The 72,089-nt window shown below is 38.6% G+C and overlaps 5 protein-coding genes and 1 pseudogene across 5 annotated transcripts in view; 1 reads left to right on the forward strand and 5 right to left on the reverse strand.

The window, feature by feature from the left end:
* Nucleotides 1–8,785: 8,785 nt before the first annotated feature.
* Nucleotides 8,786–12,920, forward strand: LOC128624855 (GTPase IMAP family member 8). The gene is made up of 3 exons (XM_053652662.1): nt 8,786–8,979; nt 9,878–10,705; nt 12,286–12,920. The coding sequence occupies exons 1-3, from the start codon at nt 8,949–8,951 to the stop codon at nt 12,357–12,359; spliced, it is 933 nt and encodes a 310-aa protein (XP_053508637.1). The 5' UTR covers nt 8,786–8,948; the 3' UTR covers nt 12,360–12,920.
* LOC128617495 (uncharacterized) lies at nt 12,391–22,874 on the reverse strand. Its single transcript, XM_053640630.1, has 5 exons — nt 21,871–22,874; nt 17,424–18,022; nt 17,281–17,316; nt 14,209–14,310; nt 12,391–14,081 (listed from the first exon to the last, which is right to left on the reverse strand). Exons 1-5 carry the CDS (start codon nt 22,693–22,695, stop codon nt 13,142–13,144), a joined length of 2,502 nt encoding a protein of 833 aa, XP_053496605.1. The 5' UTR covers nt 22,696–22,874; the 3' UTR covers nt 12,391–13,141.
* A 14,480-nt stretch (nt 22,875–37,354) lies between these two features.
* LOC128624862 (uncharacterized) lies at nt 37,355–41,142 on the reverse strand. The gene is made up of 4 exons (XM_053652675.1): nt 40,567–41,142; nt 38,758–39,345; nt 38,615–38,650; nt 37,355–37,581 (listed from the first exon to the last, which is right to left on the reverse strand). Exons 1-4 carry the CDS (start codon nt 40,581–40,583, stop codon nt 37,578–37,580), a joined length of 645 nt encoding a protein of 214 aa, XP_053508650.1. The 5' UTR covers nt 40,584–41,142; the 3' UTR covers nt 37,355–37,577.
* A 753-nt stretch (nt 41,143–41,895) lies between these two features.
* On the reverse strand, nt 41,896–51,002 carry LOC128617504 (apolipoprotein L4-like). Its single transcript, XM_053640641.1, has 5 exons — nt 50,651–51,002; nt 46,231–46,755; nt 46,113–46,148; nt 44,545–44,673; nt 41,896–44,392 (listed from the first exon to the last, which is right to left on the reverse strand). Exons 1-5 carry the CDS (start codon nt 50,665–50,667, stop codon nt 43,561–43,563), a joined length of 1,539 nt encoding a protein of 512 aa, XP_053496616.1. The 5' UTR covers nt 50,668–51,002; the 3' UTR covers nt 41,896–43,560.
* A 5,563-nt stretch (nt 51,003–56,565) lies between these two features.
* On the reverse strand, nt 56,566–59,550 carry LOC128624848 (uncharacterized; annotated as a pseudogene).
* An 8,154-nt stretch (nt 59,551–67,704) lies between these two features.
* The window catches only part of LOC128624826 (uncharacterized), a 7,622-nt gene continuing 3,237 nt past the window's right edge, over nt 67,705–72,089 (reverse strand). Inside the window, exons 3-6 of the mRNA XM_053652605.1 lie at nt 70,871–71,458; nt 70,750–70,785; nt 69,334–69,432; nt 67,705–69,193 (exon numbers count right to left, since the gene is read on the reverse strand). Coding sequence (XP_053508580.1) covers nt 68,254–69,193; nt 69,334–69,432; nt 70,750–70,785; nt 70,871–71,458 — 1,663 coding nt within the window. The 3' untranslated portion in view covers nt 67,705–68,253. The remainder of the gene's footprint in view (nt 69,194–69,333; nt 69,433–70,749; nt 70,786–70,870; nt 71,459–72,089) is intronic.

Consider the following 72,089-nt stretch of genomic DNA (forward strand, 5'->3'; position numbering starts at 1 on the left):
CTTTCATACCAGCCAAATAAAGGCAGAGCTGATAGTTGATTGGAGATGAAGGTAAACTGATTTAACAAGTGGAATCAGGTACGGCTCCTGCCTGGTTGGAATGAAAGTCTGCAGACACACCGGCCCTTTGTGGATAAGATTGAAGACTGATGCTTTCATGGAATTCATTATAATAATTTGGATTTTGGCTGTAAATATCCTAAATCACTCCATCTTTGGCTTTTCCAACAAGTATTACAGCCAATGTGAGCACCGCCCTTTTTAAAGTGAACACCAACAGGACTTGATGAAGAAAGCCTGGCTCAACTTAATAATGAGTCTTTATTGATCACATATACATATGTACAAGGAAATTCTTTTCATACCCCAGCATGTCAGGAAGCTAGGGTCAGACATGATACAGCGCCCCTAAAGCAGAGAGAGTTAAGGGCCTTGCTCAAGGGCCTAACAGCAGCAGCTTTGCAGTGCAGGGGCTTGAACCCCCAACCTTCCGATCAGTAACCCAGAGTCTTAACCCCCAAGCTACCATTGCCCTTGAGTTGTGAGGTGAAAATGCTACCTACTGCCCCATCAAAACCATCAGGGCTCTGTTATAGAGCTCAATATGAAATGTTTATGTGTTTCATAAGACCAGGCCCTGTAAAAGTGGAACTGTAAAAGTGGGGAGAACTCTGAGAACCTGGGCTGGTTCTTCTCTGTGCTAGATAACCAGCACCACCTGAAGACTCTTGTGTATGGAGGAGATGAGGAGGTGTTGGTGTGGAAACTTCATTACTGGGAGAGAAAGAGGTGTGTTAAATCAGGAAAACACTGAAATGCGGAGGACAGAGTGTTCTCCAAGACCAGGTTTGGGAACCTCTGTTCTACAGAAACCTCTTCTTGTTTTTATGCTCTTAGACTTAGTGTGGACTCCTGGTGATCTGCATTAGCATAAGAATCCTATTGAATGTTTGTTTTCCAAGTAGACAATCAAGAATTTTTCTACATCATTCTTAATGGGAGGCATAAATGGAAATTGTAAATGAAAGAAGGAATGGCTATTTTTTTCATTAGATAAGGATGAAGCCAAACTCAAACCAAGGAACATGATGGGCATTTTAGCAGCCATCTGCGTTTCCATAAATAGATTAGACGTAAAGAGATTCAGAAGGTTTATCGTATCCGTTCATCAGATCACATCCATTCGAATTTGACGATGAGGATATTTTCATTATGGAATCCATTAGTATACAACAAATGTGCTCATGTGAAATAATCAAATGATTTTTTTTTCACCAAATGGAATTACGCTGGATAAAAACCCACTGACGTTCAGCAAGCTGTTCATCTGTTTGTGTGACAGTGTCTCGATTTTAATTATGTTTAAGCTGAATGGGCGGGAAATTGCGTCATTTCTGCTGAAACAATGAAGAGCGATGATGAGGACGGTGATGGGGTGTTTAAGAAGAACAATTACTGTAAAGTGATACAGCCTCTCCATTTCACATCGCCTTCATGATTACTGAGATCTACTGCTGCAGTGATGTTCTCCTGGACCAAACTATCTTCTCAGAGAATAAATTCAAGATGCTAAACACTGCAAAGGCACCAGGTGCATGAGAGGCATTTTTATTTTTAGTCTTCTCATAAAAATGCATGGATTCAGATTATCATGCAATACCACAGGTTTATGAGGTTTTTTTATGCCTCACAGCCTGAAGTGAAGTTAGTGGAAAATTCTCTTCATATTAAATATTATAGTACTGTTGTTTTTCCACATTGCAATATTACTGATGCTTTTACTGTGACGTATTCCACTAAACCTGCACTAAACTGACCTCAGGAGCTTCAGATCAGACCAGCTCCACCTGTCCTATGTACACAGACCTCCAGAACTTTCCTCCAACATGATCATCTAAAATATTTATCACAAAGACCCTTGCATTTAATTGTGGAGAAATGCTCACTCGTACTGTGTTTTATATTATTGTTTATAACAAGGTTTTAGAATTTCAGAATAGTGATCTAAATCTTTCTGCACTATTTCTAGGTTCCTATCTTAACATAAGTAAATTTGTGATATTGAGAATTCTGTTAACTGCTTTGTAACAAAGATCAGATTTTCCTCATGCCTAATCTCTTCTATTGACGCGTGTGATCAGATGACACTCCAATTTTTTTGATCTAAAATGGATCATAAGGTTTTGCACAAATGTGTGGAGTCCATGCCAGCTCGAGTGAACACTGTCATTAAAGCAAAAAGGGGATGAACAAATACTAAGAAGCACTGAAATGAATGTAAATATTTCAGAAATTCTACATTTCACTCAAGTTGCTGTCAATAATATAATTTGTACTGAGAATTGTTCATATATATATATGGTCACATCATAAATATCACATTACATTTTGACAATCACTGAAAAGATGTTAAACTCTGAGAGCTGTGTATTTAGTGTGTATAAGAGTGGATTTAAAACATTAGCACTGAACTTGTGCTTTTGTATCTGCTTAAATACCTCAGTGACCACACACACACACACACACACACACACACACACACACACACACACACACACACCTGCACTTCATTACACTAATAAACAAGTTCACACTTGTCTTTGTGAAGTGAATTTCTTTCGAGGTTAATTTTTTGCCTCAAACACACTCTGGAGATTTTGTGCAGCATTGAATGAAAGCTTTCAGTAAATGTAACAAGTACATAATATAGAGTATGTTTTATTTAATTTATTACTAAAGAACTGAGTTTTATTTCGCAGTCTTATAAAGCTCAATCAGGATGATTTTAGGCATTAAAATTTGAGCTTTTTATTAAAATATAATCAGTAACAATGTTTATCAGATGACATTCTGTCACTTTTTAAAAAGCATAAATAAATTGTTTCATCATGTTTGTTTTAAATTAAAATCTCACAAACCTGCTGCAGTTTCAGCTTCAGCCTCTAGGAAAGGGCTGAAAATGGCTGTCAAGGACATACACACACACACACACACGCGCGCGCGCGCACAGAGAGAGAGAGAGAGAGAGAGAGAGAGAGAGAACCCGTGAAATGTAAACTGCAGTAACACAAATTGTTTTGTAACACATTTTATTGTAATATTCGATATTGCTATAAGATCTTACACTCCCATACATGCACTCCCTTTGTGTTAACCAGCCCTTTTCCATTTCTCTTTTCTTCCTTTTGTAAGCCTTATTTATGCAACATCTTAGCTACTTTGCAAGAGTAAATGTTTCAAATATCCAGAGACCCCATACACATAAGAAAATGTCTTTAATTAGTCACAAATGTTTGCCTGTGTGTGTGTGTGTGTGTGTGTGTGTGTATGTGTGTGTGTGTGTGTAAGCCCTTACTGTAAAAAAGCAGCAGATCAAATCATCTTGCAAACCAGAATTTATTTTCTGATGAGCTGCAAATAATTCACAGGCTTATATTTTTTTAATTATCAAATCAATATATTTTTATTCTGCATGTCAATGGCCTACTAAACCCTCCAGGGATCCGGATAGCTTCCCCTGTGACTAGTTAAAGCCTTCTGAACTACAGAATTCTTACTTACTCATTATATTGTAGCTTTGTAAATGGAGTAAACGTCCTAAAATCCTGTGAGTTGAGCCGTTGTAATGTTTTGTATTTTGAATCATGCTCCTGAGGCACATTTTGCCCTGCTATATAAACCTGTGAATTGATTGAATAACAATAAAATAAGATTTGAGTTCAATAGTGGCACCAAAGCACTAGCGCTGCTAATAAATTACATTTGTTTTAGTTCGCAACAAGAAAATGCATGTATTTAATATGAAGAAATATTTGTTTATAGCAAATGCACTGCAGTGAAGTGCTCTTGTCTAGCTGAATCTGTCTCCAGGCAATCAAGGACAGTCACAGCACTGAATCATCCTCAAACACTGCAGGTAAAAGTTTTATAAAAGATAGAGGACCACGACGGAGCACACCATCAGTGCACTGATGTATAAAAGATGCAACGTGTATTTCATCCTCATTTTTCACAATGCAAGATTTGAATCCTTTTTTTGCTACTTTCACCTAGTTTTGGTGTCTGTATCTCAACATATAACAAGGACAAATAAATAGATCTTGTGGCATTGAGGATCATAATCCTCTCCTCTAGTAGCTCAGTATGATGTCAACCATATGTTCTGAAATAGAGAATGTTAAAACTGAAGTAAATGCCACTGAAGAACATGATAACTCATACAGGCACTATTATTAATAATCTCTGAATTGACCCTGAACACAGCTCTGAGACATTTCGATGTGTGTGTGTTCTGTTTTGTTGTTACATGATGATGTCACTGATTATTGTGTATCAGTCTATTGAAATTTTATAACACTGCTCTGTTGTGTGCCAGACGTAAGCCACAAGGGGAAAAAGTCAAACTCCACCACCGATATGTGATTTTCAGCACACTTCAGTATAACACCGAGCTTACTTTACCATCTGCTAAAGTACAGACACCATTCCAAACCTTTAAATCCCAGCCTTATAAATTTCTGTTCCATTCCTGACAAACAATGGAATTGTTTTCATTTCATCCCACAGCACTTTTGAATCCTGGATTGTGATTGGTCAGAAGGTGTTGATTCATTTTCTATAACAGCTGCTCTGACAGCAGTTCTGCCGGGACTGCCGGTATCCCCAGCTGCACTCTGAAATCCTGTGCTTTCTCTGCAAATGGGTTCTTAGCTCCTTCACCAGCTAAGCTCAAGTGTCTAAGGTGGGAGACTACACAATATATATATACAGTACACTCACCCTGAACATCGGAGCCCCCAAAACTACGCCCCACTATTTTAAATCTACACTAACCACTCTGTGGTCACCAACAGCTCCAGTTTGCTGATGATATAGTGGTGAGTGATCTGAGAATGATCTGGTCATGAGGAGGCCTACATGAAGCAAGGGGATGATCTAGCTTAGTGGTGCCTGGCTAAGGTCAGTCAAACCAAGGAGATTGAAATAGCAGACAGGAACCTACTCCCCAGTAATCATCAACAGGACTCGGTGGAAAGAGTGACCAGCTTTGAATACCTCGTTGTGCACATCACCAAAAACCTCACTTGGTCACTCAACATCCATAACACAATAAAATAAGTGAGGCAACAACTTTACCACCTCAGACACCTCTGGGTGGTCACAGTCTCTTCCCACAGCCTAAGGACATTCTATACCTGTGCAGCTGAGCGCATTCTGACAAGTAACATCGCTACCTGGTACGGCAACAAATTTTCTGCAGAGAGTGTTTTGTTCAACAGAATGATTTACCAACACTTCCCTCCCTGCAGGACACCTACATCAGGCAGGTCAGGCTGCGAGTCCTGAAAATCATCAAGGACACTTCCCACCCCAAGCACAGACTGTTCAGGCTGTTGAGGTCAGCAAACACCTCTGCAACCATATGCCCTACACTGAACGACTCAGGACGAGCTTTTATCCACAGGCCATTAGGATCCTGAACTCCCACTAACCGAACTCCTACTGCATGCACACACCACGTTAGTCCACCTAGCTGCCTGCCACCTACACATACACATCCTATAAACTATGCACTAGGCTCACTGCATACCACTACACCACTACACCACTACAATCTGCACATGACAGATAATCCCACTCCCTCCTCTCCTGCAACAAATAAAACCAGTGAAAACTTTGAGAGGTAAAGCTGGAACTTTGCACAGAGGAGTTTACACTTCTTTGCGGTTTCTTGGTAACATGACAAGTCGTGTAACTGGTGAGGGAACAACTGTTTATAGCTGCTATAACGTAAGTAACTCCTTTCATGAACTATAAATGGATAAAAAAAAAAGCATGGATATGTTGTTCTTTAATAAATAAATAATTGTAATTGTTGGCCAATTGCTGTGGTACAAGAGGAATAAAACACTAGTGGACATGCTGTTTCAGGAAAATAATCAACTAATCAACATAATTAAATAATCAACAGCATTCATTATAACTCAACTGACAATTACAGCAGCACCACATTATATTTTGTTTACATTATGAACACAGGAAGAATCTTTATTCATATTTTAAATGTTTTGTAAAGAGTGTGTGCTTGTGTTTAACTGGTAAAAAAAAAAAAAAAAAAAAAAGTTCAATGATTGGATATTATTAGTGACAGCAGATAAACGTGTCTGCCAGAGAAGTAAATGCTAATTGACTTGGTGTTATAATCCTGGAAGGCACAATTGAATAAAGCAGCTTTGCAGGTTGATCTTGCTGCAGGAAATGTTTTATTTTTTGGCAGGAATTCGGTTTGCGAACTCGCTCACAGTTCACAGCCATATGCACAAACATTTACTGATATTTGCTGGCTTGATTTTGTCGATACTTCAGGAAATTCTGCAGTGCAACAGAGTAAGGATGCCATGAACATCTGATGATCCAGAGAATGATAAATACAGCAGATATATAAATATGTTGGCTTGATTTCTATTTACTGCAATTTGACAGTGTAATTTCTACACAAGAAATACATGATTTAAAGTTCTCTGTCTTCTCTACTCTGATCTATTTCTGCTTATCCAATCTGTGGTCTGTTAATTAGACAGTAAGTGAGATGCACTCTGGTCATGGAGGCCATATTTATCCTAGCCATGATAGTTATATTTCTTTTGAGCCACATGTAATCACAGGAAAGCAGAGCCATATCTATAGGTAAAGGGATTCAAGAATGAAGTTTCACGCATTTTCCAGTCCATTGTGGGAGAATGGTTTTGAATATCAGAGTTCCACTGATAACTTTTGTTTAGACAGGTCTCAAGATGATGTGAGCCACATTTGGTGAAGATTGGACAGAATTTGAGGGAGAAGTAGCAAAAAAATATACAATTTTTGACAAAATTGGACTCATCTTGACTCAGGCAATCCAGAGATGTACATTTACTACTCCTTTGGCGTACTGTTTTTGCCTAGTGTGTAGTATGGTAGTAGGGATATTCGGACACAGCTAAAATTACAACTTTACCTCTAACTATTACAAAGAGCTGACACTGGAGATAAATGATACATAAAATGTCTCCTTCATATCAATGATTACACGTTTTTAATCTGTTTGTGTGGAGCGTTCACTGTACACGTCCTTGTGAATGATCTGTTACTATAGTAACGATAATGTATTAGAAAGAGCACATCAATTATAAATAAACCTGTGATTCGCAGCTGCACTACTATCAGAGCTGCTGTTATAGAAAATTAAAAAAACACCTTTTGATCAATCAGGATCCAGAACTCAGCAGCACTGTGGGAGAAATGTCTATACTTTGGTCTTTGTGTGTTTTCATGGATCATGTGACCCCAGACAATCAGATTCCACATTCATTGAATGTGAGACTGAATCCAGCACCAACAGCACCAGAGAACAGCTAAATGTACCCCGGGGGTAACCTGGGTGTAGAGGAGAGTGTAATGATGTAGAGGGTGTTGTGTAACTTGCAGGTGTGTTCTGCCCCCTGCTGGTCATTACTGTTACTGCACTGAACGCTCCATCACAGTGATGGATTGATGCTGTGCAGGAAGTGCGCCATCATTATTGCTTTACTGAATAAGTACGTACCATGGAGTGATAACGTGTGAAACTAAACACACTGCTGTGATTGCATTTCTTTGTTCATCAAATACATTCCTTAAAGTAAACCCTGAAACACAATTAATATGTTTATATTCAAATATATGTGATGTGTTTAATGATTCTGGTGGTATGCAGACTTTGAATTCATTCGTTGTGAAAAACTATGTGAGGTTTTCTTCTCATTCTGCTTCACTGACTCGATTTATAGCACAAATCAGTCAGGAGGAGAATAAAATCATCTTCACCATAACTGACAATCCCATGGGAGGCAATCATTGTAGTGGTTTCTTCTTCCAAATGATTATAAAGTGAATTTGCTCTGTATTTCATCAGAACAGGCTAAAAAGTTGTGGGTTTTTTTTGTTTTTTTTTTTAATCACACAACACTGGACTGAATTATTGATATTCTTTAACACCACTTAATATTCCTGAGACACAAAATACACTAATATCATACTGATCAGTTCTCATTGCTTTTATTCCCATGTGAATTGAAATGGCAGATTCTTCATCCTCTCCTGATAAATCTGGTGAAACATCTCGTTCTGGGCCACAGTGAATGTATTCTACCCATCTTCCAGCCTTCTTCATGTTCTTGAAGGTTGTTTTCTCCATGACATGACGCAGAGCAGCTTCACTCAGATCTCGACGCAAGAACCTGCTGATCTTCTCCACAGCTGTCCTCAGATCCTGAAATGTGCAGGAGATTCCAGACACCAGGCTGACATCAGGCTCATCAGAACTCATCAGAATAGTGTAGGTTCTGCTGTTTATAACACAAACCTACAATATCTTCATAACTTTTTTATTAATTCTATAGTACATTCCCACTGAACACAAATTCAGTAGTCAGTTTCTATAAGAAGAAATGTTTCATTTAATTCTTTCTGAAGGTGTCTTTGCTTTAGAGAAATCCTATCTTTCATTCATTCTTTCTTTCTTTCTTTCTTTCTTTCAGATGCACTGAAAATATATCCTATGCTGTATATACTGTATATAAAAGGAGCTTTTTTACTGTTCATAACCATCATGTGCTATGTTAATCTACCTTTCACCCTATTACAATGCTCGTGTGTGTACTTTGAGTTAGCACGATAATAAAACAGGTTGTAAAAGCAGGTTAAACACAAACCCTGCAATCCATACGAGGATAAAAGATTACTGCGGTTAGATTTACTGTCATTCACACTGTCTTCCTGATCAGCTGTATGACTCACTACAGGTAAAGTTCAGGGTTTTATTTTGGAGTTTATTGGTTAAGCTTGAAACAGTTAATTAGTTTTAGAGTTTAGACTCTTAAAGTTTCTTGAAAGTTTGATCAAAAAGGGATGCAACAACACTGAAGGCTATGGGAGAACCACGAGGATCACACAGTCACGGTCAGTTTAAACATTTAACTGTATTTAAACCACCGCGATGTTCAAGTCTTGAGTCAGAAGGTGTTGATTAATTTTCTATAACAGTGGCTCTGACAGTAGCACAGGCTGTAATTCAAATTACAAGTTTATATCACGTTATTGTTGTATATGTGTTATCATTTCTATAGTAACAGCTCATTCACAGGGATTTGTGTATGACATAAACGGATTAAACAAACTTGTTGAAGTGAAAGAACAACTGTTTATAACTGCTATAAGGGAGAACAAGAACTAACTTGTTTCAGCGAAGTTACAAAACATTATATGTAACTATAAACAGATCAAATGTATGATCTGTTGTGCCTTATTAAATAAAAATTGTAATCGCTGGTAAATTGCTGTGGTGTGAGAGGAATAAAACACTTGGGGTCATGCTGTTATAGGAAAATAATCAACTTCAGGGTGGTAACAGTAACTCTGCTTCATCACACCACATCATCGTTAATTGTTTTGTTAATATACCACAGAGTGTTTCATTCTTTGTGTATTATATTTCTATCAAATACTGGTATACTGTATGTCCCAAATCTAAGCTATAATCACACAATCTTTTAATCAACCTACATATAAATCTATTTCTAGTCTTGTTGTGAAAATCTGTTAATATCAGTTTATATGCTATGTTTAATAATAATTGTAACCTTGCATATTCCATTAAGTCATTATGTCACATGACCTTGGTATCCTATATAAATCAGTCACTGAATGTTTAATGAATTTTCCAACATCAGTTAGAGTTCAGTTGAGTTTTAAAATGGGAAAAACAACAAATGACTTTTGCCGGTTGTGAGTTCTTCCAAACTGCTGTGGTTCTGTTTTTACTTGTGACAATATACGTTGTTTCACTTTATTCCTCCAGACCATTCTCAGTCCCTGTCTCCTGTCCAGACCATAAACCTGGTCCTGATTGGTGAGAGAGAGGCTGGGAAGAGTGCAGCTGGAAACGCCATCTTGGGAGCCATGGCCTTCGACCAGGTTGGGGTGAGAACCAGAACAAGCGTGCGTCGAGAAGGTATAGTAAGAGGAAAGCGTGTTGTGGTGGTGGACACACCAGGCTGGGACTGGTTTAACCTGAGCGGCTCCTTTGCATCCCCTCTCACTGTGAGGAAGGAGATGATCTCAAGTATGACCCTGTGCCACCCAGGTGCTCACGCTCTGCTGCTGGTGGTTCCTCTGTCGTTCTCCTTCACCGCAAGGGAGCGCCATGTTGTGGAGGAACATGTAGATCTGTTCGGACCACAAGCCTGGAGACATGCACTGGTCCTGTTCACTGTGATGGACACCAAGCGCCTCCGTGACTCCACCTTGCAGGATGAGGTGGAGGTGAATAGCGAGCTGCAAAAGCTGGTGGAGAAGTGTGGTGGGTGGTACCATGCTCTCCATGGAAGACCCACGAGAGGAGAAGACCAGGTCGCAGAGCTTTTGTCTAAGATCCAAGAGATGGTGTTTGCAGACGGAGAATCGATGCTCCTCAGTGACCAAGTGCTCAAATGGTACAGGGAGAGAGAGGAGCAGGAGGAGAGGCAAGAAGAAGAAGAGATGAGAAAGAGAGAAGAGAAGATGCAAAGAGTCAAGCAGTCTCTCAGGAAGAAGGAGATGGAAAGGAGGATGAGAGGAGATAAAATAAAAGTTGGTGAAAAGGAGGAAAACAGATGGCAGAAAAGAGATGTTCAGAAGGAAATGAATGGTGAGTAGAAAAGCTCGTTGGCACTAAATACAAAATAATTCCACAGTACACAATTTCATTCTCAAACACTTTTACGCTATTAGCTAAAATGTTGTGGAAATGTAACAATAGTGTTAAAATGTGTCATTAAGCATGCCAGACATTTACATTTGCATATTTTGCATCTTTGATGCAAAGACCAGGTACAGGTTTCTGTTCAACCAAATAAAAACCACATGTAATAGCCACTTAACAAGCAAGGCTAGATAATTAAAATGAGTGGAACCAGGTGTGTCTCCTGATCGGTTGGAATTAAAACCTGCAAACTCACCTATTCTAAATCATCACATAAACTCCACATGCTTCAGAGAATTACTCAGACATACTTATAAAGTTTACAATATTACCAAATATAAAAAGCCTTGTTTAAAAAAATAACTCAGAAATGATGTTCAAACTAAAGATCTTAACAGTATAATTCAATTCAGTTTTATTTATATACTATTTTAAAAATGGAGATTGTCACAAAGCAGCTTCACAGAAATCCAGATATAGATTTAAATCTACAGTGCCTTTCAAAAGTATTCAACCCCCTTAAAATCATCTGATTCATCTGGACTACAAAGGACATGTACACAGACTGTTCCAGTCAGTATTTTTATTGCAACCCAAAATGATCTTAAATTAACACTTCAAAGAGAAAATTCATTCTTTGTTGACAGAGCTTGAATAAATTATTAAAAACTGAAAAATGTTGCCCCCTTCAGACTAGTACTTGGTAGAAGCAGCTTTTGCTGAAGTAACAGCTGTACGTGTGTTGGGGTTGAAGTTCATACCAGCTCTGCACACTGTTTGGAATTTTCCCAATTCTTTCTGGCAGATTTGCTCTGCAAAATCTGCAGGATTTTGTTTGTTGACTGCAGTTTTCAAAAGGTGCCATAGATTCACAGTGGGATTCAGATCTGAACCACTGTAGAACATTTTTTTAACCACTCCTGTATTGCTTTGGCCTTGTGTTTGGGACCATCATCCTGCTGAAGAATGAAGTATCTCCCAAGCTTTAGTTTTGTTTTAGCAGAAAACACAATACAGTATCCCCCTGTATTTTGCTCCAGTCATTCTCTCTTCAATTATGACAAGAAGCCCAGATTCTGAGGATGAAAAGCATCCCTTGAGCATGATGCTGCCACCACCATGTTTAACTATAAAGATGGTGTTATTTGAGGTACAGCCCACTTGGTTTGCACCACAATTTCGCTCTCATCACACACATAAAACAAAATCTTCACTGGGTCATTCTCATGCTTTCATACAGCTGTACTTGAGCAACGGTTTCTTTCTAGCCACACCTCCCATGCAGTCCTCAGTTATGCAGAGCATCAAAGGAGACGTATATTGCATAATCTAAATGGACTGCACAAAAAAAATCTATATAAACGTGTGTAACCCATATCTGAATGTGATGATCTTTCAGATTTTAATTACTGATGTCAATTTTGGACTCTGAAAACACCCCTTTTCTTTAGTAATTTCAGTATTTTTTGCAAACAGATTGAAATATGGTGTTGCACTAATGTTGTAATAACGTGTTTAATCCACAGGTACAGAACTTCAGGAGCCATCAGTGACTGTGCGAGATGGGACATATTTCACTCAGGTCTGTAAGACACAGTAGAAGAAACAAGAAAAGATGGAGAGGTGCAAGCTACTACACAAGTTGATTTATTTATTTTTGGAGACTCTTGGACTTTTGTATTCAGTCACACCCAAACTACAGACACACACTAGTGAGTTAAGCCTCTTTTATAATGACAACATTCATTTGACTGTGTACACAGTGGTTTAATCATACAAGAGATTTACAGTCAACAAAGAGTTAAGAAACCACAAGCAAAATGCACACATATGTGACTGAATAGTCTTCTTTACCAGCCTAACCACAACATAAATGTTTCCTGTTCGATTACTTAATTTTGTTTATAAAGTTTATACAGCACTGCTTAGAAATAGAAAAAACATTTACAGTAGCAGAGAAATTTTGTGTAGAAATAGAAGGGATGTAAAAAGTCATTTCAGGGTTTTTTTCAGGAATTTTGGAGTATTAATCAACACTTCGTGATTGTCATCTGCATGTTAATTATTGAAATAGTCATTGTTTATACAGTTACGTTGATTACCTGTTGAACAAAATGAAATTTGAACATGACAACAATGGAAATAAACAAATCCCAGACATGATCCAAAGCTGTGCCATATATTTAGTGACATCACACACTTAGCCCCACCCCAGAATGAGTTTTAGACAGAAACTCTCTGTATTGTGTCTATGTTTGTGTGCACTGTTACAATCTTGACCCTGACACCCAAGCCAAAATACTCAAAATCAGCTATCAAACAGGAGTTTTAACAACATTTTACCAAACCATCCTGTTTGAGTTCAAGGTGATGTTAAGGATGTTAAGGACGGAACGGTTGCTCTAGAATTTCCCGATTGTTGTAAAAGCTTGACATTGCTTCACACAGCTGGTCATGGATATTCTCCCACGCCTTCACCTCTGAGCTCCACAAAGCTGATCTGGAGCGAAAGAACTGAGCCACTTCATTTTTGCTTCCTTTGGACAGACTGATACTGTCTTTGCAGATAAACAGAACATCCAGACCAATAAATAAGGCATTTAAGCCGATGAACCCTGCCCTGGCTGACTTTGAAATGGCCAGAGGAGTTCCTTTAGCCAGCTGCCCAATGTCAGGAAGATCTGCAGCCAGTTTTGGGATGCTCCGACCTGCATTAGCTTCCTGAAGCCCCATATTAACTGCCTTTGCAATCACCTCCTCACTTCTGAGAACTTTTACAGCTGAAACTCCATCCACTATAGCATCAATACCTTTGCCTATTGCTCCAGCACGAGTGGCCAGTTTCCCAACTTCAACAGCTGCGGTAACTCCATGTACACTTTCTATAGGACCCTCAACTCTGGCAACTTCTTCCATATAACCTTGGATCTTCTGCACATCTTCCATAAACCTGGTGAAGATGTTGTTGGCGTTTTTCCCTTGACGACTGTTCACTGCAATTTCAGTGATGCCTGTAACGAGGCTGTTGACGCCGCTGGTGACTCCGAGACCAACACCTGTTAGCGTGAGGGCCAAAGATACGCCTGCAGTGACGGGAGCGAGAGCTAAACCTACGATGGACAAAACACCTCCTGCAATACCGACTGAACTTCCAGCCACAGTGGAGATGTTGGAGCCCTTCTTCATCTTGTCCAGCTCAGCTGCAGCCTTCTCTAAATCATCCAGAAACTCAAGCATTCTACAGTGGCGCTTACTGAATATAAAGATGAAGTCCTGTGCCTTTACATCGAATAGGAAAGTCAGCCTGAATGACTCATCCATCCTGTAAAGAAAAGGTTCTGAAATACTAATAGCAGATTTCTCCATTTCAAAAGTCAATTACTAAACCTCTGAGAACAATCTGGTCAGAATCTTCAAAATGCTAAATAAATAAATGGAAATGCTTTTACCTGATTTTGGTTAGCTGGAGTAAATGGTCATACAGTTTTTGCACAGACTCCTCACTCATGTTCAAATAAAACGTTGTGTGTGAAGATTTTCCATTTTTGCATCTGTAACACAATAGATAAGATGTAAAACACCTAAACCCTGTGTGAACGTGATTTTCCACAAGCAGCACATGTTCTTGTTTGACCAATCATTTGCTGTTCTTACCATAACAATTCTTTTAACAAATCACTGTCACCTGACATCATCAGTATGCACCTCCTACTCCCTTCCAAGCAAGAAATTTATCATGAAGTTATGTATTTTCTATTTGAGCAAAATTGTTTTCAATTGCACTGCAAAATTTTCAGCACTTTGGTATTGTAAGAAATTACAGACTGCCTCTAAGTGGATTCCACTCCAAGGTAGGTTTTACAACAAGCTCATCTCCCAAAAAGGCTTAATTATCATAGACACGATTCATCTCTGTCTCAGCACTATATGGATAATACCACCTGAACTGACATTCAATAATTTATTGCATGGGAGCAGCAATGGGACATCAACAGCCATCCTTGAACAAAGGGGTATGTGACCATAATTATTATTCAGAAAGACATCTGTCTAGACAATCAAATCAGCCCACCATTTGGGTAGTCACACCTGTAACATCAATAATGTGAGACTTCATTTATAGTACAGGCAGGAAAACTGGGATGAAAAACAGTATAAAATGTCTGAGCTGATATTGCTCGAGGTTCACTTTGACTCCGATGAACCCGAAACGTTCCATGTACTTTTTCAGTGCAAAGTTATTCTTCGTTAAGATCTTCGACGTCCTCATATTTTTTTCTTACAGCACTCAAACTTGTCTACTGCTACAAGACATCTAAACAACCATTTCTGAAAACTGTCAAAGTACAGAATTTCAAGATCGTAGAAAAGGTTTCAGTTCTGCAGTTAGGGTCATACTTGCACAGAATGGTAAATGGTCTGCACTTATATAGCACTTTTTTTCTAAAGTGCTTTACACTGTGTCTCATTCACCCATACACCAATGGTAGAAGAACTGCTATGCAAGGCGCTAACTTGCCATCGGGAGCAACTTGGGGTTCAGTGCCTTGCCCAAGGACACTTCGGCATATGGAGTCATGTGGGCCAGGAATCGAACCGCCAACCCTACAATTAGTGGACAACCCGCTCTACAACCTGAGCCACAGCCGCCCTATGAAAGCACTTCCATGAAATCTTTCAGTTAGAATTTTGGCCTCATCATGGTACTGAGACAACACTGGTTAAAGTAATAAATGACCTACTACTGCCCTCTGATTAGGGATGAAACCGTTACCACCGATAAACCACGATCAAATTTCCAGACGGTCAGTATTACCGTGTCATATTTAATTATCAGTAAAACCGTGTGCGATTATCATGATTTTAAAACTCATGATAAATGCTGTCCACACTCAGCCAGCATGAGTCTCACGCAGGTGCAGCATGCAACATTGTTTTTTGAGAATGAAAGCGGACACTACAATTAAAAACTGAACGCGTCTGCTCAGTTCAGCCGAATTAGTCAGAATGAGCCGAATGAGTCCGAGTCGCAGCACAGATCAGCAGGAGCCAGATTTCATACATCACGTGACGAAAGTGAGGCGAGATGGCGGAAGATTTGGTTTAATATAAGCGAGTTGGTCATTTTACTGTTTTGTTATTGTTGTGCTTTTCATTAAGAGTAGTAATGAACCCACCATTCAAGCAATTGCTGCCTCCGAATTGCCGCAAATTCGAAAGCAAAATTGAAACGTGTGTGGACGCACGAGCATTCGTAAGGAATTTAAAAGCGATTGGGAAAAAAGGGAAAAGCACCAAACGAAGCGCCAAAACCTCCTTTCACATAAACTTTCTTCTGGCAAGCTATGCAGACAGGGTTTCCATCTTCTATTAAGTTTCCCTCAGCATCTTTAAAAAATTCAAAATATGACCACACTTGGGATTTGGTCCTCTTGGAAGGTTGGAAATTCTCCCGCGCGCCGTCGCTGCCTTCCGCCATGTTCTCTAACTGAAATAAATGATCGCAACAAGCCTAGTGACAACCATCCATCACTTTATAGTCAGATATAAAACTTGTTTAAACGATCTCGGTGTGTGTATCAGTACTTTTTGGATATTTTCAGCACATTTTGACAATACCGTGATAATACTGATAACCGTGATAGTTTTGGTCACGATAATCATGATATAAATTTTTCATACAGTTACATCTCTACATCTCTGATCAGGTCTCTGCTTCTGTTGCTTGATATCAGTTTTGCTTTTGATACCAAAGATCATAATATACTTCTAGACAGACTACAAAATGTTGTCAGGGTTAAGGGAACGCCTCTCTCCTGGCTCAGGTCTTATCTAGCTAATCATTAAGTTTTTAGATGTAAATGGTGATTTCTGTGAGCATACAAATGTAAAGTCTATTTTAGGCCCACTGCCTTTTCTCTATATACAGTATTCTACCTCTGGGTGCAATTATTTGTAAACATGGTGTTAGCCTCTACTGCTATAATGATGAGATACAGCTGTATGTTTCATCTATATTCCTCAATAGAATGCATCAAGATTATCCAAAATCTTGAATTGTAAATAAAATATTACTAATGACCTCTTAAGCACCGAATGGTCTCACCCCACAGTACCCAAGCAAACGTTTGGTTTATTGTGATCTGTGACACCTACTTCAATCAAAAGACTCTTTATTAATACCTAGAATAATAAAGACTACAGTCCCCCCACCTATGGAACACCCTTCCGATTACTACTCAGGATTCAGACACTGTCTCAGTATTTATCTCTCCATTGAACACCCGTGTTTAATCAGGCTATTCATGAGGTAAAGATCCACATCTGGGATATGTGATATGGGTGAATACGTCCTCACATCTTCTAAATCTGCCTGATAAAGACACATTTATCTAGGAACATGTCATACTTGAAGAAATAATTGAAAAAATCCAGATATAGCAAACTGGCCTTAAAGTTAAGCTCTAAGTATTTATAAGCCAACAGGAAAGGAGAGAAGACCTTATCTAGATGACACTTACTTATGAATATCACCATAACATGAAATGCTCTTGGATCTGCAAAGAGAAATCACAGTTTGTCAAAACTATTTGGTTTAACGACTAAAAGCTCTATTCAAGCAACCCAGTTAGACCTTTTTTTAGTATAAGGATATGTTCAATACTTTTTCTCCATCTTCTCACAGATCTGCTGAGTGATGCGGATGTATTTGTCCAGCTGGATGGCCAGGACTTCCACATTGCTGAGGCTCGGCAGGAAGAACGCTCCTGCATCTCTCTTGAAGTGGATGAGGAGTGGAGACACGATTCTGGCTGCAGAGATCACTGAACGTACGGACATGGAGCTCACACCCTTTGGCATGAAGCTCTCGCCCACGAACACAAACAGTGAGGTGACGGCTAGCTTCTCCACTGCAATCAGGAAGTGTTGGAGTTTCTCCAGTCCTTCTAAAGTGTTCTTCAGAACTTCTCCTAGCTCCTTCTCCAGCTCCTGCCTTCTGGAATCTGCTGTAACCTGAGTCAGGCCACTCCACATGTACTCTCCAAAAGCCTTGGCCTTGTTCTCAGCCTTCTGAACATGGTCAAACTTCAGAGTGATCTGATCGGCCTGGTCTTTGATGTCTCTCATCATATCGAGCTCGGTCTCTCTCTGTAAGGTCCATTTTGATTCTCCGTCACAAAACTCCTTTACTGTTTCAATGTATTTGACAGTATCTAAGATGTACTCGCCCAGCTGCTCCTGAAGTTTCTCTCTGTGATAAAAACATCACTGAATCAGTACAAATTCCTAAAGCTGCCCTACAAACTGAGGTTAAAATTTAAAGTCCTCACATGCTGCATATTGAAAAGGTGTTGGTTTTTAGAAACATGAACACTATCAGATAAACCTGAATACCCAACATGTGGACAGTGATATATTTTTTTTTTTTTAAGTTGACTAAGTCAGGGGTTTGTCTGTTTAGATTAAAAATAGATTTAAAAAACATGCATAATCAATGATCTAGGGAAGTTTTGGATAAGGAGTGGTAACAGTAACTCATCACACCACGCCACCAATCGGTATTTTACCATAACAGCAACACACGCTTATTATTTATTACTTAATCCTTTAATATGATCTCCAAAGTCCACCGTGGTGCCACTGTGGCGCAGATAGAACCAGGAAGTGTTTAACACAGTTTTTAAACACTTGCCACTCATGAATACCACACATTACATCAACACAAGAGGAATGCAAGGTGTTGCACTTTAACTTGTATTATTAAAAACACTGACATTAAAATTAAAAAAGCTTAATTCTTAACCCAAATTGTAATGACCAACTCTAAATAAAGTTCAGATCTGCCGACACTCAATGAATAAAAGCAATGACCATTAATCAAGATAAAATTTTACAGATAGTGTATGAAATCTTCTACAGAATATAGAGAAGAAAATCATTCTGATGTACAGTACTGGAACCTGCAGTATCTGACATTATGCAAAATAAAGAGCGAGGCCGTGCATGTAAATTAATCTCTAAATTAATTCTCGGACTCTCTGTACCACACTTGAACCCGTAATCGTTGTGTAATGCACACAAAAGCTTCACCTAATCCTGTTCTGATACGTTCTAGTCTATTCTTAGGTTCTACATTATACACAGCACTTAAAGCAAAAAAAGATGTGAACATCTCTGATATCATTTGAGTTGAAATATTATTTCTATGAACAGTGACAGAAAAAAGAAATCAATCCAGTAAAAGCATTAATGCCTCTAAGGCCTAATAAGTGCAGATTCAAATATGGTTCTTTTAAAAGCAAGTCTGTGTACACATTAAGGACAAAGGCACTGTTTATGGTGTGAAAATGTGCAGTACAGAACAGAACAGAGATGATCACTGCATTTACAGCTGTTTAACCAGAAAAGTTTCATTGTTATTATTAACCCATCTTCCCTGAAAACACAGTGGACTTCCCCAGCTGTTAAAAAAAACAGTTATCAACGTTCGGTTCTTTTAAGAACGACTCTTTTCAGTGAGTCAGGAGAATCGATTCACTAAGAATAATAATCCTCTCACGTTGTCACATTGCTATTTAAACAAAGTAAATATGTTATAGCATGAGATTGTGCCTCTTTTTAATACGTCAACGTTCTAAAACTGCATCCTATGGGATATTGACAGATCCTGCTCTGAGTGAATCAAATTATCCGAAACGTTTCGGTAAAACCGGTTTGTTCAAAAGAGTCAGTGAAGTGCCTCGTAAGTTTCACTTTCATTTTTTGTGACGTAATTAAGTTGCGACATTAGATCACACATCTCAAGCATTCTGCCGAGTTCAACCACAGAGGACGATCCTGTTTTAGTTCTGGCAGATTCCTTTAGAGCGCCCGGACCGGAAGCCATTCATTTTCAGTGATGAGTCGTAGAGGGATCCGATCAAGGATTCAACTCCCAGCGACTGAACACTGAAGAGACTGTGATATCAGTAATAATATAAATATTTAATATCAATATACTTAATATGTGCAGAAATGATTTAACATTTCATCTAAGATGCATAAATACATACCAAACTACTTGGGAATATTGGTGGATGAATTTGAGTTAAAATAATAAAGATGTCTCATTCATTTATATTATGAAGACTGGCCTGAAGTTAATCTACAAGTAAATGATTCTTAACTGCATCAGGTATAAATAGCTTATAGATAGCCTGAGGGTTATTTTTTGTGATTATGCGTTTAACACTGTTTAGTGGATTCTCTGTAGAATATCTTCTTAAAAAGCACTGAGATTCTCTGGTTGATGAATTTTGATTCTCCAAGTGAATAAAGGACAACATCATACATATCAGCACGAACAACTTACTGAATGTGTGTATGTGGTTAGTTTCAGACATACGAACACCTAGTAGCTATTAACATTTCTGTATGAAATATATATATATATATATATATATATATATATATATATATATATATATATATATATATATATATTTATTTATTTATTTATTTTTACTCCACTTTCTTATCTAAGAATTAACAAAAGGCCCTCTTCAAGTTTACTTAGACGTACAATCCAAATACACACACTTTAGGAAAACTCCTTCTATTATTTTAGTTTTTCAGTTTAAAATATGACACTGCCCCAGGTCAGCTTCCAGCAGAACAATGAAATGTTTTGTTAAAGCACCAGTAGTGCTGAGGGAGAGTCACAGCACTGTGCCCCGTTATAGACACAAACTCAACCTCAACCAACAAAAACAGGCCGTCTAGTCAAATCACACAATCAGATGTTAGAGTCAACTTAAATACTACATTTAATCAACTACCAGCTCACATTGAGGTCCTCTAGAACAAACACATCTCACAGGGTTTCCGTTCATCAGTCACACAAATACTACAGAAACATCATCATAATGTGCTTTACCTCAGGGATAAATGTGAAGCCATCGTGTAGAAGCAAACTACAATGCGTTGAATCAGGAGCTCATGGATGTGAAACTGTCACTAAACACATGCTGGAAAAAGTTCAGGAGCAGAGTTAGCTGTCCTACTAACTGCACTGTCCCATGTGTATGAGACAAAACCTCCTGTCACGAGCCTGAAACAAAGCCCTCACTGTCTAAACTCCTGGATTCAGTCTGCTGGATAATAGAGTGTCTGTATTTATTAAAACCAAATATGCTTAATATAAGTTCTCAAAAATAAATAAAGAACTAAAGGCAGTAATGGATTTCTTATCAAATGAGACACACATTCTTGATGAAAGAGAAAGAGGAGGAGAAGGATGTTCTAGTGTGAACATTTTATAAAAAAAAAAAAAAACTAATTAATAATGCATGTATAGTAATTTATACTGATTTGGGAATGGGAGAATTATAAATAATTATTAATAAAGGTGTTTCAGTAAGCATTGTTCTAAAGAGACTGTAGTTATCTCTCATATCAACTCAATAAACTGGAGAAAAACATTTTCTTTATAAAGCACACATCATAGAAACTTTATTGCATCATTTATTGAATTTCAGCAGATTTATTAACAGTTTATTAATGATTTGTGATTCTGATCACGCTCACTCTTTTGATTAAATTTTATTATATCCACTGCTACCCAGGTTACTCATTACCAAAATGAAAGCTGAATATGATAATAACATGATTTAAAAAAAAAAAATACAATGCAAATTTTCTGTCAAAATTAATCAGATAATAATTCAGATCCAGTACAGTGACTACAGCACATACAGCAAGGAAAATGATTAATTAAATTTGTACAGAAAATTAATCTTCAATCAGGATTCTGGACTCTGTTTTCTTCGGAGTTAACGAAAAGCTCGCTGAAAGCACTGCAGAGACAATAAAGTGAGCAGAAGCACCATGGAAAAAATTCGCCTAAAAGAGTCCTCCATTATACAAAGACACTCACCGGGTTCTACAGACCGGGTTCTAGAGATAAACATAGAAATCAACTGCAGTAGCCTACAGTATGTGAATGACTGCAGACTAATTGATCACCATTAACAACTTCAGCATTTTAAACAGAATATTTAAGATTATAGGATAAAACAATCACTTAACGAATGTAATCATGCTCACTGCCAGGTCAGCATTTTGATTTAATTAATTATTTTAGAGTAGAGAGGCTGTTCTAGAATTTCCAGATTCTTGTAAAACCCTGCGATTCCTTCAAACAGACGGTTATAGATCTTCTCCCACGCCTCCACCTCTGAGCACCAAAGAGCTGATCTGGAGCGAATGATCTGAGCCACTTCATTTTTGCTCCCTTTGGCCAGACTCATACTGTCTTTACAGATGAAAAAAACATCTACACCAATAAAGAGTGCATTTAAAGTAATGAACCCTGCCCTGGCTGACTTTGAAAGGGCCAGAGAAGTTCCTTTAGCCATCTGTCCAATGTCAGGAAGATCTGCAGCCAGTTTTGAGATGTTCCGAACTGCTTTAGCTTTCTGAATCGACAAATCAGTTGCACTAGTGGCCAGTCTCCTAGCTTCAGCAACCTCCCTGTTGGCTACGTCTTCCACACACTCTAGGATCTTCTGCACATCTTCCATAAATCTCAAGAAGATGTCATTGGCTTTTTTCCCTTGATGACTGTTCACTGCAATTTCAGTGACGCCTGTAATGATGCCATTAACGCCGCTGGTGACTCCGAGACCAACGCCTGTGAGTGTGAGGGCCAAAGATGCGCCTGCAGTGACGGGAGCGAGAGCTAAACCTACGATGGACAAAACACCTCCTGCAATACCGACTGAACTTCCAGCCACAGTGGAAATGTTGGAGCCCTTCTTCATGTTGTCCAGCTGAACCGCAGCCTTCTCTAAATCAGACAGGAACTCAAACATTCTGGTGTGGCGCTCAGTGAATACCTTAATGAAGTCTGCTGCCTTCACATTGAATAGGAAATTCATCCTGAATGACTCATCCATCCTATAAGAAAAGGTTTTGAAAAACAATAACAAATTTGTCCATTTCAAACATCAGTTACAAAATCTTCTGATAAAAATCTTGAATATAAAATGCGAAAGTCACCATTCAGAAATAAAATTAATTGAAAATTAAATGAAAGGAAATGCTTTTACCTGATTTTGGTTAGCTGGAGTAAATGGTCATACAGATCCTGCGCAGACTCCTCACTCATGTTCAAAATCAAGTTTCGTGAAGAGTTCCTGTTTTTCCATCTGTAACATAATACATGTGATGTTAAATATCTAAATCACATGTGAACAGAATTTCTTCAAATAGGGCTCCTGGATATTCATCAAACAAATCTAAAAACCAGTCACGGTCATATGCTGTCATCAGGATGTGCATTCTACTTCCCCCAAACCTGACCCATGGGAAATTCAGACAGCAAAGTTCTAGAGATATAGATACATAAAACTATGGGTGCACCATTACTCTCCATTTACCAGTAAAGATAAATTAGCCAGGCCTTTGGTTAAGGTGTTAGACTACTGCTCAGAAGGTTGTGAGTTCAAATACCAGCACCGCCAAACTGCCACTGTTGGGCCCTTGAGCAAGGCCCTTAACCCTCAATTATTCAGATGTATAATGTACATGAACATTACATGTATAATGTAAATGTAAGTCGCTCTGGATTAGAGCATCTGCCAAATGCTGTAAAATTTTAAAAAAATTATAATAATTAAAAAGCTATAGTTAGCTCTCTACTGGTTAAGCTTAAGCTTCATTCTGTAAGCTTAGAAGCAACATAGAAAACTTGGTGTGATTATTAATTATAATCTGGCTACTATTTCCATCTAAATTTGATGTCACCCAACGGCTATAGTTATAGAGCTAAGTTCAGGCTCCAGGGAAAAGGTGGTGGCCTGACTGCTGTTTACAGTTTACAGTACACTTAACGTTAGCCACTGAATTGTCCATGAAATAGCATCATTTGGGTTTTTAGCCTTAAAACTTAATTTATATAAATATTCAAGCTGAATTCATTAAATTACTTCCTCTTGCCAATTCTGTATGTCCAGCTATGATTGTGCTTGGGGGCTATAATAATCTATGTGGACGCTAGTTCTGCATTGAGCTTTTGTCTGTGCTCAGTTGTTTTAGCCTGACAAAACATGTTGATTTTCACATTCACTCTCATGGTCACATGCTGGATTTAATCTGTTCTACTGGTGTACACATCACCTCTGTTCCTGGGCCTCTGATTGGTGTTGCTGATCACAAATGCCACAAAAAGTAAGGGATTATCTCCACCTGCAAAATCAGGGCTGTGGATCCTTGTACCTTTTTGGCTCTTCTTCAATCCTCTCCCTTTTCATCTGTCTCTCAGCTCTCTGGCCCTGATCACATTCTGTGATGTTTTATGTTTGTATGTAGTGTATGTAGTGTCATGGCCCCCAAATTCTGGAACTCTTTACTTCAATATCTTCAACTTGTTCTGTTCTTCACTTTCCACCTATAAAAGCCCCAAACCTTTCTTTTTTCCCAGCACTTTCACTTTTCTTCTCAGTCCAGTTGGTGGGTTTTTTATAGTTTCTTCTTAGATACCTCAAGAACTTGAAATTCCCAAGAGACTGCATGCATGATTAGAACATGTGCTGCTCATTTTAACACTCCTAATCCCTTAAACTATACATTATTTATCAAAGAAACAAGAAAGGAGAAAAGTCCCTGCCTGGATGATACTTACTCATGAACACCCCCAGAACCAGATACACTCCTGGATCTGCAAAGAAAAAACACAATTAATCAGATGTATTTTGGAGTGACTATAATACTACATGAAATCAATAGGATATGTTCAATACCCTTCCTCCATCTTCTCAACGATCTGCTGAGTGAGGCAGATGTATTTCTCCAGCTGGAAGACCAGGACTTCTACATTGCTGAGACTCGGCAGGAAGAACGCTCTTGCATCTCTCTTGAAGTGGACGAGACGTGGAGACATGATTCTGGCTGCAAAGATCACTGAATGTACTGACATGGAATTGAAACTGTCACCCATGAAGACATCCAGCGAGGTGACGGCTAGCTTCTCCACTGCATCCAGGAAATGTTGGAGTTTCTCCAGGCCTTCTAAAGTGTTGTTAAGAACTTCTTCTAGCTCCTTCTCCAGCTCCGGCCTACTGGAAACATTTGTCAGGCTTTTCCATATGTACTGGCCCCAAGTCTGGTTCTTGTCCTCAGCCTTGGCCTTGATGCCTGTCATTTTATCGAGCTCTGTCTTTCTCTGTGAGGTCCATTCAGATTCTCCGTCACAAAACTCCTTCACAGTTTCAGTGTATTTGAGAGTGTCTAAGATGTACTCGCCCAGCTGCTCCTCCAGTTTCTCTCTGTGATTTAAAAAAATAATAATAATTAACACTATTCCTAAAGCATTAAACTATTTGCCTCTGACTCTGTGATAATTTTCTAAACTTTTATGTCCATTTATGTATTTTAATTAATAATCTTTGTGACACATTTATGACTTTATGTTGTATTACTTATTCCTTTTTCTACCACAGGTCTACCAACTGACCTCTGATCCAATAAATGTTCAAGTCATTACACACTTCATATTGTATAATATGGGACACTATGGGACTTAATATGCAACAAGTGGACAGTGATCTTTTCTTCATCAGTTAAAGAGTCACTTCTCTGTCCCTGGTCTAAAACTGGGAAATAACATTGTATTAAAGGCATAGAAGTGATGCCAAGGCTACAGGGTAAATGGTAAACATCAGAGCTTGTAATTGCCTGTGGGTCACACCAGCCACAGTCACCAGAGGGCATCCTCTCCTCAAATTTTGAATGTATTTTTTGAAAGTGTTTTCTATTTCCTGTTCGCAGCAGATAAAAAGCAAAAGAAAAAGCCCTTGGAACCATTCATGTTAGTTCTTGGACCAATTCATGTTAGTTCGGAGCCGTTATTATCCTTCTTGAAACATTCAGTAATCTGTAAAGCTTAATAAAGCATTTATATTTAATAACGATACATTATATAATTGATAAAGATATTAAGACTATTTTTCCACATTCTGGATGAACAGGAAAAGCCTGTTATAATTATATATTTCCTTATTCTCTCAGTATGAACTACAGGAATGAAGCAGTGCTTATCTGAAATCTAATTTTCTGTACCACACCTGAACACATTTTTGTGTTATTGTTCTATGCAAACAAAAGTTCTTGCCTAATCCTGTTCTCCACAAAACGTCTGGGTTACCCTGTTCCCTGAGAAGGGAACAAGACGTTGCGTTTAGCATAACACTATGGGAAGCGCCTCTCGCGTGTGACTGGTATCTGAAGCTTGTGTAAAATCATGCCTACTTATAGGCCTGCCATGATCAGGTAACGTGTCAATTAAGCGCGTCGCGTGATATAAATATGGCACCTGTGAACCGCGCCATCAGCCTCTATTAGCTGAAGCAAAGACGCAGTTCACAGGCCTGCCCTGGTATGACAAAGCTACGCAACGTCTCGTTCCCTTTTCAGGGAACCGGGTTACATGCTTAACCCAGACATTCCCTTTCAAAGGGAACTTCGATGTTGCATTTAGCATAATACTATGGGAGAGCTTGTAGGTCTCCTACTCGGTTGAGAGATGTGAGGGCCAACAGAAGAGCTACCTTTAGAGTCAGAAGTTTCTCAGAGGCTGACCCTAAGGGCTCAAATGGGGTCCCTGACAGAACTTCCAGGACCACAGAAAGGTCCCGGGAAGGTATGCGCGGCCTGCAGATGGGCCTCAGCCTCCTGACACCACGCATGAACCTCGAAGTTAGAGGATGTTGCCCCACAGAGGCTCCATCAACAGGGGCATGGCTGGCCGAAATGGTGGTCACATAAACCCTGATTGTAGAAGGAGCCCACCCCACTGAGAAACGTTCTTGTAAGAACTCCAGGACTGTAGCTATTGCGCAGTTCACTGGGTCTAGCTCACGTTCCTCACACCACAAGACAAAAAGCTGCCACTTGAATGCATACAATTTCCTTGTGGATGGTGCTCTATTGTTCTATCTGCTCTAAGTAGACAGAACCCATGGAGACACATTTGACAGTAGTTTCCACTCTGCCCGATGGTCTTTTAGTGACGTTAACTATTCCACAATCTATTGGAGGGAAAGCATCAGATTTTCGTTGCCCTGTGACAGCTCGCTGACCAGAGAACACTGAAAACTTAGGGACCGCCTTGGCTAGGGGAGGCCCTACAGTAGCACTGGGGGCTAGCTGCCCTAACAACCTCATGTCCCCTGACACGTCCCTCCATGGCCCCTCAGGACCACTCTTCTTTGCCTGCTTGGCCTGTATGACCATTCTCAGATCAGGCCTAGTAGTAGGCCGCAATTGTGGCTGCCCGGTTCCCCTGGCTGTCTGCAGGGGTTGGCGGGCTGCCATACTTGTCTTCTGGGTCTCCCTCGCACTAGCGCTGGCCCGGGCTCCACTCGTGGATGCCCAGGTGAGCTCGACACAACAGGTAAGGAATTGGCTGAATGCCACCATATGTCAAGCTCACTCAGCAGGTCTGCTTGGTAGGCCTGCAACACTGTCATTGTCTGGAATGACCCACAAGCAAGACTACTACCGCATAGGCGTTGCCCACCAATGCCACGGTGACCTTACACGGTGGTTTGGATGGCAAAGCCGGCCCCCCAATTACCTGCCGTCGATGGAGAGAGTTAGCTCGCAAGCACCGCCTCCACCTCCAGCATAGCTAAATAGCCATGCCGTTCATTCCCCACAATGGCCGAATAATCCAACATTGTGGGGTTATAAATACGGCTTATGCTTGGTTTTCCACCAGAAGCCTGATATTTTGTCATGCACTTCTGGAAGAAAGGGGAGTTTCTACAGTGTGAGGGATTTACTTTCACTGGGGAGAAAAAGGCTCATCCAGCCTTAGTAATCACTTCAAGCATGTGATTTCATTCAGCCACACATTTAAAATCATTGAGAACAGGCCTCATTTAGCAAGCTCGATACAAATGGATTTATTCATAAATTGTTTGTACAAGTTTTTACAAAAGAAATCTGATACTCCTGTAACAAGGTACAGGTAAATCCTGCAAATTTCTATTCATGCTCTTCAGTGCGTGTAACTTTCCGCATAAAAAGACTAACCTCGACTTCAAATGATATAATCTGCACGGAGCATACCCTAGATCTTTAGGGTATAAAATACAATTTTTATGGTGTGAACACAAGTACAGTATATTACAGAACAGAGATGAAAATTCCATGTACTGCTGTTCCTAATTTTAACTCTAAAGACTGAATTATTATCTGAACTGCTGAATCAGTTACAGTACAAACAGTTACGGTGTAGTGATGGACAAACTTCTGTTCTATTAACAATAACTTAAATCACCAACCTGATTGTGGAATCCATTTGAGTCAAAGCTGTAGATTTTCCTGTAAATTTGATATTCCCCAACTATGTATCCCTTCAACTTGCAGTGTTTGTTTGTAACTTGCCGAGCAAAAATAAGCAACTTTTATTACCTTTCAGTGCTAAACAAAACTTCAAAAACTACCTCATCATCTAACTCAGCTCTCTGACTCAAAAAGGAAAGAATTAAGAATGAGAAGAAATGACTCCTCCCCTGTGCTCTAGCTGAGAAAATTTCAGACTTTAAAGCTGTTAAAAAGTTTTCAGATTCTGCTCTTTTCTCAACAACTGGGTTTTCTCAACAACTGTGATTATGGGTAACATAACCACAAAGAAAATCATTGACTTTATCATTTTCTTCTAAATGTACACAAACTATCTATATGTGGACAAAACAAGTGATGAGCCAGTAAAGTGAATAGTGAAGTTTCACTTTCTGTTCTGTGAGGTTAAAACACAGAATCTGTTAAAGCTCCAGAGTTATTTATAAGAGATTAATTTGTAGCACACAGAGGAAAAATAAAAACATGCCTCATGTTTACTCCTTCTGACAAACAGTAAAATGGAAGTGTTGTTAGACATACAAATGAGAATCAGCAAGGGTGTGTGGATCGAATTAGGCTTCTGATGCATTACTATATATTCTGTATAGTCTGTGTGACCAATACACTTCATATAGATAATTAATATCTGTTTTAGCAAAAACAATGTACAGAAGAGTTATCCTATAAAGGAATGAGGCAATACATGTAAATATGTAAACTAGTTTTCTGTACCACACCCGAACTTTTTTTTTTACGTTCACAAAAGCCCCAGCTAATCCAGGTTTTCTATCAAACAGCAATGCAGAAACTTGTGCTGTGGCTCTAAACTATACACTAAATTACATTTAAGCAAAATCACACAAGCATGGCTGCGGTTATACTGAATATCAGCATGGCTATGATTTGGCAGCTGGTGTAAATGGGATGCTTGTCAACGAAATGTTTTGTCAAACTGTTGGCAAATTGCTGTGGTATAAGAGAAGTGAAATACTTGGAGATGTGCTGTTATATGAAAATAATCAACTTTGCAGTGGTAACAGTAACTCATCAAGTTTTGTCCTTATCATGCCACCGGTGAGAAGAGAAATGAGGATGAAATTGGGCCCAATGCAAGACACACTGAGGAGCCTGTTTATGAGATCCATTTACCCTATATCTGTATGTAGTGGTTTATTCTCAGTACAACACTGACATTGTTATGATTGTGTTTATTGTGCAGGTATGAGTGGATCAGCTGCAGCAGTGCTGGTGTTGATATTTGTAAAGTAAGAAACAACCCATCAGTGTATAAAGGGTGATTAATACTCAGTATAAAGCATATGGAAACACTTTCAGTCTCTACCTGTAAGTATTCAGTTCAGATTTGGCTAAATTAGCTGTGTAAAAGCAGGGAACTGAAATCTGTAATGATTACTCCAGATTTTACAGACCGATGTATGAAAATGTCTACAGAATATGAAATACGGTTGAATTGAGAGACTGAGCCTGAGACTGTTATTTACCCACAGCCTGAGTTCTGGATGAACAGGAACATCTGCTGTAGTTATAACTTTAGTTTCAGTATGAACTAAAGGAATGAGGGAGTGCTTATAAATCTACTTTTCTATACCACACCTGAACCAGTTATATGTACAGTATGTAATTCGTTTATGCACACAAAGCCCCACCTAACCTTGTTCTCCACAAAACAGCTGTGTGTATTTTGGAATATACTGTGTGTCACGATTTCCCCTCACGCAAAGCACTGGAGCACGTGGCGCGCTCCGAAACCCGGAGCTTTCGCTTCCGGGTTTGTCAGTGACATTGACTTTGTTTTATTTTGACACGTGTGTTTTGTTATGATTTCTGTCCTGTCTCCGCCCCATATTGTCATTGGTTGTTTCCCTTATGTGTCATTAGTCTCAGTTGTTTTGTGTTTCACCCCAATTATGTTTAGTATTTAAACCCCTCGTGTCTCATTGCTCGGCGCGAAGTATTGCGTGAGTTTTCCGTGTACCAAGCCTTTGCTCCTTGTTTCATGGTTGATAGTTTTGATCTTGTTCTTGCCCTTGTTCTTCGATTCTGTTTTGCTTTGTTTAAGCCCATTTGCCAATCGCCTGACCTTTGCCTGTTAATGACCATGACTATGTTTCACGATTTGGATTTGTCTGTCTGTCTCTCGTATAATAAAGCTCTTATCTACACTTGCATCCATCCTAACCTCCATTACATACATTACATTTAAACTGTTTATGTTTATTAGGTTTACAGTGTTTAGCAGACACCCTTATCCAGAGCCACTTATAGAAGAGCTTTGGAGTCTCAACAAAAACACATCCTCATGCTAGTTCACTCGGTCAGGGACTCAGAGCACAATCCAGAACATTTAGTGAAAATCTGTCATTTTATTTTATTGGCATTAATTAAAGAATAATAAACTGAAAAAATATCAAGAAAAGGAGCCAACACAAACCCCTAAATTAAGACAAATAAAATCAAATAAATAATTGTATTGTGTTGGTGTATAAACAGAGAACGAGAAGGCCTGTCTGCGCAGAGCCTGCATAGCATTTATTACCAACCTGTTCACAGAGGTAGATGTGAATGACACTGCAGAACAGGTGGATAAACACATGCCTCAGTGCTTCAGTTTTCAAAGGTAATATCACAACATGAGCTTTTGGTGGGGAATACACTAGGTGAGACCAGAGAGCCTGAGCGAAAAGTCTTGAAGTTATTTTTGTTGAATTATTTTGATGATAACTGCCAGTTGCCTTCAACATCAGTTAAGATACATCAACGGATCCATGCTATACTGACTGGGTTTTGTACTGTGTAGTGTTGTGTGTGTGCCCAATAAAATTTGAACTGAATTTGAATTTGAAAACACGGTTTCGAACTCACATGATTTTCCTGGCAAACTGTGAGGCTTAGCATGGAAGTTCAAGTTCATGTGCTTTTTATAGCAGTTCAACAGAAGAAGTGATTCAATATTCAGGGGAGGCTGCCTTCTGGTTGCAAGATGTTACAAATTTATTTCCCCTAGGTTCCACAAGATTGAGACTCTTTCTGTTCCTTGAGCTGAACAGACATGTAAAAACACTCAAAGTTTGTTATAGTAACCTAATTAACATAAAGTTAGATCATACTGAATGCACAGCCAGCATCTTTGATCTGAAGCTAGGGCTATTGAATTTTAGATCTCTTACATCTAAATCACATATTGTTAATGAAAACTTTACTGATCAGGAGTTTAATATAATGTGTTTAACAGAAACATGGATTAAACTAAATGAAGCCAGTCCTCCTGGATACAGTTATATACATCAGTCCTGTCTAACTGACACAGGAGGAGGTGTCGCAATCATTTACAATGATAATCTAGGCATCACACAAAAACCTAGTCATAAATTCCACTCTTTTGAAGTACTTTATACTAGTATAACATATGCAGCTACAAAAAAAAGTCCACTCAACCTTGATTGGATCACCCTCTGATCTCACAGAACTTGATCAGATGACCGAAAGCTTAGAGTTAATGATAGATGATAGATACGGTAGCTACACTTATAAGAAAAATAATTACAAAAACTAGCACCCTGGTATAATGATCACACACGCACACACCTTAAAACAGACCACTTGAAAATGAACTAGAAATCCTTTTCTAAGATCTTGGAGATAAAGAAGAGGTCTGATATTGGCCTATAGTTGGACAGCTGACAGAGGTTGAGGTCAGGTTTCTTTAATCAAGCGTTTGATAACTGCTACACAGTAAAATCCCTAGTGTTGAATTAACACCCAGAGTGTTTATATGAGGCCAGTGGACTTATATAAATACTGAAGGGTGTGAATTCAACATTGTGGGTGTTAAATCAACACTGGCGATTTTGCTGTGTAGTTTAAAATATTTAAGTACATACCAAGTGCTACGGGAAGAAATTATTATTTGAAGAAGGGGTTTGATTGCTTCTGGTAGGTTCTGTTTGAAGAAACATGTAGGTAAGGGATCTAGTATTCAAGTTGATGAGGGAATTGTGAAATTAGTTCAGTCTCTTGAAGGGAAGAAAAACATTGTAATTGGTTATCTGATGTGGTTATGTTGACTTTACATTAATATTTAAGTTAATTTGATGTATACAATAAAATATTACTAATAATAAAATGAATAATAGATTTGTTTTGCCTGATATGTTCAATATTGTCATTGAAAAATTCATGAAATCCTCTTACTACATATTGATGGTGTGCATGTTTCTGTTGTGGTCATATTCCTGGTTAACCTTTCATCCATCCAGCATCCAGCAGTTCAGCGACCATAACCTGCTGTAAGCTACAGCACCGCACCACATTGGAATGGGGCCAAAGCATATTACTGCATCGTACATCGCTTTCACTAATTTACACACCTCTACAATGTTACTCTTAGTAACCTCTGACTGACAAAGGTGTATATCATTAGCACCTGCATGAAAAACTATCTTTGAAAACCTGTGCTTGCCTAAGATCCTAAGATTACCTGCTATGTCTGGTGCACTGGCTCCTGGTATACACCTAACTAAAGCTGCTGGAGCCCCTAACGGGCTAACTAATTTCATGTGCCTTAAGATAAGAGTCTTCTATAACCAGAGCTCTTTCAGGTTTCCCAGCGGGTGCTTCAATGAGGAGAGCAAACCTGTTAGACACATGAAGCGGAGAGAAGTGGTCCTCCCATGGGCGAGCCTTAGCATTAGCTTTGGCTTTGCGATTATACCACTGAGTCATCACCCATTCAACCACTGTGAGGGCTCTAATGCCGGAGTGGGGGGATTGCTATTTCTGCCTGAGACATCCAGACTTTCCCCTACAGAAACTATGCTGCTCTCACTCTCACTAACCCTGTCTAGAGTCTGCATGTGCACCTCTAATGCTGCAATCTTCAAAAGCTCACTAATATACACTTAGCACAAGTACTAACAACAGAGGAAGAATAACAAAAAATCCTGCACTCAACAAACTGAACAATCTGAATGTTTGCCATGGTGCCATTGTTTACCTTAGTCAAAGCTTTGTGGAGATTATTTTAGGCAGATTTGACAATGATGACCTCTGCTTTCTATCTTTAAACGAAAAAACAAAAGCATTCTTTGAGAAAATGAAAATGCGAGAGAAGGGGTGAAAAATAAGTGAAAAAAGTGAAAAATACAATAAATAAAAATTATACCGCAAAATTATTGGTGTCACTGAGGCCTTGTGGAAACACGGTTTTCAACACTGGTTCATTCCACCGGTTCACTGCAACCAAAGTGGGAAATGCAAAATCATCAGGAGACTGTTTACATGGTTTCAGTGTCAACAGTCTCTCTCCATCATCACTTCCCGTTTCCAGGTGATCGAATGCTTTACATAATTCTTGTTCGAAATTTGCATAGGTTTGATACATCAGCATGGAGTTAAACATGTCAGTAGCTCAGGTGAGCTCTCTGCTTTGCTTAGCACCTGTCAGATTTTATATAAATCTCTGGAAAAATACACAAGAGCACTAACAAAGAGAAACTCATATTACATTAGGAAACCTTTTTGCATTTGCCTGAACAACCATCATATTTTTTTGAGGAATCACTTCTGGGTCAGCGGAAGTGGTTGCGTTACTCACATGGGAGCCTGGATGTGGTGTGGTTGCCGCTTGTTGGTCCCCTCTACCATTTTGGAGAATTTCCTCGATGACACTTATGGAATCTGCTGTTCATGGATGCCAAGCAACTGGCCTTGGGAGGTCAGTTGTCTGAAGGTTATGCACCTCAACTGGTTCAATGGTGTGAGGTGAAGTCTTCTGTAATGAAGGACTCATTTGTCTTTCAAGACAAAGATATTTTTGGGGATAAACCTGTGGGTTTTTTTTTTTTTTTTTTTTTTAAATTTGATATGCATGAGAGCAGAGAATTTGTGTGATTTTTTAAACAAAAGCTCAAAAGGTTAAAAAATAAAGCCAATTCTTCACAGCCTTTTTTGCTCTTATTTACCAAGGGTGCCAATATTAGTGGAGGACACTGTATTAAAATCAAATATGAGAGAACATTTTAAAAGTGAATTAATGAGTATAGAATTCAAATGGAATTAAACAGGCTCAGACAATATAGAAAGTGGGGGAGTAGAATGTTATAGTGTAAAGCTTTTATTTCCAAAAATGGAACATTTCAGGAATTTCAGTACAATTATTAGCAATTTATTAATAATTTGTGTCTTTTATCATGTTTATTCAGTTTATTTTGATCTCTGGCATTACACATTTTAACTCACTCACCGAAATGAAACCTGAATATGATACAATAATAATGTTTTTAAACATACAATGCAAATTTTACTTTCTAAAACTGTAAAAATGCTCTGATTGCACATTACTCTGCTTTTATTGAAAACATAATTTTTTCCTGAAGTCTTTATAAATGTGAAAGATTTTAATGGAAAATTAATATTCATTCAGGAATATAGATGGCAGAATTGCCTCTGGAAATGTATTGATACTTTGGCACAGCCCAAGTCTCTGTATAGCTTTATTTTTGTACAATTTAAATCTAGACATCATGCTAAACAAATTCCAACTCTACTGCATGTAAATAACATTTTACCATGTCTATTTGTGCTTAGTTTGATATTATTTTAATTTTGTACATTCTCTTTTATTTTTGTTTAAACATTAAAAAATATATATTACATATGTCATATTACATAGGGCTAGATAATTAAAATGAGTGGAACCAGGTGTGTCTCCTGATTGGTTGGAATTAAAACCTGCAAACTCACCTATTCTAAATCATCACATAAACTCCACATGCTTCAGAGAATTACTCAGACATACTTATTAAGTTTACAATATTACCAAATATAAAAAGCCTTGTTTAAAAAAATAACTCAGAAATGATGTTCAAACTAAAGATCTTAACAGTATAATTCAATTCAGTTTCATTTATATACTATTTTTAAAATGGAGATTGTCACAAAGCAGCTTCACAGAAATCCAGATATAGATTTAAATCTACAGTGCCTTTCAAAAGTATTCAACCCCCTTAAAATCATCTGATTCATCTGGACTACGAAGGACATGTACACAGACTGTTCCAGTCAGTATTTTTATTGCAACCCAAAATGATCTTAAATTAACACTTCAAAGAGAAAATTCATTCGCTGTTGACAGAGCTTGAATAAATTATTAAAAACTGAAAAATGTTGCCCCCTTCAGACTAGTACTTGGTAGAAGCAGCTTTTGCTGCAGTAACAGCTGTAAGTGTGTTGGGGTCAAAGTTCATACCAGCTCTGCACACTGTTTGGAATTTTCCCAATTCTTTCTGGCAGATTTGCTCTGCAAAATCTGCAGGATTTTGTTTGTTGACTGCAGTTTTCAAAAGGTGCCATAGATTCACAGTGGGATTCAGATCTGGACCACTGTAGAACATTTTTTTAACCACTCCTGCATTGCTTTGGCCTTGTGTTTGGGACCATCATCCTGCTGAAGAATGAAGTATCTCCCAAGCTTTAGTTTTGTTTTAGCAGAAAACACAATACAGTATCCCCCTGTATTTTGCTCCAGTCATTCTCTCTTCAATTATGACAAGAAGCCCAGATTCTGAGGATGAAAAGCATCCCTAGAGCATGATGCTGCCACCACCATGTTTAACTATAAAGATGGTGTTATTTGAGGTACAGCCCACTTGGTTTGCACCACAATTTCGCTCTCATCACACACATAAAACAAAATCTTCACTGGGTCATTCTCATGCTTTCATACAGCTGTACTTGAGCAACGGTTTCTTTCTAGCCACACCTCCCATGCAGTCCTCAGTTATGCAGAGCATCAAAGGAGACGTATATTGCATAATCTAAATGGATTGAACAAAAAAATCTATATAAATGTGTGTAACCCATATCTGAATGTTATGATCTTTCAGATTTTAATTACTGATATCAATTTTGGATTGATAAAATTTTGATTGAAAACACCCCTTTTCTTTAGTAATTTCAGTATTTTTTGCAAACAGATTGAAATATGGTGTTGCACTAATGTTGTAATAACGTGTTTAATCCACAGGTACAGAACTTCAGGAGCCATCAGTGACTGTGCGAGATGGGACATATTCCACTCAGGTCTGTAAGACACAGTAGAAGAAACAGGAAAAGATGGAGAGGTGCAAGCTACTACACAAGTTGATTTATTTATTTTTTGGAGACTCTTGGACTTTTGTATTCAGTCACACCCAAACTACAGACACACACTAGTGAGTTAAGCCTCTTTTATAATGACAACATTTATTTGACTGTGTACACAGTGGTTTAATCATACAAGAGATTTACAGTCAACAAAGAGTTAAGAAACCACAAGCAAAATGCACACATATGTGACTGAATAGTCTTGCACTTATATAGCACTTTTTTTCTAAAGTGCTTTACACTGTGTCTCATTCACCCATACACCAATGGTAGAAGAACTGCTATGCAAGGCGCTAACTTGCCATCGGGAGCAACTTGGGGTTCAGTGCCTTGCCCAAGGACACTTCGGCATATGGAGTCATGTGGGCCAGGAATCGAACCGCCAACCCTACAATTAGTGGACAACCCGCTCTACAACCTGAGCCACAGCCGCCCTATGAAAGCACTTCCATGAAATCTTTCAGTTAGAATTTTGGCCTCATCATGGTACTGAGACAACACTGGTTAAAGTAATAAATGACCTACTACTGCCCTCTGATTAGGGATGAAACCGTTACCACCGATAAACCACGATCAAATTTCCAGACGGTCAGTATTACCGTGTCATATTTAATTATCAGTAAAACCGTGTGCGATTATCATGATTTTAAAACTCATGATAAATGCTGTCCACACTCAGCCAGCATGAGTCTCACGCAGGTGCAGCATGCAACATTGTTTTTTGAGAATGAAAGCGGACACTACAATTAAAAACTGAACGCGTCTGCTCAGTTCAGCCGAATTAGTCAGAATGAGCCGAATGAGTCCGAGTCGCAGCACAGATCAGCAGGAGCCAGATTTCATACATCACGTGACGAAAGTGAGGCGAGATGGCGGAAGATTTGGTTTAATATAAGCGAGTTGGTCATTTTACTGTTTTGTTATTGTTGTGCTTTTCATTAAGAGTAGTAATGAACCCACCATTCAAGCAATTGCTGCCTCCGAATTGCCGCAAATTCGAAAGCAAAATTGAAACGTGTGTGGACGCACGAGCATTCGTAAGGAATTTAAAAGCGATTGGGAAAAAAGGGAAAAGCACCAAACGAAGCGCCAAAACCTCCTTTCACATAAACTTTCTTCTGGCAAGCTATGCAGACAGGGTTTCCATCTTCTATTAAGTTTCCCTCAGCATCTTTAAAAAATTCAAAATATGACCACACTTGGGATTTGGTCCTCTTGGAAGGTTGGAAATTCTCCCGCGCGCCGTCGCTGCCTTCCGCCATGTTCTCTAACTGAAATAAATGATCGCAACAAGCCTAGTGACAACCATCCATCACTTTATAGTCAGATATAAAACTTGTTTAAACGATCTCGGTGTGTGTATCAGTACTTTTTGGATATTTTCAGCACATTTTGACAATACCGTGATAATACTGATAACCGTGATAGTTTTGGTCACGATAATCATGATATAAATTTTTCATACAGTTACATCTCTACATCTCTGATCAGGTCTCTGCTTCTGTTGCTTGATATCAGTTTTGCTTTTGATACCAAAGATCATAATATACTTCTAGACAGACTACAAAATGTTGTCAGGGTTAAGGGAACGCCTCTCTCCTGGCTCAGGTCTTATCTAGCTAATCATTAAGTTTTTAGATGTAAATGGTGATTTCTGTGAGCATACAAATGTAAAGTCTATTTTAGGCCCACTGCCTTTTCTCTATATACAGTATTCTACCTCTGGGTGCAATTATTTGTAAACATGGTGTTAGCCTCTACTGCTATAATGATGAGATACAGCTGTATGTTTCATCTATATTCCTCAATAGAATGCATCAAGATTATCCAAAATCTTGAATTGTAAATAAAATATTACTAATGACCTCTTAAGCACCGAATGGTCTCACCCCACAGTACCCAAGCAAACGTTTGGTTTATTGTGATCTGTGACACCTACTTCAATCAAAAGACTCTTTATTAATACCTAGAATAATAAAGACTACAGTCCCCCCACCTATGGAACACCCTTCCGATTACTACTCAGGATTCAGACACTGTCTCAGTATTTATCTCTCCATTGAACACCCGTGTTTAATCAGGCTATTCATGAGGTAAAGATCCACATCTGGGATATGTGATATGGGTGAATACGTCCTCACATCTTCTAAATCTGCCTGATAAAGACACATTTATCTAGGAACATGTCATACTTGAAGAAATAATTGAAAAAATCCAGATATAGCAAACTGGCCTTAAAGTTAAGCTCTAAGTATTTATAAGCCAACAGGAAAGGAGAGAAGACCTTATCTAGATGACACTTACTTATGAATATCACCATAACATGAAATGCTCTTGGATCTGCAAAGAGAAATCACAGTTTGTCAAAACTATTTGGTTTAACGACTAAAAGCTCTATTCAAGCAACCCAGTTAGACCTTTTTTTAGTATAAGGATATGTTCAATACTTTTTCTCCATCTTCTCACAGATCTGCTGAGTGATGCGGATGTATTTGTCCAGCTGGATGGCCAGGACTTCCACATTGCTGAGGCTCGGCAGGAAGAACGCTCCTGCATCTCTCTTGAAGTGGATGAGGAGTGGAGACACGATTCTGGCTGCAGAGATCACTGAACGTACGGACATGGAGCTCACACCCTTTGGCATGAAGCTCTCGCCCACGAACACAAACAGTGAGGTGACGGCTAGCTTCTCCACTGCAATCAGGAAGTGTTGGAGTTTCTCCAGTCCTTCTAAAGTGTTCTTCAGAACTTCTCCTAGCTCCTTCTCCAGCTCCTGCCTTCTGGAATCTGCTGTAACCTGAGTCAGGCCACTCCACATGTACTCTCCAAAAGCCTTGGCCTTGTTCTCAGCCTTCTGAACATGGTCAAACTTCAGAGTGATCTGATCGGCCTGGTCTTTGATGTCTCTCATCATATCGAGCTCGGTCTCTCTCTGTAAGGTCCATTTTGATTCTCCGTCACAAAACTCCTTTACTGTTTCAATGTATTTGACAGTATCTAAGATGTACTCGCCCAGCTGCTCCTGAAGTTTCTCTCTGTGATAAAAACATCACTGAATCAGTACAAATTCCTAAAGCTGCCCTACAAACTGAGGTTAAAATTTAAAGTCCTCACATGCTGCATATTGAAAAGGTGTTGGTTTTTAGAAACATGAACACTATCAGATAAACCTGAATACCCAACATGTGGACAGTGATATATTTTTTTTTTTTTAAGTTGACTAAGTCAGGGGTTTGTCTGTTTAGATTAAAAATAGATTTAAAAAACATGCATAATCAATGATCTAGGGAAGTTTTGGATAAGGAGTGGTAACAGTAACTCATCACACCACGCCACCAATCGGTATTTTACCATAACAGCAACACACGCTTATTATTTATTACTTAATCCTTTAATATGATCTCCAAAGTCCACCGTGGTGCCACTGTGGCGCAGATAGAACCAGGAAGTGTTTAACACAGTTTTTAAACACTTGCCACTCATGAATACCACACATTACATCAACACAAGAGGAATGCAAGGTGTTGCACTTTAACTTGTATTATTAAAAACACTGACATTAAAATTAAAAAAGCTTAATTCTTAACCCAAATTGTAATGACCAACTCTAAATAAAGTTCAGATCTGCCGACACTCAATGAATAAAAGCAATGACCATTAATCAAGATAAAATTTTACAGATAGTGTATGAAATCTTCTACAGAATATAGAGAAGAAAATCATTCTGATGTACAGTACTGGAACCTGCAGTATCTGACATTATGCAAAATAAAGAGCGAGGCCGTGCATGTAAATTAATCTCTAAATTAATTCTCGGACTCTCTGTACCACACTTGAACCCGTAATCGTTGTGTAATGCACACAAAAGCTTCACCTAATCCTGTTCTGATACGTTCTAGTCTATTCTTAGGTTCTACATTATACACAGCACTTAAAGCAAAAAAAGATGTGAACATCTCTGATATCATTTGAGTTGAAATATTATTTCTATGAACAGTGACAGAAAAAAGAAATCAATCCAGTAAAAGCATTAATGCCTCTAAGGCCTAATAAGTGCAGATTCAAATATGGTTCTTTTAAAAGCAAGTCTGTGTACACATTAAGGACAAAGGCACTGTTTATGGTGTGAAAATGTGCAGTACAGAACAGAACAGAGATGATCACTGCATTTACAGCTGTTTAACCAGAAACGTTTCATTATTATTATTATCTGAGCTGCATGGGAGGGACATTAACTCCTGTTCGATACCACAAACCTGCTTTTGGAACCCATTGAATCAGAATTGTAGCTTTTCCTGGTCCACTTCTTCTTCTGCTCTAAATCATAGAATGTGGATCAATTCTTCTTCGTCGTCTCTTCTTCTTCTTCTTCTTCTCTGTAGAATGAAGACGTTTCTCAAAACTTGGTCACGTTTGTCGACGTTTCCGGGTGTTTCAATTCGTTTACGACACTTTTAAACACAAATGGGTCGTAACTCTTTGCATGTCGCAGGGTGTATAGGCGTGTTAGAACAAAAAACAAACGAGCTTTTCTCTGTATTCGCTTTCAGTCCTGAGCAAAACATCAAGAAAGGACGGTCAGAAAACACTGCTTAAGATCCAATAAAAAGTCTAATGTTAGTAATAATAACAAGATGAAGATGACGAAGAAGAAGAAGGAAAGGAATAATAGTGCCTCCACGTCTCTTCCGTGAAAACACAGTGGACTTCCCCAGCTGTTAAAAAAAACAGTTATCAACGTTCGGTTCTTTTAAGAACGACTCTTTTCAGTGAGTCAGGAGAATCGATTCACTAAGAATAATAATCCTCTCACGTTGTCACATTGCTATTTAAACAAAGTAAATATGTTATAGCATGAGATTGTGCCTCTTTTTAATACGTCAACGTTCTAAAACTGCATCCTATGGGATATTGACAGATCCTGCTCTGAGTGAATCAAATTATCCGAAACGTTTCGGTAAAACCGGTTTGTTCAAAAGAGTCAGTGAAGTGCCTCGTAAGTTTCACTTTCATTTTTTGTGACGTAATTAAGTTGCGACATTAGATCACACATCTCAAGCATTCTGCCGAGTTCAACCACAGAGGACGATCCTGTTTTAGTTCTGGCAGATTCCTTTAGAGCGCCCGGACCGGAAGCCATTCATTTTCAGTGATGAGTCGTAGAGGGATCCGATCAAGGATTCAACTCCCAGCGACTGAACACTGAAGAGACTGTGATATCAGTAATAATATAAAAATTTAATATCAATATACTTAATATGTGCAGAAATGATTTAACATTTCATCTAAGATGCATAAATACATACCAAACTACTTGGGAATATTGGTGGATGAATTTGAGTTAAAATAATAAAGATGTCTCATTCATTTATATTATGAAGACTGGCCTGAAGTTAATCTACAAGTAAATGATTCTTAACTGCATCAGGTATAAATAGCTTATAGATAGCCTGAGGGTTATTTTTTGTGATTATGCGTTTAACACTGTTTAGTGGATTCTCTGTAGAATATCTTCTTAAAAAGCACTGAGATTCTCTGGTTGATGAATTTTGATTCTCCAAGTGAATAAAGGACAACATCATACATATCAGCACGAACAACTTACTGAATGTGTGTATGTGGTTAGTTTCAGACATACGAACACCTAGTAGCTATTAACATTTCTGTATGAAATATATATATATATTTATTTATTTATTTATTTATTTATTTATTTATTTTTTACTCCACTTTCTTATCTAAGAATTAACAAAAGGCCCTCTTCAAGTTTACTTAGACGTACAATCCAAATACACACACTTTAGGAAAACTCCTTCTATTATTTTAGTTTTTCAGTTTAAAATATGACACTGCCCCAGGTCAGCTTCCAGCAGAACAATGAAATGTTTTGTTAAAGCACCAGTAGTGCTGAGGGAGAGTCACAGCACTGTGCCCCGTTATAGACACAAACTCAACCTCAACCAACAAAAACAGGCCGTCTAGTCAAATCACACAATCAGATGTTAGAGTCAACTTAAATACTACATTTAATCAACTACCAGCTCACATTGAGGTCCTCTAGAACAAACACATCTCACAGGGTTTCTGTTCATCAGTCACACAAATACTACAGAAACATCATCATAATGTGCTTTACCTCAGGGATAAATGTGAAGCCATCGTGTAGAAGCAAACTACAATGCGTTGAATCAGGAGCTCATGGATGTGAAACTGTCACTAAACACATGCTGGAAAAAGTTCAGGAGCAGAGTTAGCTGTCCTACTAACTGCACTGTCCCATGTGTATGAGACAAAACCTCCTGTCACGAGGTTATGCTTAATAAAAGTTCTCAAAAATAAATAAAGAACTAAAGGCAGTAATGGATTTCTTATCAAATGAGACACACATTCTTGATGAAAGAGAAAGAGGAGGAGAAGGATGTTCTAGTGTGAACATTTTATAAAAAAAAAAAAAAAAACTAATTAATAATGCATGTATAGTAATTTATACTGATTTGGGAATGGGAGAATTATAAATAATTATTAATAAAGGTGTTTCAGTAAGCATTGTTCTAAAGAGACTGTAGTTATCTCTCATATCAACTCAATAAACTGGAGAAAAACATTTTCTTTATAAAGCACACATCATAGAAACTTTATTGCATCATTTATTGAATTTCAGCAGATTTATTAACAGTTTATTAATGATTTGTGATTCTGATCACGCTCACTCTTTTGATTAAATTTTATTATATCCACTGCTACCCAGGTTACTCATTACCAAAATGAAAGCTGAATATGATAATAACATGATTTAAAAAAAAAAAAATACAATGCAAATTTTCTGTCAAAATTAATCAGATAATAATTCAGATCCAGTACAGTGACTACAGCACATACAGCAAGGAAAATGATTAATTAAATTTGTACAGAAAATTAATCTTCAATCAGGATTCTGGACTCTGTTTTCTTCGGAGTTAACGAAAAGCTCGCTGAAAGCACTGCAGAGACAATAAAGTGAGCAGAAGCACCATGGAAAAAATTCGCCTAAAAGAGTCCTCCATTATACAAAGACACTCACCGGGTTCTACAGACCGGGTTCTAGAGATAAACATAGAAATCAACTGCAGTAGCCTACAGTATGTGAATGACTGCAGACTAATTGATCACCATTAACAACTTCAGCATTTTAAACAGAATATTTAAGATTATAGGATAAAACAATCACTTAACGAATGTAATCATGCTCACTGCCAGGTCAGCATTTTGATTTAATTAATTATTTTAGAGTAGAGAGGCTGTTCTAGAATTTCCAGATTCTTGTAAAACCCTGCGATTCCTTCAAACAGACGGTTATAGATCTTCTCCCACGCCTCCACCTCTGAGCACCAAAGAGCTGATCTGGAGCGAATGATCTGAGCCACTTCATTTTTGCTCCCTTTGGCCAGACTCATACTGTCTTTACAGATGAAAAAAACATCTACACCAATAAAGAGTGCATTTAAAGTAATGAACCCTGCCCTGGCTGACTTTGAAAGGGCCAGAGAAGTTCCTTTAGCCATCTGTCCAATGTCAGGAAGATCTGCAGCCAGTTTTGAGATGTTCCGAACTGCTTTAGCTTTCTGAATCGACAAATCAGTTGCACTAGTGGCCAGTCTCCTAGCTTCAGCAACCTCCCTGTTGGCTACGTCTTCCACACACTCTAGGATCTTCTGCACATCTTCCATAAATCTCAAGAAGATGTCATTGGCTTTTTTCCCTTGATGACTGTTCACTGCAATTTCAGTGACGCCTGTAATGATGCCATTAACGCCGCTGGTGACTCCGAGACCAACGCCTGTGAGTGTGAGGGCCAAAGATGCGCCTGCAGTGACGGGAGCGAGAGCTAAACCTACGATGGACAAAACACCTCCTGCAATACCGACTGAACTTCCAGCCACAGTGGAAATGTTGGAGCCCTTCTTCATGTTGTCCAGCTGAACCGCAGCCTTCTCTAAATCAGACAGGAACTCAAACATTCTAGTGTGGCGCTCAGTGAATACCTTAATGAAGTCTGCTGCCTTCACATTGAATAGGAAATTCATCCTGAATGACTCATCCATCCTATAAGAAAAGGTTTTGAAAAACAATAACAAATTTGTCCATTTCAAATATCAGTTACAAAATCTTCTGATAAAAATCTTGAATATAAAATGCGAAAGTCACCATTCAGAAATAAAATTAATTGAAAATTAAATGAAAGGAAATGCTTTTACCTGATTTTGGTTAGCTGGAGTAAATGGTTATACAGATCCTGCGCAGACTCCTCACTCATGTTCAGAATCAAGTTTCGTGAAGAGTTCCTGTTTTTCCATCTGTAACATAATACATGTGATGTTAAATATCTAAATCACATGTGAACAGAATTTCTTCAAATAGGGCTCCTGGATGTTCATCAAACAAATCTAAAAACCAGTCACGGTCATATGCTGTCATCAGGATGTGCATTCTACTTCCCCCAAACCTGACCCATGGGAAATTCAGACAGCAAAGTTCTAGAGATATAGATACATAAAACTATGGGTGCACCATTACTCTCCATTTACCAGTAAAGATAAATTAGCCAGGCCTTTGGTTAAGATGTTAGACTACTGCTCAGAAGGTTGTGAGTTCAAATACCAGCACCGCCAAACTGCCACTGTTGGGCCCTTGAGCAAGGCCCTTAACTCTCAATTGTTCAGATGTATAATGTACATGAACATTACATGTATAATGTAAGTCGCTCTGGATTAGAGCATCTGCCAAATGCTGTAAAATTTTTAAAAAATTATAATAATTAAAAAGCTATAGTTAGCTCTCTACTGGTTAAGCTTAAGCTTCATTCTGTAAGCTTAGAAGCAACATAGAAAACTTGGTGTGATTATTAATTATAATCTGGCTACTATTTCCATCTAAATTTGATGTCACCCAACGGCTATAGTTATAGAGCTAAGTTCAGGCTCCAGGGAAAAGGTGGTGGCATGACTGCTGTTTACAGTTTACAGTACACTTAACGTTAGCCACTGAATTGTCCATGAAATAGCATCATTTGGGTTTTTAGCCTTAAAACTTAATTTATATAAATATTCAAGCTGAATTCATTAAATTACTTCCTCTTGCCAATTCTGTATGTCCAGCTATGATTGTGCTTGGGGGCTATAATAATCTATGTGGACGCTAGTTCTGCATTGAGCTTTTGTCTGTGCTCAGTTGTTTTAGCCTGACAAAACATGTTGATTTTCACATTCACTCTCATGGTCACATGCTGGATTTAATCTGTTCTACTGGTGTACACATCACCTCTGTTCCTGGGCCTCTGATTGGTGTTGCTGATCACAAATGCCACAAAAAGTAAGGGATTATCTCCACCTGCAAAATCAGGGCTGTGGATCCTTGCACCTTTTTGGCTCTTCTTCAATCCTTTCCCTTTTCATCTGTCTCTCAGCTCTCTGGCCCTGATCACATTCTGTGATGTTTTATGTTTGTATGTAGTGTATGTAGTGTCATGGCCCCCAAATTCTGGAACTCTTTACTTCAATATCTTCAACTTGTTCTGTTCTTCACTTTCCACCTATAAAAGCCCCAAACCCTTCTTTTTTCCCAGCACTTTCACTTTTCTTCTCAGTCCAGTTGGTGGGTTTTTTATAGTTTCTTCTTAGATACCTCAAGAACTTGAAATTCCCAAGAGACTGCATGCATGATTAGAACATGTGCTGCTCATTTTAACACTCCTAATCCCTTAAACTATACATTATTTATCAAAGAAACAAGAAAGGAGAAAAGTCCCTGCCTGGATGATACTTACTCATGAACACCCCCAGAACCAGATACACTCCTGGATCTGCAAAGAAAAAACACAATTAATCAGATGTATTTTGGAGTGACTATAATACTACATGAAATCAACAGGATATGTTCAATACTCTTCCTCCATCTTCTCAACGATCTGCTGAGTGAGGCAGATGTATTTCTCCAGCTGGAAGACCAGGACTTCTACATTGCTGAGACTCGGCAGGAAGAACGCTCTTGCATCTCTCTTGAAGTGGACGAGACGTGGAGACATGATTCTGGCTGCAAAGATCACTGAATGTACTGACATGGAATTGAAACTGTCACCCATGAAGACATCCAGCGAGGTGACGGCTAGCTTCTCCACTGCATCCAGGAAATGTTGGAGTTTCTCCAGGCCTTCTAAAGTGTTGTTAAGAACTTCTTCTAGCTCCTTCTCCAGCTCCGGCCTACTGGAAACATTTGTCAGGCTTTTCCATATGTACTGGCCCCAAGTCTGGTTCTTGTCCTCAGCCTTGGCCTTGATGCCTGTCATTTTATCGAGCTCTGTCTTTCTCTGTGAGGTCCATTCAGATTCTCCGTCACAAAACTCCTTCACAGTTTCAGTGTATTTGAGAGTGTCTAAGATGTACTCGCCCAGCTGCTCCTCCAGTTTCTCTCTGTGATTTAAAAAAATAATAATAATTAACACTATTCCTAAAGCATTAAACTATTTGCCTCTGACTCTGTGATAATTTTCTAAACTTTTATGTCCATTTATGTATTTTAATTAATAATCTTTGTGACACATTTATGACTTTATGTTGTATTACTTATTCCTTTTTCTACCACAGGTCTACCAACTGACCTCTGATCCAATAAATGTTCAAGTCATTACACACTTCATATTGTATAATATGGGACACTATGGGACTTAATATGCAACAAGTGGACAGTGATCTTTTCTTCATCAGTTAAAGAGTCACTTCTCTGTCCCTGGTCTAAAACTGGGAAATAACATTGTATTAAAGGCATAGAAGTGATGCCAAGGCTATAGGGTAAATGGTAAACATCAGAGCTTGTAATTGCCTGTGGGTCACACCAGCCACAGTCACCAGAGGGCATCCTCTCCTCAAATTTTGAATGTATTTTTTGAAAGTGTTTTCTATTTCCTGTTCGCAGCAGATAAAAAGCAAAAGAAAAAGCCCTTGGAACCATTCATGTTAGTTCTTGGACCAATTCATGTTAGTTCGGAGCCGTTATTATCCTTCTTGAAACATTCAGTAATCTGTAAATCTTAATAAAGCATTTATATTTAATAACGATACATTATATAATTGATAAAGATATTAAGACTATTTTTCCACATTCTGGATGAACAGGAAAAGCCTGTTATAATTATATATTTCCTTATTCTCTCAGTATGAACTACAGGAATGAAGCAGTGCTTATCTGAAATCTAATTTTCTGTACCACACCTGAACACATTTTTGTGTTATTGTTCTATGCAAACAAAAGTTCTTGCCTAATCCTGTTCTCCACAAAACGTCTGGGTTACCCTGTTCCCTGAGAAGGGAACAAGACGTTGCGTTTAGCATAACACTATGGGAAGCGCCTCTCGCGTGTGACTGGTATCTGAAGCTTGTGTAAAATCATGCCTACTTATAGGCCTGCCATGATCAGGTAACGTGTCAATTAAGCGCGTCGCGTGATATAAATATGGCACCTGTGAACCGCGCCATCAGCCTCTATTAGCTGAAGCAAAGACGCAGTTCACAGGCCTGCCCTGGTATGACAAAGCTACGCAACGTCTCGTTCCCTTTTCAGGGAACCGGGTTACATGCTTAACCCAGACATTCCCTTTCAAAGGGAACTTCGATGTTGCATTTAGCATAATACTATGGGAGAGCTTGTAGGTCTCCTACTCGGTTGAGAGATGTGAGGGCCAACAGAAGAGCTACCTTTAGAGTCAGAAGTTTCTCAGAGGCTGACCCTAAGGGCTCAAATGGGGTCCCTGACAGAACTTCCAGGACCACAGAAAGGTCCCGGGAAGGTATGCGCGGCCTGCAGATGGGCCTCAGCCTCCTGACACCATGCATGAACCTCGAAGTTAGAGGATGTTGCCCCACAGAGGCTCCATCAACAGGGGCATGGCTGGCCGAAATGGTGGTCACATAAACCCTGATTGTAGAAGGAGCCCACCCCACTGAGAAACGTTCTTGTAAGAACTCCAGGACTGTAGCTATTGCGCAGTTCACTGGGTCTAGCTCACGTTCCTCACACCACAAGACAAAAAGCTGCCACTTGAATGCATACAATTTCCTTGTGGATGGTGCTCTATTGTTCTATCTGCTCTAAGTAGACAGAACCCATGGAGACACATTTGACAGTAGTTTCCACTCTGCCCGATGGTCTTTTAGTGACGTTAACTATTCCACAATCTATTGGAGGGAAAGCATCAGATTTTCGTTGCCCTGTGACAGCTCGCTGACCAGAGAACACTGAAAACTTAGGGACCGCCTTGGCTAGGGGAGGCCCTACAGTAGCACTGGGGGCTAGCTGCCCTAACAACCTCATGTCCCCTGACACGTCCCTCCATGGCCCCTCAGGACCACTCTTCTTTGCCTGCTTGGCCTGTATGACCATTCTCAGATCAGGCCTAGTAGTAGGCCGCAATTGTGGCTGCCCGGTTCCCCTGGCTGTCTGCAGGGGTTGGCGGGCTGCCATACTTGTCTTCTGGGTCTCCCTCGCACTAGCGCTGGCCCGGGCTCCACTCGTGGATGCCCAGGTGAGCTCGACACAACAGGTAAGGAATTGGCTGAATGCCGCCATATGTCAAGCTCACTCAGCAGGTCTGCTTGGTAGGCCTGCAACACTGTCATTGTCTGGAATGACCCACAAGCAAGACTACTACCGCATAGGCGTTGCCCACCAATGCCACGGTGACCTTACACGGTGGTTTGGATGGCAAAGCCGGCCCCCCAATTACCTGCCGTCGATGGAGAGAGTTAGCTCGCAAGCACCGCCTCCACCTCCAGCATAGCTAAATAGCCATGCCGTTCATTCCCCACAATGGCCGAATAATCCAACATTGTGGGGTTATAAATACGGCTTATGCTTGGTTTTCCACCAGAAGCCTGATATTTTGTCATGCACTTCTGGAAGAAAGGGGAGTTTCTACAGTGTGAGGGATTTACTTTCACTGGGGAGAAAAAGGCTCATCCAGCCTTAGTAATCACTTCAAGCAGCTCTTTATATGCTGCTCTCAGTTTTTAGCACATCCTTCTGGCTCCTCAGAGTCAGAGAGGAATTATTACTATTATTTTTGTGTGTTTTTATTTTCCTTTTTGACTTTCCATAGCGGAAGGAGGAGTCGTGACGCAAGCTCCAAAATCCAGCGGAGAGCCGGACCCAGAAGACAGAGCAAGAGATAGAGCAGCGCTCGTCTCCAGCTCCTCTTCTGGATCCATAAGGGGTCCCCCGAACCTGAGACGGCTAGCTCCGGCCCAAATCTGCAAGGCTCCGAAACCCAACTCGCTTCGGCTTCCGAGAACAGTGCGAGTCACGAGCCGAGCTGCTTAATGTAGGCATTACCATTCACAGCCTCTCGAGCTGCCATCGCATGCTACACTCCTAAACACTTCACCCAGAAAGTGTGCACTATTCCCCGTGATGAAACGGGAGCAAGCCGTAACACACTTCCTGAATTCTCTCACTCATATTTTTCTCTCGCGCGCTTTCCTTTTTTTTTCTTCTCTTTTTTTAAAGGGATAGAAAAGTTCTGAGCTTTTGAGAAATAGCGAGGAAATGTAGCGTCTTTTTGTTTCTTTACACAAACAACCGACATGCAGTCTTTCACTGGGCAAGGTTGATGGCACGGTTCCCAGGTGCCATATTTATATTAGGCAAAGCGCTTAACTGCCACGTCACCTGATCATGGCAGGCCTATAAATAGGCATGATTTTACACAAGCTTCAGATACCAGTCACGCGCAAGAGGCACTTCCCATAGTGTTATGCTAAACGCAACATCGAAGTTCCCTTTGAAAGGGAACAGCTGTTTGTTTTCAACAAAAACATTATACAAAAATGTAAGCAAACAAAAATGAAGACTGTAAAATTTGTGATTTCATTCAGCCACACATTTAAAATCATTGAGAACAGGCCTCATTTAGCAAGCTCGATACAAATGGATTTATTCATAAATTGTTTGTACAAGTTTTTACAAAAGAAATCTGATACTCCTGTAACAGGGTATAGGTAAATCCTGCAAATTTCTATTCATGCTCTTCAGTGCGTGTAACTTTCCGCATAAAAAGACTAACCTCGACTTCAAATGATATAATCTGCACGGAGCATACCCTAGATCTTTAGGGTATAAAATACAATTTTTATGGTGTGAACACAAGTACAGTATATTACAGAACAGAGATGAAAATTCCATGTACTGCTGTTCCTAATTTTAACTCTAAAGACTGAATTATTATCTGAACTGCTGAATCAGTTACAGTACAAACAGTTACGGTGTGGTGATGGACAAACTTCTGTTCTATTAACAATAACTTAAATCACCAACCTGATTGTGGAATCCATTTGAGTCAAAGCTGTAGATTTTCCTGTAAATTTGATATTCCCCAACTATGTATCCCTTCAACTTGCAGTGTTTGTTTGTAACTTGCCGAGCAAAAATAAGCAACTTTTATTACCTTTCAGTGCTAAACAAAACTTCAAAAACTACCTCATCATCTAACTCAGCTCTCTGACTCAAAAAGGAAAGAATTAAGAATGAGAAGAAATGACTCCTCCCCTGTGCTCTAGCTGAGAAAATTTCAGACTTTAAAGCTGTTAAAAAGTTTTCAGATTCTGCTCTTTTCTCAACAACTGGGTTTTCTCAACAACTGTGATTATGGGTAACATAACCACAAAGAAAATCATTGACTTTATCATTTTCTTCTAAATGTACACAAACTATCTATATGTGGACAAAACAAGTGATGAGCCAGTAAAGTGAATAGTGAAGTTTCACTTTCTGTTCTGTGAGGTTAAAACACAGAATCTGTTAAAGCTCCAGAGTTATTTATAAGAGATTAATTTGTAGCACACAGAGGAAAAATAAAAACATGCCTCATGTTTACTCCTTCTGACAAACAGTAAAATGGAAGTGTTGTTAGACATACAAATGAGAATCAGCAAGGGTGTGTGGATCGAATTAGGCTTCTGATGCATTACTATATATTCTGTATAGTCTGTGTGACCAATACACTTCATATAGATAATTAATATCTGTTTTAGCAAAAACAATGTACAGAAGAGTTATCCTATAAAGGAATGAGGCAATACATGTAAATATGTAAACTAGTTTTCTGTACCACACCCGAACTTTTTTTTTACGTTCACAAAAGCCCCAGCTAATCCAGGTTTTCTATCAAACAGCAATGCAGAAACTTGTGCTGTGGCTCTAAACTATACATTAAATTACATTTAAGCAAAATCACACAAGCATGGCTGCGGTTATACTGAATATCAGCATGGCTATGATTTGGCAGCTGGTGTAAATGGGATGCTTGTCAACGAAATGTTTTGTCAAACTGTTGGCAAATTGCTGTGGTATAAGAGAAGTGAAATACTTGGAGATGTGCTGTTATATGAAAATAATCAACTTTGCAGTGGTAACAGTAACTCATCAAGTTTTGTCCTTATCATGCCACCGGTGAGAAGAGAAATGAGGATGAAATTGGGCCCAATGCAAGACACACTGAGGAGCCTGTTTATGAGATCCATTTACCCTATATCTGTATGTAGTGGTTTATTCTCAGTACAACACTGACATTGTTATGATTGTGTTTATTGTGCAGGTATGAGTGGATCAGCTGCAGCAGTGCTGGTGTTGATATTTGTAAAGTAAGAAACAACCCATCAGAGTATAAAGGGTGATTAATACTCAGTATAAAGCATATGGAAACACTTTCAGTCTCTACCTGTAAGTATTCAGTTCAGATTTGGCTAAATTAGCTGTGTAAAAGCAGGGAACTGAAATCTGTAATGATTTTACAGACCGATGTATGAAAATTTCTACAGAATATGAAATACGGTTGAATTGAGAGACTGAGCCTGAGATTGTTATTTACCCACAGCCTGAGTTCTGGATGAACAGGAACATCTGCTGTAGTTATAACTTTAGTTTCAGTATGAACTAAAGGAATGAGGGAGTGCTTATAAATCTACTTTTCTATACCACACCTGAACCAGTTATATGTACAGTATGTAATTCGTTTATGCACACAAAGCCCCACCTAACCTTGTTCTCCACAAAACAGCTGTGTGTATTTTGGAATATACTGTGTGTCACGATTTCCCCTCACGCAAAGCACTGGAGCACGTGGCGCGCTCCAAAACCCGGAGCTTTCGCTTCCGGGTTTGTCAGTGACATTGACTTTGTTTTATTTTGACACGTGTGTTTTGTTATGATTTCTGTCCTGTCTCCGCCCCATATTGTCATTGGTTGTTTCCCTTATGTGTCATTAGTCTCAGTTGTTTTGTGTTTCACCCCAATTATGTTTAGTATTTAAACCCCTCGTGTCTCATTGCTTGGCGCGAAGTATTGCGTGAGTTTTCCGTGTACCAAGCCTTTGCTCCTTGTTTCATGGTTGATAGTTTTGATCTTGTTCTTGCCCTTGTTCTTCGATTCTGTTTTGCTTTGTTTAAGCCCATTTGCCAATCGCCTGACCTTTGCCTGTTAATGACCATGACTATGTTTCACGATTTGGATTTGTCTGTCTGTCTCTCGTATAATAAAGCTCTTATCTACACTTGCATCCATCCTAACCTCCATTACATACATTACATTTAAACTGTTTATGTTTATTAGGTTTACAGTGTTTAGCAGACACCCTTATCCAGAGCCACTTATAGAAGAGCTTTGGAGTCTCAACAAAAACACATCCTCATGCTAGTTCACTCGGTCAGGGACTCAGAGCACAATCCAGAACATTTAGTGAAAATCTGTCATTTTATTTTATTGGCATTAATTAAAGAATAATAAACTGAAAAAATATCAAGAAAAGGAGCCAACACAAACCCCTAAATTAAGACAAATAAAATCAAATAAATAATTGTATTGTGTTGGTGTATAAACAGAGAACGAGAAGGCCTGTCTGCGCAGAGCCTGCATAGCATTTATTACCAACCTGTTCACAGAGGTAGATGTGAATGACACTGCAGAACAGGTGGATAAACACATGCCTCAGTGCTTCAGTTTTCAAAGGTAATATCACAACATGAGCTTTTGGTGGGGAATACACTAGGTGAGACCAGAGAGCCTGAGCGAAAAGTCTTGAAGTTATTTTTGTTGAATTATTTTGATGATAACTGCCAGTTGCCTTCAACATCAGTTAAGATACATCAACGGATCCATGCTATACTGACTGGGTTTTGTACTGTGTAGTGTTGTGTGTGTGCCCAATAAAATTTGAACTGAATTTGAATTTGAAAACACGGTTTCGAACTCACATGATTTTCCTGGCAAACTGTGAGGCTTAGCATGGAAGTTCAAGTTCATGTGCTTTTTATAGCAGTTCAACAGAAGAAGTGATTCAATATTCAGGGGAGGCTGCCTTCTGGTGGCTAGTTGTTACAGATTTATTTCCCCTAGGTTCCACAAGATTGAGACTCTTTCTGTTCCTCGAGCTGATCAGACATGTAGAAACACTCAAAGTTTGTTATAGTAACGTAATTAACATAAAATTAGATCATACTGAATGCATAGCCAGCACCTTTGATCTGAAGCTAGGGCTATTAAATTTTAGATCTCTTACATATAAATCACTTATTGTTAATGAAAACATTACTGATCAGGAGTTTAATATAATGTGTTTAACAGAAACATGGATTAAACTAAATGAAGCCAGTCCTCCTGGATACAGTTATATACATCAGTCCTGTCTAACTGACACAGGAGGAGGTGTCGCAATCATTTACAATGATAATCTAGGCATCACACAAAAACCTAGTCATAAATTCCACTCTTTTGAAGTACTTTATACTAGTATAACATATGCAGCTACAAAAAAAAGTCCACTCAACCTTGATTGGATCACCCTCTGATCTCACAGAACTTGATCAGATGACCGAAAGTTAATGTTAGATGCTAGATACGGTAGCTGCACTTATAAGAAAAATAATTACAAAAACTAGCACCCTGGTATAACAATCACACACGCACACACCTTAAAACAGACCACTTGAAAATGAACTAGAAATCCTTTTCTAAGATCTTGGAGATAAAGAAGAGGTCTGATATTGGCCTATAGTTAGACAGCTGACAGAGGTCGAGGTCAGGTTTCTTTAATCAAGGGTTTGATAACTGCTACACAGTAAAATCCCTAGTGTTGAATTAACTCCCAGAGTGTTTATATGAGGCCAGTGGACTTATATAAATACTGAAGGGTGTGAATTCAACACTGTTGGTGTTAAATCAACACTGGCGATTTTGCTGTGTAGTTTAAAATATTTAAGTACATACCAAGTGCTACGGGAAGAAATTATTATTTGAAGAAGGGGTTTGATTGCTTCTGGTAGGTTCTGTTTGAAGAAACATGTAGGTAAGGGATCTAGTATTCAAGTTGATGAGGAAATTGTGAAAATAGTTCAGTCTCTTGAAGGGAAGAAAAACATTGTAATTGGTTATCTGATATCCGATATGTTGACTTTACATTAATATTTAAGTTAATTTGATGTATACAATAAAATATTACTAATAATAAAATGAATAATAGATTTTTTTTTGCCTGATATGTTCAATTTTGTCATTGAAAAATTCATGAAATCCTCTTACTACATATTGATGGTGTGAATGTTTCTGTTGTGGTCATATTCACCTTTCATCCATCCAGCATCCAGCAGTTCAGCGACCATAACCTGCTGTAAGCTACAGCGCCGCACCACATTGGAATGGGGCCAAAGCATATTACTGCATCGAACATCGCTTTCACTAATTTACACACCTCTACAATGTTACTCTTAGTAACCTCTGACTGACAAAGGCGTATATCATTAGCTCCTGCATGAAAAACTATCTTTGAAGACCTGTGCTTGCCTAAGATCCTAAGATTACCTGCTATGTCTGGTGCACTGGCTCCTGGTATACACCTAACTAAAGCTGCTGGAGCCCCTAACGGGCTAACTAACTTCATGTGCCTTAAGATAAGAGTCTTCTATAACCAGAGCTCTTTCAGGTTTCCCAGCGGGTGCTTCAATGAAGAGAGCAAACCTGTTAGACACATGAAGTGGAGAGAAGTGGTCCTCCCATGGGCGAGCCTTAGCATTAGCTTTGGCTTTGCGATTATGCCACCGAGTCATCACCCATTCACCCCGCTGTGAGGCTCTAATGCCGGAGTTGGGGGATTGCTATCTCTGCCTGAGACATCCAGACTTTCCCCTACAGAAACTATGCTGCTCTCACTCTCACTAACCCTCTCTAGAGTCTGCATGTGCACCTCTAATACTGCAATCTTCAAAAGATAACTAATATACACTTAGCACAAGTACTATCAACAGAGGAAGAATAACTAAAAATCCTGCACTCAACACACTGAACAATCTGAATGTTTGCCATGGTGCCATTGTTTACCTTAGTCAAAGCTTTGTGGAGATTATTTTAGGCAGATTTGACAATGATGGCCTCTGCTTTCTATCTTTAAACGAAAAAACAAAAGCGTTCTTTGAGAACATGAAAATGCGAGAGAAGGGGTGAAAAATAAGTGAAAAAAGTGAAAAATACAATAAATAAAAATTATACCGCAAAATTATTGGTGTCACTGAGGCCTTGTGGAAACACGGTTTTCAACACTGGTTCATTCCACCGGCTCACTGCAACCAAAGTGGGAAATGCAAAATCATCAGGAGACGATGTTTACATGGTTTCAGTGTTAACAGTCTCTCTCCATCATTACTTCCCGTTTCCAGGTGATCGAATGCTTTACATAATTCTTGTTCGAAATTTGCATAGGTTTGATACATCAGCATGGAGTTAAACATGTCAGTAGCTCAGGTGAGCTCTCTGCTTTGCTTAGCACCTGGCAGATTTTATATAAATCTCTGGAAAAATACACAAGAGCACTAACAAAGAGAAACACATATTACATTAGGAAACCTGTTTGCATTTGCCTGAAGAACCATCATATTTTTTTGAGGAATCACTTCTGGGCCAGCGGAAGTGGTTGCGTTACTCACATGGGAGCCTGGATGTGGTGTGGTTGCTGCTTGTTGGTCCCCTCTACCATTTTCGAGAATTTCCTCGATGACACTTATGGAATCTGCTGTTCATGGATGCCAAACCTTCAGACCATCATGGATGGTCTGAAGGTTATGCACCTCAACTGGTTCAATGGTGTGAGGTGAAGTCTTCCGTAATGAAGGACTCATTTGTCTTTCAAGACAAAGATATTTTTTTGGATAAACCTGTGGGTTTTTTATTTTTATTTTTATTTTTTGCAATTTGATATGCATGAGAGCAGAGAATTTTTGTGATTTTTTAAACAAAAGCTCAAAAGGTTAAACAATAAAGCCAATTCTTCACAGCCTTTTTTTTTGCTCTTATTTACCAAGGGTGCCAATATTAGTGGAGAACATTGTATTAAAATCAAATATGAGAGAACATTTTAAAAGTGAATTAATGAGTATAGAATTCAAATGGAATTAAACAGGCTCAGACAATATAGAAAGTGGGGGAGTAGAATGTTATAGTGTAAAGCTTTTATTTCCAAAAATGGAACATTTCAGGAATTTCAGTACAATTATTACCAATTTATTAACAATTTGTGTCTTTTATCATGTTTATTCAGTTTATTTTGATCTCTGGCATTACACATTTTAACTCACTCACCGAAATGAAACCTGTATATGATACAATAATAATGTTTTTAAACATACAATGCAAATTTTACTTTCTAAAACTGTAAAAATGCTCTGATTACACATTACTCTGCTTTTATTGAAAGCATAATTTTTTCTTGAAGTCTTTATAAATGTGAAACATTTTAATGGAAAATTAATATTCATTCAGGAACATAGAAGGCAGAATTGCCTCTGGAAATGTAGTGATACTTTGGCACAGCCCAAGTGTCTGTATAGCTTTATTTTTGTACAATTTAAATCTAGACATCATGCTAAACAAATTCCAACTCTACTGCATGTAAATAACATTTTACCATGTCTATTTTTGCATCGGATTTCTATAACATAATTTATATATGAGTTTTTTAAAAATTGCATTAGTTTGATATTATTTTAATTTTGTACATTCTCTTTTATTTTTGTTTAAACATTAAAAAAAATTATTACATATGTTTGGGATTTATGTTATTATTTTCTGTTATTATTATTTTTCTGTCACTGCTATTGTTAGTTGGTACTGTTATACACTGTTACTAAAATCACCAGTTTAAGCTGAATTAATTTTAAGATTAAATTATTGCTTAAAAAATATAATCACCCTCACTGCCAGGTCAGTATTTTGGTCAAATTTGTTCTTTAAAAGTAGAGAGGCTGTTCAAGAATTTCCAGATTCTTGTAAAACCCCGTGATTCCTTTACACAGATGGTTATAGATCTTCTCCCATGCCTTCACCTCTACGCGCCACAGAACTGATCTGGAGCGAATGAGCTGGGCTTTTTTTTTTCATTTTTGCTGCCTTTGGCCAGACTAATGCCACTGTTAACGATGAAAAAAGCATCTACACCAATAAAGAGGGCATTTAAAGTAACGAGCCCCGCCCTGGCTGACTTTGAAATGGCCAGAGGAGTTCCTTTAGCCAGCTGCCCAATGTCAGGAAGATCTGCAGCCAGTTTTGGGATGCTCCGACCTGCATTAGCTTCCTGAAGCCCCATATTAACTGCCTTTGCAAGCACTTCCTCACTTCTGAGAACTTTTACAGCTGAAACTCCATCCACTATAGCATCAATACTTTTGCCTACTGCTCCAGCACGAGCAGCCAGTTTCCCAACTTCAACAGCTGCGGTAACTCCATGTACACTTGCTATAGGACCCTCAACTCTGGCAACTTCTTCCATATAACCTTGGATCTTCTGCACATCTTCCATAAACCTGATGAAGATGTTGTTGGCATTTTTCATTTGATGACTGTTGACTGCCATTTCAGTGATGCCTGTAACGAGGCTGTTGATGCCGCTGGTGACTCCGAGACCAACACCTGTTAGCGTGAGGGCCAAAGATACGCCTGCAGTGACGGGAGCGAGAGCTAAACCTATGATGGACAAAACACCTCCTGCAATACCGACTGAACTTCCAGCCACAGTGGAGATGTTGGAGCCCATCTTCATCTTGTCCAGCTCAACTGCAGCTTCCTCTAAATTAGACAGGAACACAAACATCCTGGAGCGGCGCTCACTGAATAAATTAATGAAGTGCTGTGTGTTTGCACCAAAGACAAATGTTAACCTGAATGACTCGTCCATCCTGTAAAGAAAAGGTTACACTTCTAAATAAATTAAATGCAATAATTTTCCCCATAAATCTATCTACAGTATATTTGACAAAAAAAATGAAATAATTTTACCTGATTTTAATTAGCTGGATTAAATATTTGTCCAGTTTCTGTACAGACTCCTTGCTTTTTCTCCTAAACTTCAATGTTAGCTTGCCATTTTTCCATCTGAAACATATTAGATAAAAAACATGACTACATAACAAAACAAGGCATTTACCCCTGCACTGTAGCTCAGTTTAAGCGCAGAAGAAAGAAAGATCAAAGTTTATTAGTCTGCATGATACTTACTCATGATTACGTCCAAATAATACACCAAATAATCCGCAGAGAAATAACCACAGTTTTGTAGAACAGTTTGTTTTGACTTCATGGTGAGAAAAAAACATCTTTTCACAGATCTGCTGAGTGACATGGATGTATTTGTCCAGCTGCAAGGCCAGGACATCCACGTTGCTGAGGCTTGGCAGGAAGAACGTTTTTGCATTTCTCTTGAAGTGGATGAGAAGTGGAGACACAATCCTGGCTGCGGAGATCACTGAACACACATTCTTAGCACACACTCCCATTGGCATTAACCTCTGGCTCTTAAACACAAACAGTGAGGTGACGGCTAGCTTCTCCACTGCATCCAGGAAGTGTTGGAGTTTCTCCAGTCCTTCTAAAGTCTTCTTCAAAACTTCTCCTAGCTCCTTCTCCAGCTTCTGCCTTCTGGAATCTGCTGTGACCTGAGTCAGACCATTCCACATGTACTCTCCAAAAGCCTTGGCCTTGTCCTCAGCCTTCTGAACATGGTCAAACTTCAGAGTGATCTGATCGGCCCGGTCTTTGATGTATTTCACCCTCCTGAGTTCAGATTTTCTCTGTAAGGTCCATTTTGATTCTCTTTCACAAAACTCCTTTACTGTTTCAATGTATTTGACAGTATCTAAGATGTACTCGCCCAGCTGCTCCTGCAGTTTCTCTCTGTGATAAAAACATCACTGAATCAGTACAAATTCCTAAAACTGCCATACAAACTGAGCTCTGTGATTAAGATCCTGTGGTTAAGTGAATTCTCCTGAGATTACTTTTGAATATTGCATATGTAAAGTATAATGTGTTTGTTTTCTGGAATACATGAACACAATGGAATAGATTAGCATATTTCTGCATATTCAAATGCTGTAAAAATACAGAGATGTTCATATATATCAGTGCTGTTTATGAGTGTTTTATCTGTAGGGTTAACAACTTTAAAATCTAAACGCTTTTAATAAAGCACTTATTTAGAGTGGTAATAGGGTCTGTGCGGATTTATTTGCTATTAAATTAACTATTCTGTATTAGTTTGTTTCGTTCAGAGGCAGTAATAGTGATTAGTAATTTCTGGTGCTCTGTGTCACAGGTGAACTTTAAACTTCTTTAATAGTTCTTTAATACACACCAAAACCCAACCTAATCCTGTGACTTTTATTACTTTATTGTGATTAAAGGTACAAACAGTTCTCCATAAATCTGATATAATCTGTTATAATGCATATTATCATATATAATGCATACCGCAGGTCTGTTCTGTGGATCCTGATGTTGCACATAAAATGATAATAGTAATAAATAATAAATAATGGGCATTTATAATGTGAATATATCAGTATATTATAAAAGAGTTTTGTTACAGCACCTAATGGTTTCTTTATCATCTCAGCTGCTGAATGAGTTTCAAAACTTAAATAGAGGCAACAGTTCTATAAACCAGACTTCCCAGTACATTAGAGCAATAACCTTAATTTGGGATCCATTTTAATCAGAGTTGTGGGTTCTCCTGCCTGTTCTTCCTCAGGTCTAAATCTTAAGATGCAGAAAATATATATATTAAGAAATGTATTGTTAATCCTGAGGATCATCTCATCAGCCCTAAACTGTGGAATAGTGTTCTAGATCATCAGGAGCTCTACAGCTCTATGTGTGTGTTTCAATCCTGGTGTAAAATATTCCTCTTTGACATGCCTTTATCCTCTTAAATATACTTTATAATACTGTGGCGTTTTGACTTTGACATCACAATAGACCTTTTTTATATTATATTTTTAGATTATGATATAATAAAACAAATTATTTTAAAACCACAAGAGAAGATTTACTGGATTTACCTTTTCATCATCCTGCTCTGTTCAGGAGCTCTGAGTCTGATATGAACTCCCTCTCTTCTGCCCGAGACAAAAGAAATGCTGCACTTTGTACCCTTTACATCCAGGTAAGTTTCGGTTCTTTTTAAGTGACTCTTTTAAGTGAGTCAAGCGAATCGATTCACAAAGCAAAAATGAGGGTTTCCGAGCACACTGCAATACTGCAGCGCTAGCTCGAGGGGAAATCGTGACAGTCACCAAAAGCTGTTACAAAAACATGAATGTTGAATATTATACAGGTGTAAAATTGTAGTTTAGAGAATATTTATTCATAGATGATTTAATCTAACTGTCAATGATTGATACATTTAAAGTGATTTCTTTGAAAGAATCAACTCAGTGAACTGATTCATCTAATCCAGGCACTGTAAGTTTCACTTTCCTTTCCACACTGCAGAATGCTTATCACACTTTATCATTAACAACCCGGGTTTATAAACTGCTCAAGATGAAATTAACCTTTTACAACAAACAAAATAACACTGTATGCAAAAACATAAAGAAATAAAGCTCCTTTCAAGTGCCCACATTTGGTTGTCTTTTAATTGTATTAAATTGGAAAAAAATAATAAATAATAAATTACAAAAAAAGAATACATATTTTCTAAACCAAAACATTTTTCCATAAGCAAATAGATACTTTACACATTACTGAAAAAAATGTCAAAAGCTAACCAACCAGGCTTTACAACAAACATGATTATATTATGGAAATAATTTGGTATAAGTAAAAGGCTCATGCTGATATACTGTATGTCTCACTGTATGTCTTGGGCAAAAGACTTCACAGTAACATGATTTATTTTAAGATAATTTTTACTCAGATATTGCATGCATAATAGGAAGGAATTGAGCCTGAAACCTGCTGTGGTATGAAAAATAAATGACAGTGACATGACAGTATCAAGTCTAGATGACATGATAGCCATTTTGGAGTCCAGTGTTTGCTGTCTACTTCTATGTTGGATTTCTCATTAATATGACATGGAAAGGTGATGGAAAACAGTGAGTTAGAAAACAAACTCCTGCTCTTTTGTTTTTAGGAGCAACCAGTGAAAATGGAATGGTATTCCTTATGTATAGGATTGTTAGGGTTTTTTTCCCATCAAATACCAAGTTCAAGTTCACGTAACTGTCATTTCAACCATATACAGCTGGTACAGTACACAGTGAAATGAAACAGTGTTCCCCCAGGACCATGGTGCTACATAAAACAACACACTAACCATGAGACGACACAGAACTAAATAAGATCTACACATTTTTACATAAAGTGCACGTGAAGACGTGTGCTAACAACACAGGACAGTACAGTACTACTAAAACAGGACAGTAGGCACAGTAAATCCCTGCTGAAAAAAACAGCTAAAACCAGCCTAAGCTGGTTGGCTGGTCTTAGCTGGTCTCCCATCCTGGTCATAACAGGTAGAGCAGGCTGGTTTTAGAGGGGTTTTGGCCACTTTTTTTAGCTGGTCAGGCTGGTCTTAACTGGTCAGTGTCAGTCAAGCTGGTCATAGCTAACCAGACTTAACTGCTGATGTGGGCTGAGTAACATATAGACTAGTTCATTGTATTAAAAAAAAAAAATGCTAAAAAAATCACTGATTGATCTGATTAACAGTCTGTTTGATTAACTGATCACACACAGCAAATTTGAAAGTGTTACATTCACACTCAAGTGTGAAAATTATCACTTATCCAGAGTTTATATAGGTCCACACTAAATAGAGTTAAATTTACACTTTAAGTACTGTTATTTTTTATACACTCAGTGCTTTTTCAACACTATGAAAGTGTTCACTGTTAACATCATTGGTGTAGATTTTTACTCCTCACAGGCTTCATTTACACTAAGCAAGTGTTGTATCTACACTAAATGTGTCAATAGCTCAACACTATGGGAGTTATTTTCAACACTAAATAGTGTTCATACCCAGATTGAGGTCATTAAATGTAATATACACCCTTTATGCCTAAAAATGCATACCTTTAAAATGTGTGTACTCATCAATAAAAGAACAGCTAACATATCAGTTGCTGTATCAAGTTGAACTTTTATTTTCAACACAGTATCTTAGATGTAACAAACCAGCATGAACTGAGGTACAATATATTCACCATCATCTGACCCATAAGGACTCTGTAGATCAAAAGGCCTGTAGAACTTCAAACCCTGGGCTTTTACAAGTTCACCCAAGTCACATCTGTGTACTTTAAATGCATGGTGATGCTCTGAGAAATGTTCTGTGAGAAGTTTGTCCACAAAACTGTCGGCTACAGCTACACTGCGCACATAATAACTTAAACTTTAACAAAGAATAGAATCTGTGCGTGACTCTCGTGGCTATTTGCATGCAGACTTTGACAACAGCAACACTAACCTAGTTCAAAAGTTTTGCACGCAATTCCTTTACTCTGGGAGACTCACTGGTAAGACCAACATCAATGTTGTAGCTTGTAGTCTCTAGGAAGGTAAAGATGTTGTTAGTTAATGTTAATTTATGTAGTGTACTGGGTAATGTAGTTAACTAATACAACAAATTGAACCTTATTGTAAAGTGTTACCATTATTATTTTACTGCATATTATTATGCAATAGTAATAGAATTCGTGGTAACATTTCCATTAAAGCCCATTTATAATGCATTGTAATTGCATTTTTTTTGGTAGTGGTGTCTACAGCGCCCGTTACCCTGACGACTGGATCACGTGTTTTTTCCTTCTTCAGCGAACAGCACTGGGTCAGTGCAGTGGCAGTCATTTTTGTTATCAACCTTTCTGTTGGATAAAAATAGGGGCTGCTTTTGTAATACTTTTTATTCCCTCACGTGCTCCTAAAAACATTTCAAAGTTTGCACACATCTATTTTTAGTCGCAAACGCAAGTGAAACGTTCACACTGTCCAACCCTGCTTCAAACACATGTTCATAACATGAGAAGTGAACATGAACAGTTAATATCATACTTGGCCAGGAAATAAACATTCAAAGCGCTTCTTCCCAGCTGTTTCTTGCTGTGTTGGCTGATATTTTCTCTGTACTGTCTTCAGTTAGAGAAGAGTGTAACATGCGCTTCACGGAAATTCCGCACGATACTCAGCTGCACACGCAGGTGCACATTTAATTTTAAACAAGAAATCGCGCGTTTTTGAGTTCTGTTCACTTACACTTAAACTGTCAGCGAATATTCGAGAACATAATAATGCACGACTTAATTAAAATATAAAACAAATTGCATTTCATGGCCATAATCTGCCAGCACCACAGGAAGTGGGGAAAATTACATACTGCATTATTTGTGTTAATATGTTTTAACGCGTTAAACATTAATCACATAAATTAACAAGTTATTTTTTCCCGGCAAAAATTCTAAAATATAACAAAACCCAGATCTAGTGAGAAAACTGATAAACCTAACCATTTAAAATACTTTTAAAACCCTTACCTCATTTTGTCAGATAATTAGCTATCTAGCTAGCTGGCCTGGTGGCTCCTCTCGGTTCTCTGGGGTAAAAGGAAACAATATTAGCAATCTGGCAATTTTGGAAAACTTACATGTGTTGTTAGAAATTTTGAGAAACTTAAATCAAATATTAAAATTGATAGAATTAAGTGGTCCAAAAAGTATTACGCTTACATTGCACTAAAATAGCCTATACTTAGACAGAAATGCAGTGTAAATGTGAAATTCATGCTTTTAGGCACCACACGGAAAAAAGTAATCGTAACATGTCGAGACATACCACACAACTTCTTAATGTTTGAGAAAATGGGAAACATACTACATAATACACTCACAGACATTAGACTGACTTTAAATCACATTTTTATAGCGGTCAGTAATGTATAGTAGTTAAGGACAGTTTAAGATAGATCAACAGGCTTCTAGTTAGCAACTACACAAACGACGCCAGATAATCCGTTAAAATTTTTCGCTGTATCTAAAATAATTTAATTAACAGTACATATATAAGTATATTTGCACACAGAAAGTCTATCAAATGCAAACTTTTAAGTAGCTTTACTCACCAGTTGCTTTTTTTTCCATCCTCTGTGAAGTGAGAAAAAATATGGCGTCTGGAAAATTCTTCAGCGACAGAGCTGAATAAATCCCCGGATGTTGGAAATAACACTGGCAGGTGTTGGTTACCTATAACTCTGTGATTTTACACTGATGTAAACCAGCTTCTACACTGACAGAGTTAATTTCTCAAGATCTAACACTAGAACTTCAACACTTGATTCTGAAATGCCTTAACACTGGGAAATTAACACTGATGAATTTGCTGTGTGAAAAAGACACGCTTCATTTAATGTCTACAGTGTTGTAGTCTGTAGGGCGTGTGGAGCCTGAAGGTAACCTTTAACACGTTCAACCCGAGTTCAAATACGCCTTTTTCATTACATATCGGATTGGAAAGGCATTTATTATAAAATAAAATAAAAAAGAGTGGAAATAAAGTGCCTAACGACTTTATGGGTTAGGGTTAGGTGTAGGGAGGACTTTATTGTCCCAATAAGGTGGCATCAATTTAATAATATTAATAAATATATTCATTTACACCCTATGTTATTACTGCATCCTGTTAATGTACAACAATACTGAGGTGCCAATAGTATCTGCCACTATTTATAAGTATAAATAGCATCTAACAACTATGTGCATTTATTGTAAAGAACTGCTACCTTTATATAGTGTAAATAGAATAAATATCTCTATTTATTTTATAAGTGTAAATAGCATAATCGCTAAGAAAATGCTGCTATTACTTAGTGTAAACAGCCGCTGCCTTCAGATTATGACGCCATGTACAGTATAACCAATAAAAAGCACGCTGATATTTTTTTAAATCTAGAACAGAATGATATAATTGGTCAAGTGTGGAATACCCGCACAATTGTGAGCGTGTGTACTGGTTGAAATGCGTGTGTCTCACTTTGAATGCGTGAGATTTGAGAGCCTTGTGTTTGTATGTTTATTAGTGCTTGTTAGAGCAGATGAGCGGAGTGTTGAAGCTTGAATGTGCTCAGAGTGAGTCATGTGTAATGATGATGCTGAGCAGCAGAGGGCAGCACTGTGACACACCTGTGCACCGCCATGTTACTGCTGCAGCTGGAATATTCTCTACTTAGATTCTACTTAGATTTGGGGTTAAAATGTGTGAATTAATTCAGAAGGGTGATTGGAAAATATTAGTTAATTTTACACAACATACTGTACACTTCTCACTTTAACAAGAAAAAAAACAGAGGTGTAAAACAAATACAGATAATAAGTGAATATCTCACGCTGTTGTACAATGTGATACAAATAAAGTAATAACTAAAGCAGTTATTATATGGATTTATGGAATTGATCAACATTATTTTTTGCAGAGAATGCTGATTACAGCATAACTTACTTAAAGCATCATGAAACATTATTAAAGCGTCATGAAACACTAAACTACATTTTAACATATTTTAACAGAGGTGTTCGTATTGCACATCATAAAAGACAATCTTAGCATCCGTTAATTTTAATTGTAGGAGAAAACTGGTTAATTTTAAACTTTTTTCCGCTATTTTCGTCTTCCTGGTTTAAAATCTCGCCGTGTCACACGTCACAGGCATGTCGATGACGTGTCGGTGTCTCATAATTATTCATGAGCCTACATGTTCTTCGATGCGGTCTCTTAATTATTCATGACAGCACGTGATGCTGTCTACACAGATGTAGTAGATGAGAGAGACGTTCAAATGGGTCGCAAGAGTTTTGTTCAGTGGTGTAAGAGTTCGAGTGTGTTCTCTCAGGAGAGAGAATTGGAGAAAGGTGGACTTCGGACTTGCTCATGTTTGTGACGAATTGCATCATCACACAATGATGCGGTACTCAGTCCCGAGGACTTTCCCATCATTTCAAATGACGCATGTGTCTAATTTTTAACCATAACAGTTTACTTGCCTTTTGAGCTAATTAAACCGCTTAAAGCTCCACGGGCGCAGGCGGGCCGTCGCGTGCAATACTATGCAATGAGAGTCTGCGTTGAAGGGAATAGCCTTCCCCTTTTATTCGTGAAAAGCTCGAGCCTATTAGCTAGCCACCATTCCGACACTTGTCCCATCCGCGCAGCCTCCGGTTTTGTTTTGTTTTCCTCCATAGTCATGCCAGGGGCTAATGATTCAAATTGATAGCGCAGAGGACCTGCACTGCTAGAATGACTAACGTGAAGAATGACTCTAACATGAAGAATGAATCTATTGTGAAGAATGACTCCTCCCTGTGCTCTAGCTGACAGAATGACTGACCTTACAGGTTAAAACAATTATCACCTTTTGTTCTTTTCTGTGAGTCAGTAGAATCAATTCACAAAATCATTGTACTTGTACAATTCAATATATATTTTAGTCAAATACTTAATTAAATTAAGTGCAGAAAGGGAGTCATTCTACACTGATAATAATGTAGCATGTTCAAAAACATTTACTATTCAAATTTTCAGTATTGGGTGTATCTTAGTTGTTAATGTGTAAAAGCCTCACTCCTGTGAGCTCATGTTTCTCCTCTTTTATATGGCATGATTGTGTAAGTAAAAACATGTTGTGAAAAGCCTGACACAAAGCTCTGACTGTCTGAAATCCCAGATTCATTCTGCTGGTGTAAACGGTGTCTGGATTTATTCAACCTAAATAAGAGTGATCGTTTTTAAAAAAATTAATTAATAAATAAAGTCAGTATAATTTCTCATAGAGCAAGAGATTATGTGTAGTAATTTATACTGATATGAGAACTGGGGAAATATAAATAATTTTAAATACAGTGCACAAAAGCATTTCAGCTTTTCTTAAAAGCATGTAGCTCACATCCATTCAATTCAGGACAAATGCAGTTCTATCTTCCAAGAACATTATTATTATTATTATTATTATTATTATTATTATTATTATTATTTTAAATTGACGTTTATTGAGTTTTAGGACCTTCAATATGTTCAGTAATAAGTGATTAAAAATTTATTATCAATAAGTGGCTCTTGTCATGTACATTCATCTCAAATTCTACCTCCTTTACTCATTTATCAAAATGAAAACTGAATATGATTAAAAAGGCACAATCAAACACAAATTCTAATTACATAAAATATATAAAAGCTCTCTAAAAGTTAGACATTTTATTTTTGACTATCTTTTCTTACTTTCCATGTTGTTTCAGCTGCATTTTAAATATATGAAAGCTGTGATTACACACATTACTACATTTTCAAGACATTAAACAGAGTTTCTAAAGGAATGCAAAAATAAATCATATTACATATTCCAATGTTTAAAATATAATTTTTATACATGGAATGAATGTCAAAAATAAGAATAGTAAATATACATAGCAATCAACTGCAGTACAGTATGTGAAAGACTTCAGACTAATTACCAAAATCACCATTTTAAGTAGAATTCATTTTAGGATAAAATTATTGCTTAAAGAATATAATCACTCTCACTGCCAGGTCACTATTTTGGTCAAATTTATTCTTTAAAAGTAGAAATGTTGCTCTAGAATTTCCCGATTCTTGTGAAACCCTGCGATTCCTTCAAACAGATGGTTATAGATCTTCTCCCACGCCTCCACCTCCAAGCGCCACAGAGCCGATCTGGAGCGAATGAGCTGAGCCACTTCATTTTTGCTCCCTTTGGCCAGACTAATACCACTTTTAGCGATGAAAAAAGCATCTACACCAATAAAGAGGGCATTTAAAGTAATAAACCCTGCCCTGGCTGACTTTGAAATGGCCAGAGGAGTTCCTTTAGCCAGCTGCCCAATGTCAGGAAGATCTGCAGCCAGTTTTGGGATGCTCTGACCTGCGTTAGCTTCCTGAAGCCCCATATTAACTGCCTTTGCAATCACCTCCTCACTTCTGAGAACTTTTGCAGCTGAAGCTCCATCCACTATAGCATCAATACATTTTCCTACTGCTCCAGCACAAACAATCAGTTTCCCAGCTTTAAATACCATTTGAACGCCATTGGCACTTTCTACAGCACAGACGCTGTTGGCCACGTCTTCCATATAATCTAGGATCTTCTGCATGTCTTCCATAAACCTGGTAAAGATGTCGTCTGCGTTTTTCCCTTGATGACTGTTGACTGCCATTTCAGTGATGCCTGTAACAAGGCTGTTGACACCGCTGGTGACTCCAAGACCAACGCCTGTGAGTGTGAGGGCCAAAGATGCGCCTGCAGTGACTGGAGCGAGAGCTAAACCTATGATAGACAAAACACCTCCTGCAATACCGACCGAACTTCCAGCCACAGTGGACATGTTGGAGCCCTTCTTCATCTTGTCCAGCTCAGCTGCAGCCTTCTCTAAATCAGACAGGAACACAAACATCCTGGTGTGGCACTCAGTGAATAAATTAATGAAGCCTTGTGCCTTTTCGCCAAATAGGAAATTCATCCTGAACAACTCGTCCCTCCTGTAAAGAAACTGTTCTGAAATACTAATAGCAAATTTGTCCATTTCAAACATCAATTACAATTACAAAATCAGTGATAAGACTGATCAAAATCTGAGTAAATTAATAAATCATAAATAAGTAAAAGAGAATGCTTTTACCTGATTTTAGTTAGCTGGAGTAAATGGTCATACAGATCGTGCACAGACTCCTCACTCACGTTCAAATTAAATTTCAGTGAAGATTTCCCATTTTTCCATCTGTAACATAATACATGTGATGTCAAACATCTAAACCATGTGTGAACAGAATTTCTTCACATGGATGTTCTTCCTGGGAAACATTTTTTTCCATAACCAACCACGGTCATCTGTTGTCACTAGGATGACATTTGACTCCCCCCAGTACTCTCCCATGGAGAGTTCTCGCCACACACTCCTGCTGGACCTACACTGAAACCTACATACATAACTGTGGAGACATACACAACTGCAAAGCTAAAGCTAACACTTTCTCACAGGAACACCATTCCTCTTCAATTAACTGTAGAGTGAAATTAACTAGGCCTCCAGATACACCAGCAGCCATAGTTAGCTCTGTACTGGTAACCGAACTTGCTTGTACAGGCCACAATACTCTTCTCCTCCCTACTCTTTCTCCTCACACCTCCAGGGTCCGGGGTTCGATTCCCGCCAGGGCCATGTGTGTGCAGTGTTTGCATGTTCTCCCCGTGCTGCGGGGGTTTCCTCCGGGTGCTCCGGTCCAAAGACATGCATGGTAGGCTGATTGGCGTGTCTAAAGTGTCCGTAGTGTATGAATGGGTATGTGATTGTGCCCTGCGATGGACTGGCACCCTGTCCAGGGTGTACCCCGCCTTGTGCCCCATGCTTCCTGGGATAGGCTCCAGGTTTCCCGTGACCCTGAAAAGGAGTAAGTGGTTGAAGATGGATGGATGGATGAAATTGGTGTTAATGAACCTCTTGCGTATGGATCCTAACCACTCCTCTAAGTCTCCCTCGTTACACTACCTCTGGGTACAGTTATTCACATGGCGTTAGGTTCCTCTGCCATGTTGATGACACACAGGTGTATGCAGGAGAGGAAAAAGTACTGAGAAATTATACTTCATTAAAAGTGCAGGTATCTAGCCAAATGGTCTTCAATCTTATCCACAAAGGGCTGGTGTGGCTGCTGGCTTTCATTCTAACCAAGTAGGAGTCACACTTGATTCTACTTGTTTAATCAGTTCATCTTAGTCTCCAATCAAGCCCCACTGCCAAAATGTCAAACCACACTTTCTGATCATTGCCTCTATGGATTTAAAAAAATGTAAGAAACTTGCATAACTCTGATGCTCTCCTCCTGCTTCTTTATATACGAGTTATTTTCAGTAATTCATATTCATCACATATTCGTTTATTTTCTTGCTGCAGTGGATAATATTTGCATGAGACCACAAAGACTTGAAATTCCTGAAGAACTGTTGTAACTTAGCAGGTTGTGTTCATTTTAAGACTCCTTATTTAGCGAACAAGTCTAGAAGAAAGGAGAAAAGCCCCTGCCTGGATGATACTTACCCATGAAAACCTCCAGAACCTGATATCCACTTGGATCTACAAAGAGAAAACACAGTTGGTCAAACCTATTTGGTAATAATTATAAAATTATGTGGTGTAATCAAAAAGTTATGCTCAATACATTTTCTCCATCTTCTCACAGATCTGCTGAGTGATACGGATGTATTTGTCCAGCTGGATGGCCAGGACTTCCACATTCCTGAGGATCGGCCGGAAGAACGCTCCTGTGTCTCTCTTGAAGTGGACGAGGAGTGGAGAAACGATTCTGGCTGCAGAGATCACTGAACGTACGGACATGGAACTCACACCCTTTGGCATGAAGCTCTCATCCATAAACACAAACAGTGAGGTGACGGCTAGCTTCTCCACTGCATCCAGGAAATGTTGGAGTTTCTCCAGTCCTTCTAAAGTCTTCTTCAAAACTTCTCCTAGCTCCTTCTCCAGCTTCTGCCTTCTGGAATCTGCTGTAACCTGAGTCAGACCATTCCACATGTACTCTCCAAAAGCCTTGGCCTTGTCCTTAGCCTTGTGAACATGGTCAAACTTCAGAGTGATCTGATCGGCCCGGTCTTTGATGTCTCTCATCATATCGAGCTCGGTCTCTCTCTGTAAGGTCCATTTTGATTCTCTGTCACAAAACTCCTTTACTGTTTCAGTGCATTTGACAGTATCTAAGATGTACTCGCCCAGCTGCTTCTGCAGTTTCTCTCTGTGATAAAAACATAGCAAATTTGAATAAGTACAAATTCCTAAAGCTGCCTTTGGAAGCAGGAGTGTGCTCGAGCACTGGTTTGTGAATGGAGGATGGAGCTGGAGAAGGTGAGTGGTAAGGAATGCACACCTGCAGGAAACTGTACTAATAAGTGTGTTCTCTTGCCCTGCATCCCAATTGGCATACTTATGCTATGTACTAAAATGATGTACTTTTTTGCGAAGAAAAAATACATAATTTTAAGTGTGTAGTAAAAGAGTATGCAAGTACTGGGACATACGAACACGTCATGTAACAGAAGAGAACTTTGTTGCCCAGAAGAGAACACTGTCACCGTAAACAAACTCATTGCATTTCAGCTTTCTTCATTTATTATTCCTTATAGAATTTATATATATGGTTTAATTTATCTTTCCCTTGATTTATTTTTCCATATTTCATTTACACCTCTCGAAGCAAACCGTCACAAAACTCCTACCTCGTGCAAGGAGTTATATGTAGGAAATATATATAATAGCTGAAAAAGTATGTATATATATAGCTGAAAAAGTGTCTCCGTTCTCATGAAACCTGCATTCTTGTGAAACCCGGTCTTGACAGGTGACCTTGAAAAAATGAACTCGGAAGG

The sequence above is a fragment of the Ictalurus furcatus genome, chromosome 2, assembly GCF_023375685.1.
Source record: "Ictalurus furcatus strain D&B chromosome 2, Billie_1.0, whole genome shotgun sequence".
Taxonomy (NCBI): Eukaryota; Metazoa; Chordata; class Actinopteri; order Siluriformes; family Ictaluridae; genus Ictalurus; species Ictalurus furcatus.

Excerpts from the sequence above, each read along its gene's own strand:
- LOC128624862 (XM_053652675.1), bottom strand. Across the intron at positions 38,651-38,757 it reads TGTGAGAAGATGGAGAAAAA|ATCCAAGAGCATTTCATGTT; the intron begins GTATTGAACATA and ends TTCTCTTTGCAG.
- LOC128624855 (XM_053652662.1), top strand. The coding sequence starts at position 8,949 with ATGGGAGAACCACGAGGATCACACAGTCACG. Across the intron at positions 8,980-9,877 it reads ACGAGGATCACACAGTCACG|ACCATTCTCAGTCCCTGTCT; the intron begins GTCAGTTTAAAC and ends TTATTCCTCCAG. Across the intron at positions 10,706-12,285 it reads TGTTCAGAAGGAAATGAATG|GTACAGAACTTCAGGAGCCA; the intron begins GTGAGTAGAAAA and ends TTTAATCCACAG.
- LOC128617495 (XM_053640630.1), bottom strand. The coding sequence starts at position 22,695 with ATGGATGAGTCATTCAGGATGAATTTCCTATTCAATGTGAAGGCAGCA. Across the intron at positions 18,023-21,870 it reads CTCTCTACTCTAAAATAATT|TTTTATCACAGAGAGAAACT; the intron begins AATTAAATCAAA and ends ATTCAGTGATGT. Across the intron at positions 14,311-17,280 it reads TGTTATGGTGATATTCATAA|ATGCAAAAATGGAAAATCTT; the intron begins GTAAGTGTCATC and ends ATTGTGTTACAG.
- LOC128617504 (XM_053640641.1), bottom strand. Across the intron at positions 46,149-46,230 it reads GTTGAGAAGATGGAGGAAGA|ATCCAGGAGTGTATCTGGTT; the intron begins GTATTGAACATA and ends TTTTCTTTGCAG. Across the intron at positions 44,393-44,544 it reads CTCCAGCTAACCAAAATCAG|GATGGATGAGTCATTCAGGA; the intron begins GTAAAAGCATTT and ends CTTTTCTTATAG.